This window comes from Sander lucioperca, chromosome 21, assembly GCF_008315115.2.
Source record: "Sander lucioperca isolate FBNREF2018 chromosome 21, SLUC_FBN_1.2, whole genome shotgun sequence".
Taxonomy (NCBI): domain Eukaryota; kingdom Metazoa; phylum Chordata; class Actinopteri; order Perciformes; family Percidae; genus Sander; species Sander lucioperca.
This window is the reverse complement of record NC_050193.1, coordinates 26,298,170-26,361,013: the sequence shown is the minus strand read 5'-3', so window position 1 is coordinate 26,361,013 and position 62,844 is coordinate 26,298,170. Positions and strand designations below refer to the sequence as shown.

General features: G+C 41.3%; 4 protein-coding genes across 13 annotated transcripts; 3 read left to right on the top strand and 1 right to left on the bottom strand.

Annotated features, from left to right (window-relative positions):
• Positions 1-11,556: 11,556 nt before the first annotated feature.
• Positions 11,557-16,701, bottom strand: LOC116063994 (neurogenic differentiation factor 2). 5 transcript variants are annotated; one of them, XM_031319051.2, is made up of 2 exons: positions 16,678-16,701; positions 11,557-13,837 (listed from the first exon to the last, which is right to left on the bottom strand). In XM_031319051.2, the coding sequence occupies exon 2, from the start codon at positions 13,828-13,830 to the stop codon at positions 12,748-12,750; it is 1,083 nt and encodes a 360-aa protein (XP_031174911.1). In that variant the 5' UTR covers positions 13,831-13,837; positions 16,678-16,701; the 3' UTR covers positions 11,557-12,747. The 5 variants fall into 5 exon arrangements, with proteins under 5 accessions (XP_031174911.1, XP_031174909.1, XP_035852928.1 ...); XM_031319049.2 differs by lacking the exon at positions 16,678-16,701 and adding an exon at positions 16,331-16,671; XM_035997035.1 differs by lacking the exon at positions 16,678-16,701 and adding an exon at positions 16,327-16,568.
• Positions 16,702-28,091: 11,390 nt separating this feature from the next.
• ppp1r1b (protein phosphatase 1, regulatory (inhibitor) subunit 1B) lies at positions 28,092-47,407 on the top strand. Of its 5 annotated transcripts, none has more exons than XM_031319081.2 (5): positions 28,092-28,554; positions 40,239-40,328; positions 41,444-41,519; positions 42,745-42,874; positions 45,173-47,407. In XM_031319081.2, exons 1-5 carry the CDS (start codon positions 28,444-28,446, stop codon positions 45,366-45,368), a joined length of 603 nt encoding a protein of 200 aa, XP_031174941.1. In that variant the 5' UTR covers positions 28,092-28,443; the 3' UTR covers positions 45,369-47,407. The 5 variants fall into 5 exon arrangements, with proteins under 5 accessions (XP_031174941.1, XP_031174939.1, XP_031174940.1 ...); XM_031319079.2 differs by having other exon boundaries at positions 28,093-28,554; positions 42,745-42,882; positions 45,175-47,407; XM_031319080.2 differs by having other exon boundaries at positions 28,094-28,554; positions 40,239-40,322; positions 42,745-42,882; positions 45,175-47,407.
• Positions 47,408-48,805: 1,398 nt separating this feature from the next.
• On the top strand, positions 48,806-58,567 carry stard3 (StAR-related lipid transfer (START) domain containing 3). The gene is made up of 15 exons (XM_031319076.2): positions 48,806-49,096; positions 50,850-51,087; positions 51,195-51,272; positions 51,625-51,702; positions 51,809-51,862; positions 52,200-52,317; positions 52,405-52,506; positions 52,626-52,681; positions 52,767-52,859; positions 54,201-54,263; positions 55,242-55,337; positions 55,430-55,509; positions 55,637-55,741; positions 55,846-55,939; positions 56,502-58,567. Exons 2-15 carry the CDS (start codon positions 50,878-50,880, stop codon positions 56,622-56,624), a joined length of 1,350 nt encoding a protein of 449 aa, XP_031174936.1. The 5' UTR covers positions 48,806-49,096; positions 50,850-50,877; the 3' UTR covers positions 56,625-58,567.
• Positions 58,568-59,225: 658 nt separating this feature from the next.
• On the top strand, positions 59,226-62,590 carry mreg (melanoregulin). 2 transcript variants are annotated; one of them, XM_031319078.2, is made up of 6 exons: positions 59,230-59,415; positions 59,595-59,912; positions 60,102-60,264; positions 60,657-60,747; positions 60,830-60,993; positions 61,552-62,590. In XM_031319078.2, the coding sequence occupies exons 2-6, from the start codon at positions 59,824-59,826 to the stop codon at positions 61,759-61,761; spliced, it is 717 nt and encodes a 238-aa protein (XP_031174938.1). In that variant the 5' UTR covers positions 59,230-59,415; positions 59,595-59,823; the 3' UTR covers positions 61,762-62,590. The 2 variants fall into 2 exon arrangements, with proteins under 2 accessions (XP_031174937.1, XP_031174938.1); XM_031319077.2 differs by having other exon boundaries at positions 59,226-59,912.
• Positions 62,591-62,844: the final 254 nt, after the last annotated feature.

Genomic DNA, 62,844 nt, shown 5'->3' with positions numbered 1-62,844 from the left:
TAGGGTTTTGATCAAAGGCTTTGAACTTGACATGCAATGTGGATCACAGTCCGGGGAGCAGAGGAGACGTTGCTGCTTTTGGAGGTGAATGGGTCTTTTTTTGTATTCACTGCAAGCGCTTCACGTTACCTGCAAGTATTGTTGAAAATGAGTCTCTTTCTCCTTCTAATTAAGGTACGGGTAACAACCAGCACCTTCAGCAGAGCATGCACATTTGCAGACAGACACAAACACTCAACACACACATATGCACCCGTTCACACACACAAACATGAACACACACACAGACATCACAACCCGCTGCTGCTGCTACTGTGGAGAAGGGTTGAACAGATGTTGAGGAATTTAAGATGCAAAAGGGAACTGGGACTCTTCCACCCTCATCCACCCCCCTCCACACACACACACACACACACACACACACACACACACACACAAACACACACACACACACATACGCACACACACCCCAACTAGTTTTACACTCTAACACACACGTGAATCTACATAAATATTACACCCAAAACTTGAAGATACATCTTTCTTGTCTCTACACTTTTAGATATGGTATGTATGGATGGTCATGCATACACATGTACGTACAAAGCAGACACAAACACACACGCATACATGCATTGTGGCCCACATCCCCCTCCAGGCTGGCCCTGCTCATAAGGGGCACCATGTGGCACTTTATTCCCTCTGGCACAAGGCACCGACTCTGCCAGCTCTGCATTGTCCTCTGCCCGCTAGAGAGCACGCGCCCAAGCCATGGCCCCTCTCTTCCTCTGTCTTTATCCCTCTCTTTCATTGCCTTTCCTGTTGTTTACCGTACCTGAACTGAGATGGAAGTCGTTTGCATGCTTTCGGTCTCCAAAGTGCACAGAAACCTAAGATAAAAGGTTATGTGTTTGTGATGCAACACTGTTGGGAAATCTTGTTCCCGTCTCAATGTCTGCCTTTGTGCCCCCCCAAATTTCCAACCCTCATCCAGCTGAAATAGTAAATATTGTTGTAAAGCGCTGGCGTAGATGGTCGATAGCTTGGATCTCTGTCAAATACAAGCCAGAAATTACATATATTCTGTGCCCCAATGATTGGTTGGTTGGGTACTTCATTTTCTTGTTCACTTCCCTGTTGATGATTATATTATATACCTCTCACAGCAGCAAAGATCCTGGAAAAACACAGTGAAAGGTTTGACAGGCACTGCTCATCAATGCATGACAGACACAGCTTTGCTTTGCTGGAGCAACAGTGAGAGGAACATTTAGTGAAAAACACAAGATCAGTCATGTTTAAGATAAAAACATATGTTTTCTTATTATTCAACTATACTCAACATCAATCTTCTACAGCTAAGAAGCATATATTTCTTGTTTTATGTCATTACAAAATAATGTAGGTAAAGATTATATGTTAGTGTTTACAGGTGACATTGCTGTGTTTAGTAAATCTGTGTGAGCTGCCTCTGACATTAGATAGACCCTGGTCACTGCAAGAGATAATCACATTATCACTTAGGATCTCAATTTAGTGCACGGATTGTACTGTATTAGGTTCTATTTGCCTGGAACAGTTCAATTTAATTAAATTAGATTAATCTCAGTGAAACCTTTATGATTATTTAATATTTGGTTCATTGTAGCAGCAAGTAATAGTAGGACACAAAGAATAAAAACACATGATTGAGAAAAAACAAGGGAAAATAAACAAACATGTTTCAGCAATGTAACAAAGGGCACGAATAACTGCATTGACAGGACTGGTGCAAAAATAACGACATAATGACACTTGGATTGTGAAGTAGAGAACAATACAATAATGCATTAATTAAAACAATAAATATGAAATTCACAGTTTGACAGTTTATTATATACACAGTTTGGTTGTTTGTGAACCACTTGTGGTCTGTACTTATTGACAAAAAATCATCAGAGCCATCAGGAGAATTTCTTATTAATGATGCTTTGATTTCTTAATCTATTTCTCCGGTTCCTCAGAGGGAAGTAGCTCCGTCCCTTCCTCCACCACACAGCTGCTCTGAGGAGAGAGGGGCTCCGCAGGGCTCTGGGTAGCCTTAGCGCTCTGTGCTTGGGTGAGAATTAACCAGCTTTAACGCTCGCCTTGCCTGGTAATCCCTTAATCTGGCTAGGCTGAGGAGTTAGGCTTTGGAGGAGAGATGGTGTGTCAATCCATGTCTTCACATCTCTCTTGGCACAGTGACGCACACAGCAAACATGGACAAGTTTGCAGTTGAGAGTTATGCCGTGCCTTTAATGAATTTAGCGTGTTAGTCTGTGTGAGGTTTCTCATCTTCTATAACACGGTGTTGCATTTTTAAACATCAATTTAACAATGCCAAATCTATTGTGATACCTTAGTATATTTATTATAAAATGTGGCAATGGTTGAAAAGAATTGCAGCCAGTATTTCACACTATGGTACTGATAGCATTTCTTAAATTTAAGACCACATTTGCAATACACCCTGTTGCTTCCTGGGGCAAACAGGATGTTGCTTCTCAAACCTACAATAACCTTTAAAGCTGAACTTGTTAGCAAACAGACCCCTTGTACATTCGCACACAGTTTTCACATTGTTATGGGATATGGATTTCAGCTTCATGTTTAAAGATGCTTTTTAGTTTAGTTTAGTAGAATTGGAGAAAGGTCAAGAAGGACAACACAAACAGGTCATCCATTATAGAAGGAAGAACAAATCTGGAGCTCTGTGAAAACAGACATCCATGTGATGTTAAAATATTACTACTAAAAACCAAAAAACATTTCTCACAGATGCACTCCTTAATTTTCCACTCAGTTTTTCTTTGGCTCACTGTATTTTTAATTGGCAGTGGTGACTTGTTCCATTCCAATGTTCATGTATATAATCACAAATATTTGCCCAAACAAGTCTTAAACCATCTTACATACACAGATTTTGTGTTGCTGGCTCTAATTTATGTCTCTGTGCAATTTCTACCTCAGAAAAAAAGCCCAATACGGGTGGCCCTCTAACCTCCAGACCCAACCTTAACCTGAGCAACTTGTGTTAGGATACCTGCACACGTGTTTGGTGCCACAGAGCAATCCTGCAGATTTCTGACATGATGATGCACAAAGTTCAATACAGTGTGGAGACCAGCTGTGGCTTACAAAGCTTTTTGGCTTTGACTGTGCTTGTTTTCAGCAATCACACTTGATATGGTAATTATCAACTGATGTGAAAACCTTGCATACAGCACTTTAAAAAATAGAGGACCTACTGTTGTGTAGCAGAAATCAGAAATCTTAGATTTTTTCATGTAGTTTGGCACTGCTGTCTATCAAAGTATTGCAAGTAACAATAAAAAAAAACATAGTGATAATAATTACATGCATGCATGTCTATAAAGCACTAGTGACAATTGCCTGATGATAAATGATAGCTGAATTATAGTCCTGCTAATGGTCTATGAATAACAAAACATCCTGAGATGTTAACATTGTCATGAATGCAATAACACAGAGGGGAATGAGGGGCCGCCTGGTACTGATTGTGCAAACACACAGTAATGAATGGCTAATGTGCTGGTGCAGAGGAGACGTTAATGCCATCCTAATTCCCTTTTGCTCAGAACGGGGCACTGTGTCCTGAGCCTGTTAATCTGAACCCTTTAATCTGGGAATCTGTCACACACAATCACACAACCACACACATGTAAAAACATAGACAGAGACAATCTGTCATTGCCTTGTAAAAGTACTACACCATACCTGCCACACCTCTCTCTCTCTGCCTCTCTCTCTTTCTGCGAGACACATGTGACATATTGAGCGCCTGCAGCGAGATTCTTCCCCATGAGCGGCATTCCAGAGCAGGCCGTCCCAGGGGAGCATGGGAGTGGATCCGGGCAATGGTGGGTCTGGGGGCGGATGGGGGGGATGGGGTGGTGCAGGGGGCTTGTTGATGCAAAGGTCTGGTTGCTTAGGATGATTAGAGGGTTGTTAGGGTCGAGTTAGTCTGCTACCGTTGGTCTCTTGGTCAAGAGTTGTGGCTTTGAAGCAGAACAGAGTGACTGAACTAAAACACTGTAGCCTCAGCAGTTGTCACACTGAGCATTTCATCTACACTTCCAGACACTTCCTCTTCCAACGCATAAATAGATAACGGTAAATCCCCTAAAAGGAAACTAGTTTGTCACCCAGGAAAAAAAAGCAAAGTACAAAAATTCACACATTTGGTGACAACAAACCACATATGAAAGACATATTAATACTAAAAATACTAACACACATTATCCCAGAAGCCGAGTTAAAGGACAAAAACAATATCAGTACAATTTGATCCACTAATAAAAGGCCTATCAGAGGTATTAAACAAGACCAATAAAATACAAATAAAACAAGATCAAACGAGGATGTCAAATATCACATGACATTCAAAAGCTGTGGACACAAAGGACCTTCTAAAATGTTCTGTCGACCATCTTGGCATACCAAACCACTCAACGCTTTTTAAGCTGCTTAATACCTCAAATAGGAAGTGACGTTCATATTTAAGTAAGGTTTAAACTCCTTCTGGTTATTTCCTAGCTTGTTCTATGTGATATTAGTTGGTTTGCAGTGTCCTCTGGAGCTTAAACAGATATTTCATTGCTTTCAATTTGATGTTGGAAATTTGCAGTAAGGTGCTCTGATTTTGGTTTGAAGAGGGTCAGCATAGAAACATTTTCGTGTATGGCAACCTGTTTCCATAAAACATCACCTGTTCCTTTTCTATCTCACAGCAACACATATTGTATAGAGTGCTGTTTTTTAAGGCCTTTCCACTGTGAGCTGTTGATTGTGTCTCTCCCTTAATTAGATCAGAATTGGGACTCTGTGCGTGAGTGGAGACAATGTGTGTGCACATTTTTGTCACATATTATCTTATCATGTTTCCTCTTTTCCCTTTGTCCTCGCTCCTCTCCTCATTCTTTGTGTCTGCCGGTTAATATTTCATTTGCTTTGCCGTCGTAGCGGGCTGGTACATTAACCAACGGTGCCAGTCGAGCTCTCTGCTTGTGGCTGGCTGTATAAAAATAAACACACTCTATTTGTAATGAACAGATGTCGCAGAATTTAAACGTGCATACCCCCCCCCACACCTCTCCTCCTCCTCATTCTTGCTCACGCGTAAAGGCGCACATGCATTCACACACTTGTACATCAACATGTTTTCAGAAACACAAATAGCAAAAGGAGGTGCAGGATCAAGACTCGTGTCCACATGAGTGTATATTGAACATACACAGCAACTCTAATACATGTATTCCCGTGTGAACTTCCCCTGGCAGAGGACCATGCATGGCAGGCATTGTGTTGCTCTGCCAGTCTCTTCCTCTCTTTAACTGCCTCTGTTTTTCTTCTCCCGCTCTCCCTCCCTTTCTGTCTGTCTGGTAGTCTGACAGCAGGCTAACACTGTGGTCATTTTACAGACTATTTTCATGAGGTCCTCCCATCCACTTTGCAGAACCATCCAGTCATCCCAGAATCCCCAGCGGCGTCATCAGAACCCATTTTGGTACTGTGAGGAAAGGATGGGGACAAGTGAGTGTGTGAGTGTGTTATTGTGTGTGTCCATCCCCCTTGTCACTCCCGATCTTTTCCCACTGAGCGTGTGCCAGCTCTCTGTGTTTGCTGGCTGATAGGACCGAAGGAGAGACGATTGTTCTCTACGTACCCAGAGACCCTCCCCTGCCAAGTCTGGGATGAAATCCTTTCTATAGCACTAACTCCTCACAGTCGGGCATCTCACAGCAAAACACACACCATTACTGCTCCTTGTGGGAGGGTGATACCACGCTAAAAGTCAGTCAGATACACAAAGGTCTGTTTAACATACAAAAAAATCTCTCCTTAGCAAGTCAGTGTTTGTTTTCCTTTAAATAAGTACACAAATTGAGTTAGCTAATTCAAATCAAATCCTTGTTTTATAATGTTCCTGGAATTAAATGACATTTTGTTGATATTTCTGGAATGATCGGCCCTTTTTTCAAGATACTTCGTGGGATTTTTAAGATGATCTGCTTCCTATCAATCCAGCACGTCCAAAAAGAGTTAATTTACCCACATCTGTCAGAATACTCTTTTAATTTTTTTCAGTTTCTATGTAAGTTTAGCACATCCACATGCATTTTTCACACATGACCAACAATGAGTGTCAATCAGTTCGTTCCAGGCAGCAGGTGTATCAGAAGAAATTGTTTCAGGGAGATTATTAAAGAATTAAAATTGAATGAAAATTACAGACTGTTCTCATCCTAATCAACCAACGCTGATTACCAAAACATAGAAAACATATGTCTTGTTTAGGAAGAAAAGGAGTTCAGTTGAGTCCTACTTGTTTTAAGTTTGCAGTAGCTGTGGAAAGTTGACAGCGGCGGTGATGGACAGAGCAGGTCATCCCTGGGATGGCAGCAGAGGCGGGCAACGGAAGATTAAAGGTGACGAGAGGGATGAAGGAGAAGGGAGAGATGAAAGGAAAAGGGGAGAGGTACGGAGGTCGTCCGGGGGGGTGATCAGTGAGGTGGATGCAATGCCATCTGACAGGTCCAGCTGGGAGACTGCCCGCCCCCCAGCGCTGCAAACTGGTCAATATGGAGGCCAATTACTGCTGCCCATGTGACCAGGGCATCATCCAACCCTATCATAACACACACGCACGCACACATGCATGCACACATGCCATCTGTGCAGACCAGCAACGACCCCCCTCTGATCCAGTTGTGTCCCTGTGCACGCTCCTACTTAACCTCCTAAACAGGGGCCAGCCACACCCAGCCGCCAGACCCTCCGGAACATACTGGAACTGGGCTTCTGTGAGGATGAAGGAGAGCTGTTGGTCAGGTCAAGAAGATTTTCTCACATTCTGAAGTCAAACTCTCTGAACAAACACTTTGTCAACATCTGGCACCACCCAAACCCTGGGAAAAACCTATCTGGCCACCAGCCAAAGGCCTGAAACCTACCTGGCGCTCACGCGGACCTCCACCTCTGTCTTTTCACCCCCCTACCCGGTTCTTCCCTGCACCCTTTACTCCCAACCTCCTACCCCCTCCTCCCCACTTCCTCCTCCTCCTGCAGCCCTTGTTTCTCCCTTGGCAGGACCTCTAGCAGTAGCACACTCTCAATTTAGCTTCTGCCTCGTCTTCTGCCCCACTGCCCGTGCTGCACCATGCACCATTGTGTGATAACAAACAGATGTTGTGGAATTTCCTCTGAATTGGACTGCCAGTGACAGGCCCGCTCCCTTGTCTGGCAATGTGGGGGCACTGGCATACAGTCTGGCAAAAAGGTTGGCCGAAGTCTGCACGATTGTTTCCTCTGTACACGTGTAACATTTTAGTTTTCAGTGCATTATTTTGCAATGCCAGAGAAGTTAACAATGTGCAATCTTTGCAGACATTGTTTATACAAATGCATGTGTTATGGGTGTGTGTTTTTTGTAATCAAATCTGTGTCCATTTCAACTGCATTGCCTGATGGTTTGTTTTTTAATCACTGACAGATTGCAAATGCTCACAATCTCCTGATCAGATTATCTTTTCCCCTCTCTTCATCGACTCCTAAATGCCTTTATTCCACAAATATTTGATATCCATATTATGATCTGATATCTGCATTTTGCAAAAACACTCTGTTATTATTTTAGCTAGACGTTAATTGGAATTCACACCATAATACTTGTGACATTTTGAGAATCGCACTATTGACTGTTATGTCGGACAAACACTCTTGATTTTTTTCCTTACCAAGTTGAGTGAGAAAAAGAGTGGGCATGAACATGATAATTTAAACAGCGAGATTCATTCAGTCACTTTTCATCCTGAGTGGAGCACAGAGTGTCATTGGAAGTTTTTTTCTTCTTAAGACTAAGATTAAGTCTAAGACTGACTGCAAATGCAAGTTACTAGTCAGACTGCATAATTGTGGCAAATAAAGTATTTCAATATTATTTTACATTTACAAGGGAAATAATTCTATAAAGTTTGTGGAAATCATGAACCTAAATCCTTCAGCTGGGGATGTAATTTACAAAACACCTGTGAATTCCTTCATGTTTGGTATTATCTCGGATACAACATATCTCATTTTGTCTTTATTGAAGAAAGGTGTGACATATCTTTGTAAGATATGTCACACCCACACACGCACACACACACACAAAAGAACACCTTTTGCTGAGCTAAACCTTTTTTCCTTCAAAGCTGAAAAACATTCTGCAATTTTAATCAAACTTAATCAAAATGTTGGCATTTTATTTCTTTCAAATTTGGCTTCAGTGTGTGTATACCATTAGTCTGATTTCTTGCCAGGTTACCACATGGACTGTTAACAACCACAGTTGAATTCTAAAGATGAAACACAACCTTTCAATGCATGAGCTCATGTACAACATAACATTAGAGGGAAATATGCATATTCATAGCCCAACTCTTCACAAAAATGTGTGTGTGTGTGAGAGAGAGAGAGAGAGAGAGAGAGAGAGAGAGAGAGAGAGAGAGAGAGAGAGAGAATGAGTGCGTGCGTGTGGCAAAGGGTTACTCGCTCTCGTTTTTAAACGTCCTGGATAATGAACAGATGCTGCAAAATTAGGAAAGAAACATCGACTCCTCCCAGCAGTGCCACTTTGGCCCGGTGAACTGGCACACTGGCGCACACACTGGGTTGTCCTCTCCGGAGCTCCTGGTGCTGCTGCTGGGGAACATTAAGGGACTTGGCACGGCTCTCCTCCGCCAGCCTGCCAGCCTCTCTCTCTCTCTCTCTCTCTTTCTCTCTCACTCTCTCCGGACTGTGGAGGAAGAGGAGGAAGAGGTGGGGGGTTCGCGGAGTATTTTTGATAGATGCCCTCTCCCACTGCTCACTGGCCTCTCTTTTGGGCTATCTCATACAGAAATGCAAGCAACTTTTTTTTCTTTGCTGATTAGGCCAAAAAATATAGAGGCCTAAAACGAACACAAAAGTGTAACACAAGCTTTTGGTTGGTCGGTTTGAAAACAGCCTAAACTGCAGAACTGCATGTTTGATTCCCACCCGGGACTCCTACTAAATGAATGCACTCACAGGTAGAAGCGCCTGCCAAATTGAACATGCTGTATGTAATTTAACGTAGTGGTTTTATATTGAACCTAAAAACACAGAGATTTAAAAAAAGAAAAGAAAAATAACAAAAACGAAACGTAAATCAGAATTTATTCCATGATTAAGAATTATTACAAAATAGTTCACGCACTATCAAACGTCCTGCTATGATTAGAAATGTATATTTTTGTTCAACAACAAAATTTGTACCATAAACCCACAAGTGTTAAGTGTAAACTCAACCTCCACAAATTAATTTGTTTTTAAATTGAAAATGTCCTCGAAAAATAAATGTATTGTTTACAAGTTATTTTTAAGGGGAATTAGCAGGCGGCAGGAACAAGCTACACGTATACCATATTGTTTATGTTAGGCCTATTAAATATTCCAAAAACTTTCCACAATGTGATGCATTCAAATGTAATTTGTTAATTGAAATAGCCCGAAACTACAGAAACTAATTAACACACTTAACTATTTTCTTTCAATGTATGTCTAATAACCAAGAAGTGATTTTTTGCTAAATGTACCATCCAAACTTCAAAACTTGCATATACAAAGAGATTTAATTCTTGGGGACAAGCTGGTGAAAGTACTGATGATTGGCAGGAAAATATAAGCAAATTGTTTGGTCAGTTGCTCCAGAATTTCCTTTCCTACATTTTTATGTAATTGATAATTAAAACTACACGATTAGTATTGACGCTTCCAGGGCCGAAACTGCCCACGCAGTTTTATTTTGAATAACATGGGAAATCATCTGAGTTAAGATAATGGAGGTAATGATATTGATATATATTTGTATTTATATTGGTCACTATCACTCGCCACCTAAAGCCTGTGTGAGCCCTTACAGCAGAGAGCACCAGGACATTTTGGGGAACATATGGGTCCCGGGGCAGCGCTCCAAACTTAGCCGGGGTGGCAACGGCTGCCCTTACACTGTGTGTGTGTGTGTGTGTGTGTGTGTGTGTGTGTGTGTGTGTGTGTGTGTGTGTGTGTGTGTGTGTGTGTGTGTGTGTCACCATATTTTAAAAAAAAAAAGAAAAAAAGAAGAAGCAATATTTAATATTCATAGGCTATCCAAGAAATGTTATTATTTACCCTTACCTATGTGTGTGAGAGTGTTATGTTTAGAGATTCAATAGACGGATTGAATTGATTTAAACAGCCCCGGAAAAAGAAATCATATATTTATAATGCCATCCAGATATATGGTGAATATGTGTGACATACTGTGTGTTTAAAGTTACAAGAGGTGAAGCTATGAAACGGGGGTTGACTTCATAATTCATATCTGATGTTTAATGCATTATCGAAAGATAAGAAGAAGAAAGAGAAAGAAATCAAAGATAAAATAACGAATATTTACATTTTGTCAGTGGTGTCAAAGCTGTATTGCCTTCTGTTATGTCAACTCTGCAAAGTGTATTATTGTATTTAGGCCTACAGAATAAAAAAGATAAAGAAAGAGTTTTTTCAAAAAGTAGGTCTACTATTGAATTAATACTGATCTCAGGAATAGCTGAGGCATCGAAAAAATGCAAACAAAACACCCAGGGTGTGTTTTTATTATCTTAGTGACTTGATGTGACTTCTTTTAGTCGATAAGTAATTTCTTATGCATTGAGGAAACCTGATGCAGAGCGTGTGTTCTGGAAGTGTTGGGATCGAATCTAAAAAGTTCACCAGCTTCTAAAGCATTGTGATGTAAACGACAAGCACTTTTTTTTTTTTTGCTGCAATATATTCTTGCTGCCTATTTTTACCTAATTTGAAGCTCAAACCGTCTGAATCAAACGGCAGATACAGCAGCTCTCCGTGGTGCTGAAACAGATTTTTTCTTCACGTCTTGTCTTAATGGTGAAGAGAATATGAAGCAGACCTCCACTGTTATCCTGGTGACCTTGGATGCAGTGCTTGGAATCCGCTAACCTGCACTGTTTGTATTTGTCAACCAGGGTTTCCAGACACTAATCAGTCTGTATTCTCCGGTCACTGTAACAAAGTGTATAACCAAATCCGTTTTTCGTCCTGCAATTTAAATCATCCCATACATTTTAAAGACTGCTTTGTAAATTTGAGCTGTCTGCCAAGCAAAAATGACGCACTGGCACCACTTTACTTTATCAAGAAGAATGACAACACTGCCCTCTCCCTCCTGTCCCAGTTAATAAGATGAAGGCCCTGAGGCTCTGTGAGGAACTCCTGCAGGTTGTGGCACCAGGTAGGGTCAGCCTCATATTATCCAGTAACAAGCCTGCTGCAGGTTAATGTTTTCTTAAATCCTAATATCCTTCAAATACAAATGCACTATTTAAATTCGATATAAAATGAATTACCAATCTTCCATTGAGTGTGAAGAGTAAATATTGGAAAGTTATTTAATATTGTATAGTTAATCGGATGGCAAGGATGTTCAATAGGTGGCAAAAAAACGTTGCACGGTCTCATTTATTGTCATTTTATTTTACCACATTGAATACAAAGTTGAAAGACTTGAATTTTATGAAAAAATGCTCAGCAACACATGGGATCCCTTCATTTCCAATGAATAACATTAATTACAAAAAACAACACAATAAATACGTGCAATAATCATAATAGTAATAATAATCATAATAATAATCATAATAACCAATTTAACATATCATTGCAAATCAAAACGAAAATATTATACCAACCATTTTATTTGAAATCAAAATACAGTGCAATGGGCCAATTAGAAGAATAAGGTAACAAGGGTAATATGAATAAATAAGAGTTAAAAAAAATGAGAAAAATGTCTGATTTCACCGTATTTTGTATGCCATTGTCAGATTCGTTGGGTGTTCATGTGTGTGTGTGTGTGTGTGTGTGTGTGTGTGTGTGTGTGTGTGTGTGTGTGTGTGTGTGTGCGCGCGCGCGTGCAACAGTGCTGATGAAACATACAGTGTCTTTCTGGGCCTTGTTGCCTCGCTCTGTGATATCGTTGGGTTTTGCATAGATCCGAAGCGATTGATTAAAGAACAGATTCTGCTAAAACAACCCAACTAGCACTTCTTTTATTATCGGTTCAGCATTTCCCTCTGCATTTTCTTTTTTTACATTTCATTATTTCCAAAAAACACAACCTCCCAAATCTCGCACGTACATGCGAGTAAATATGATTCGCATTCTTGTTTATTGATTTATTTCTAATTTCATAATATTAGAAAATTACCGCCAATGTCAAGGTGTAGCTGTAGCCAGTGATGTAGTGGTAAACAAATAAGTGGGTAAACTTTAACTTCCAGTCATCCAAATGCAAACAACCACCGATACAAACACAAATCACACTTTAAAAGACATTATTATTTTGAAAGTCCCTTATCATCGTCTTGATATGCTTTGTTTGTCAAATTTCCTTTTAGAGACTTATTTCAGCTTGAGAAGCAGGATAACTTCTGTTGCACAAATCCGATTGTGGGTTAGCTGATTACCCTCCACTACATCTCTGACTATAGCAAAAGAAAAAGTTAAGACAGAATAACTGAAAGGAAAACACTGATGACAACGAGTAAAACATCTCTCAAGAATGTCTAAATCCCGGCGCGGACTCTTGTTAAAAAGTGTGCCGTAGATTGTTGATTGCAAGGGGTGCACGATGGGCTTCTCAATTTAATTGTGAAAAAACGCGTTCAGTTCATCATATACCGGGGCCCTCTCGTGGTGTAAGTGCATGTCGTGGTAAGGCAGAACGTTTTCAGAGTGAATGCCGCTCCGGGCCCCCGAGGAGCCAAACACCAGGTTGTGGGGCCCGGTGTTTCTGGAGCCAGGCAGGCCGGAGTAATGCATAGCAGAGTAGTGGTACCCCTTCTCGTTGTCGGGGGACGCAGAGCCTTGGTGCTTCAGGGAAAAGTTGCCATTGATGCACAGTGGCGGGCTGAGGGGGCCCTCATACTCGGGGCTGTTATACTCTGGAGATCCGCTCCCACCGTACACAGAATCGTAAGCCGAGTAGCCGTGCGTCCTCAGCGGATGCGAGTTTGAGCCCGAACCCGGCTGGCAGTGGGGGCTGGAGAGACGCGCACACTGGTATGGGTAGGAATGCATGGAGAAGGAGCCGGACCCGTACCTCCCCCCGTCCTGACACTGCTGTTCGGTTAGGAAGTTACGGGAGTTTAGCTGCAGGCACCCCGCCACCAGGTTGGTCGTGGGCTGGGAGAGTCCCTTGCACAGCGTCTGGACGTAAGCCACAAGGTCAGGCCTTTTTCCAGAGCGCAATATCTCCGACAAGGCCCAGATATAGTTTTTGGCCAACCGCAGTGTCTCGATTTTGGAAAGTTTTTGCGTTTTGGAGTAGCAGGGCACCACTTTACGCAGATTGTCGAGCGCAGAGTTCAGGTCGTGCATGCGGGTACGCTCCCGTGCATTGGCTTTTACCCGCCGCATCTTGGAGCGCTCGACACGGGCCGGGGTCATTTTGCGCTTCTTAGGACCCCTTTTCTTGGGCCTGTCCCCCCCTGTATCCTCTCCGTCGTCGTCCTCCTCCTCCTCCACCTCATCGTCCTCGTCGTCTTCTCCGGCGTGCTCGGAGTGCGTACGGCTGCTTCCTCTCAGCTCAGATCCCTCCGTGTCCTCCTGGGTGTCCTGATCCTCTTCTTTGAGCTTGGAATCTTCGTCATCGCTGTCCTCCGCCCAGCCCGTGTATTTCTGCACACCGGGAAGCAGCGATGGGTCACTGAAAAGCCTCGTCAACATTGTGGCTCTGGAGAGGAGAGAAAATGAAATAGAATATGAGGCCTCACAAGCAAGGACATGCACACAGAGTCTATGTAAAATAGAAAAAACGAAGGGAAAATTTCTGTCATAATGACTCCAACAGAAAAAACGCAGTCGGCTTTGAGGTTAAACTCACTATTGCGCACGTATAAACATCCGGATATTGGGACTAGAAGTATTATCGAAGTTTCACTAAAGATAGGCTATGTAGATTTCAAAGTGTAAGGTCACTGAAAGTCGTTATCAACATAATGACTTTTTGATATAAAATATACCCGAGTCGTTATTTTTGCCTATAGTACAGATAATGTAAATTTGGAGGAAATTAAAAAAGAGAGAAATCAGCTCTTAAAGCTTTGCGCTGAGTTACAGCCAGACGGATCCCCATTTAATTCCCTGCTGTCATCCGTGTGCCCTGTCGCGTCCTCTCGCAGCGGGTCCCAGCGGCAGGGGCCACATTACAGGTCCCATGGGGGCCCCCACTTTCACTCCTCCTGACGCCCATATACACTCCTGGCTGCATTCCAGCACTATTCATCCACACCATACACCTCTCTTCAGAGGAGGCAGAAGGGATTTTGTTTAATTGATAGGCTCTCCGTTTAAAGTCACACTGATTATTAAATTAAGGCTTACAGACATATCCTAACTCAAGCTCTAAAAAGGCTTTTGGAGCAATTTTAATATTATGGCCTATACGCAAGAACCAAGAGGTGGTTTACACCTCGACAAATATCAACCTGAATTATGTTATCTATTATGATAATAATAACCTAATAATAATAACATAATAATAATAATAACATAATAATAATAATAATAATAATAATAATAATAATAATGCATTTTCCTAGGCGAAAAATACTTCTAAGATATAGAAAAATACCTCAAAATCATTGTAGACTCAGTTAAAACGAACCACAATTGAACTAATATCAACCAATTAATTATTAACAATCAACTATCAAACACACATTAATTAATACATCTAAAATGAAAAAGAAATGTATCAGCATACCACTTTATTAGTAAGTGCAGTCCCATCCCAGTAAAAATGGCTACTGAGAGACAGGTGATCTTTGACCGCTTCAATAAGGCTCCACTGGCTTCCTCCCTATGTGTTTCACTTCCCATCTATTATTATTATAGTGCAGCAGCAGATAGACTTGCAGCCCACAGTAAGGTGGGCTGTGATGGTTGGTTAATTATCTCGGGGGGTGTGCCAGGGGCAAAATCTAGTTTTTAAATCTCAGGCTCAGGAGGTTTGGTCAATTAGAAAAAAACACTACAACGTTTAATTAACAGACCATGCAGCTTACACGAAATAGATTTCACACATAATTCAGTATGCACGAGTGCACGATTTCAAAGCACTTTTTAGTCAGCGATAACCCTTTACAGATGGAAATCGCTTGTATCCTTTTAGCCCTCGTTAAATATAAAAACATCTCGAGAAACACAATTTACCAATCTAGCAAAGAAACCCAGCTCCACTGTAACAGCAACGACTGTGGTTTACACAATGTTATGTCGAGATGGATTGTTGAAGATAAAACTAGACAAACAGAGATAAATCATGCTGCACACTGCCTGTCACAGTCAATGGCGTTGTCCCACCCTTCCATTTGCTCCGAGCTTGAACGTGCAAATCATCGACAAAATCATCAATAAATCTCCCATTAAGCTTGAGGACGTCCTTCACCGAGGCAACGGAGCTGATGTCAAAATCTTCCACAGATTATTTTTTGTTATCTTGCATACTCGTTGTCTTTTGTTTCTCTGATTCAGAGTCCAGACGCAGGAATCTCTAAATCAAATTAGGGTCCGATATGATCTATTTACAGCCTGCGCGATGCTGTAAGGGGCTACTCCAAGCCTCAGGACTGTTCTATGTAAATGATCCTGGAGGAGTGAAATCGGGACCGGGTGACTCTTGCCTTTTGACTCGAGCGTGGTATTTGATCTTAGCTTTTATAATCCAGGTATATGATGTCAAAAGTTGAAGGGCACGCAGAGGGAGAGCGGGGGAGTGAGGAGGAATTTGTGCAAGCGCGCTCATACGTAAATCTAATAAAACGACAAACAAGAAATTGCCTCGTACATCCATTTATGACATTTTTTTTGTTGGAATAGATTTCAAAGTGTACCATCATCAGATTTAAACAGACTACATAGGTACCGTGGATCTATAGGCACCAGAGCAAAATCACAGATATAGGAGGCGACTATACATTAGATGTCCATATGGATTCATGCCAGTAGCTTTTTACCTTTATACTGTAAAAGATAACGGCGCTTTAATTCACTAAAACAGGCGATTGAAAGCACATTAGAACTGTATAACACAGATGACACCTTGCATTAATAGACATCTGTTCATCTGTTTATTAGATTAATTGTCTCCTCCATTTTGGACGGGCACTTCACCATCCAGGATTTTTATTTTCTTTTTGGTATTGTTGTTTATGTTCCAACTTACCTCGACTCGAGCTCTTCAAGGGATTGGGAGGAGAAAAACACGCGCTTGAGTTTTAGACCATCTTCGGGGACCGCACGAGCGAGCGAACCAACGCTCCCTGTCTGTGTATAGGTGCAGGCAGCGGGCGGCTTTCTTTCACTGGCGCTGATGGGTAGTTTAGAAGAGCTTCTCTCCCAGCGCGCGCACTCGAGTAACTGGAGCCTGTGAACGAACGTGCGTCTTGGCGTGTCTGTGTGTACTGTATGTCTGAGTGAGTAAGTGAGCATGTATGCATACGTATGCGTGTGTGCATGTGCGTGTGGGTGCGTGTGTGGCAACCGTGAGCTACCGGGGACGGGGTTACATACCAGTTAAGGCTGTGATGCCAGCGCCCATATGGCTGGCACGTCACCGGCAAGAGCCATCACATGAGAGCCCGGTGATTGACATGCGCCCGCATTCGGAGAGAGAGATTTGCCCGCGGGGGAAGAGAGACATAGAGAGAGGGAGAGAGAAAGAGAGAGAGAAGAAGGAGGAGGTGGAGGAGGTGGAGGAGGAGGAGGAGGAGGGCTCCGCCATCTGTCACCGCGCTAGAGCTCACACAGCCAGAAAAAAAAAGAGGAAAAACAGAAGAGAAAGGGAGAAAATAAAATGGTGGAACAACAAAACTCATCGTTGACCTGTGCTGCTGCTTCCAGGGATGCAGACTATTTGTTTTAATGAAACCTGTGAATTTCCTAATTCACCTGCCAAACTCCCTCGTCAATGTCTAATCTAAGTTAGAGAAGAGCTGCGCACATACAGTATCCCAGCAATAACCATGCATGCGGACGATTATAGCGATATGATAGAAGGTAAATATAGCTACAATAAAGTTTGATCAGGTCAACATACCTTGACCTCCATCAGGAGCGTTATAGTGATTACTCACCATCGCCCATGAAGTGTCTAAGCCATACTTTGCAGTGCTATATGCTTAAGTGAATATGCACTAAATAAGCCCCAAGCAAAATAAGTTAAGCTTTAAAATCATATCTACACGAGCAATTAACCACTTTAAAACGCTCTATTTTCATATACAAGTTTGAGAAGATGATACAATAATACTGTGGAGCCTATCAATTACATAAAATAACTCTTCAGGTCAAATGAAAGGTGGGAAAACTGGGTTTAGTTGCAGGGTTTACCCTTATATCTCTGGTTTAGTGGTGGTAGGGGGATGGGATGCATTATAAGTGCATTAAGGCCCTGGAACAGAAGGCATATTGTTTATTTATTTACCTAATTGGATCGAATTATGCTTCAATGTATTCAGAGGAACAACAACCAAAACCAATTGTGATTTGTTCTGACTCTTGTGGGCACAAATCCAGGCACAGATGACCCACTTGTCAAAGCTGCAAATGAGTCAGATTAGAAGGTATCATATTGTATAGGCTTCTGCTGCATGCATGGTGTGTGTGGATTGGTGCTCATGAGGTTAAGTGTGAAGATCAAATGTTTACTGGTAGCTGTGGCCGAATGTGTGAGGTTTGGCAGAGATGCTGCTGGTGTTTCCAGCGTGCAATGCTGAGTGAGGGACGCCTGCAGGGGCGAGCATCAGAGAGAGAGCGAAGGAGACACAGTGAGAGGAAGTGTGAGAGAGAGTGAGACCCAGGTGTGCAGGCCCACTAGGGATGTATGAAAAATGAGGAGGAAGGGGTTGAAATGATGACAAGGGATTGGCGCTGGCAGGAGCTGGCAGAGGCATGTTGGCACATCATTGGCGTAGACTATATGCAAGAATTCCTCGCCACCAGCATCCTGGTCCCTTCAGTATGTCTGCTTCACTGCATTGTGTCCATCCCAGCTCCAAGATCTCTCTATTTAGCAGACATTAGTGGAGTTAATGTGGGAGAAATGAGCTCGATGACCACCAAGTCCAACTTGGCACAAAGACACCCACCGGACTGAGGGAACAGGGACCTGGAGGCTGAGAAATAGCTGATAGAAGCTCATCATGTCCTTGGGCCTGTATCACCCTTACATCTCCTCCACAGCCACAACCGAGGGAGCGTTTTGGGGGTTGTGGGGTCATCCCTGGGGTCACAAGTAGTGTGGCAGCTGTGGCTAGGGAGCCGTGATGCCGCACATCCACTAATGTGTCTCATCCCTTATGGGATGAGGGGATGGTAACCTGGCACTACCCCAAACCATGGAGGGGTGATTGTGTGTGTGTGTGTGTGTGTGTGTGTGTGTGTGTGGAGGGGGAGTAGAGGGGCATCGAGTTTCACTGCCAGCCAACATCGGGGGCTCTCAACAAGTCCCAAACAAACTTCAGGTCACCTTGCCAAAATAAATGCTAAATGTCAACAGTGTGGCTTTAGCCAGCGTCGGGCTAGAGGCGACCCCAATCAGGGAGGCTTTGATCTGATATTGAAATGCCGGAGGAGAGCTTGTTTGGAATTATGGTATTTTAGAATTACTTTGCATCTGTTTGTATGCAGATTAGTCTTAAGTAAGTGCCACCTGCTGTGCTTTTTCATAGGCTAAATGCATGTAATCAAAATGGTAAATTGAAGCTCTTTCCCTTTAAGATATCAAATTCTACATCACTTTTTTTCCTCTATGGTCAAATGACACCCAATAGCCTTTCAAAGTCATCAAGCCACACCTCCGTACCTTTGTCATCTTTTCCCTCCCTTCCTCCTTTTCTCCCTGTCAGACATATGAGGTGATGACCTGCACTTCACTTGTCTTTCTGGAAGAAGTGCAAACTTCTGTTGGCACAAATATGAAATACAGCATGCACGCACACGCACACACACACACACACACACACACACACACACACACACACACACACACACACACACACACACACACACACACCCACAGACCCTCCCACCCCCACCAGACTCCCGGACCCCATCTGCACTCTCCTCTCTCCAGCCCCCTAATTGCATATGCACAAATGCAAATGCCTATTAATTAATTACTTGACTAATTAGTGCAGTGGTATTTTAGAGCGATAAATCAAGTGGATGGGGCCGAGGACGGTGGGGCAGGAGGAGGGCTGCGTGGAGCATCGACAATGAACCCACACCAGAGGGAGAGCTCCTATTGTACAAGTCCTGTGTGTGACTGGGAGTGTGATGTGAAGAGGGTGTACACACTCTAGCTTCTGAAGTGAAGCACCGTTTAAAAATGCTGAAGAGCCCAAAGAAGTGACTGAGCGAGGTGAGTACTCTCTGTCTAAAAAAGGAAGGGAGAAAGGTAGTGAGACAGAGGAGAATAAATTTAGGTTGCATATGAGATTTGACCTCTGCTCTACGAACTGTGTTGTTCCTGGCACGTGGCCAAGCTTGGATGCTCGTTACACCTATTTTCACAAAAGGGAAACCAGCAGCTACATACTGTGACTGCTCATACTGATGCATATGTATGCTGATATTGTAAACCTTGTACAATAGTTCAATGAGCATAACAGTTGGCATCATTTACGCAGTGATACTGATGTGATAATTGTGGCATCTGTGATTGGGAGGTGAATAATTCTGGCAGCCGTGGTAAGTTGTGTGTCTGTCTATGTTTGTGTGTGTGTGTGTGTGTGTGTGTGTGTGTGTGTGTGTGTGTGTGCGCCTGTAGGTGTGCCAGACCCCCACCATAGGTACCCATGGAGATCTCCGGACTGAAATATTCATTCTTGTTTGCTCGCCCAGACAGTGTGGTCCTAATTGCAGCATCAGAAAGCTCCACCTCTCCCTCTCGTCTGGCTTGGCTGCTGTGGAGACAAACCTCATCTGGGAGCAGCATGCCTGTGTGAGTATGTGTGTGTGTGTGTGTGTGTGTGTGTGTGTGTGTGAGTGTGAGTGTGTGTGTGTGTGTGTGTGTGTGTGTGTGTGTGTGTGTGTGTGTGTGTGTGTGTGTGCGTGTGTATACATCCGCCCTCCTTTCGAACTAGAGTTGGTAGATTTGTGCTTGGCTCACTCTTCCCTCACTTTCTCACTCATTCACAAACAGCGCACAAAAGCACATTTCCAAGTAGCGGTTCACATCGTCAGTCTGTTAGATTCATTCATTTAATTTGCCTGCATCTCAAATTCTCCATGTTTTTTCAGCTTCCCTACTTCACTCTGCTTGTGTTGGAGTTGGGTCTACTATTGATCTTGCTGTCAACATGTCTGTCTTTCGATCTATCGGTCCACAGGGTGTGTGTGAAGCTCAGGAGTTTTTCATCAGTTCCCGTGCCAACCCAACCCGTGCCTGGCCAAGCTGAACCATCTTGTGGGATTTTTGGCTTTTAATTATAGTAAGAGAGGATTAATTATGGCAGGGGAAACAAGGGGCCATGCATTATTGATGCTATGAGTGAAGGGCTGGAGGGGGTAGAGGGTGCTAATTAAATCACTGCCCTACTGCCACGTCCTCCTCTGTCTCTGCCTCCACCATGTCTTCCACCTGCTACAACTCCAACATCCCACCCTACTTGCTGCTCCCACCCACCCACACTTATATTGTCACCAACACAAACACTCATACCTTTGTTGTCATTTTTCATGGTATTTTTCTGTCTGCTGTTTACTTTTTACCCATGTCTACGTCACCTAAATCTCCAAATCAATGTTTAAAATATCTTCCACTTATCAAACCATCCTCACCTTTCCAGGAATCTCACACCGATTTAGTGTTTACTTCATCTTCTTAGGTCTCAGTCATGTATCCGAAGATTTGCTCTCTGTCTCCATAGTACATCTTGCCTGCTGCCACATCCTGTTGATAGTGATTGGTACATCTATTCAATGTGCCTCAGTGGTGACATGTTTTAAATTTGCTTCTATCCTAAATGAGCACCTCAGTTTCAATTTCAACCCCCATTAGGAAAGCTTCTTCCAGTCAACAAGGGATGAGCCTTAAGAGCCAAATGTAACTAAAGGCTGCCATCTACTGGAATGTATTTATAATTATCACCTTTTATCATTTCTATACAACCAGTCACCAGGTATAAGCTCAATGTATTGCCTTTACTTACACTTTATCTGTTTAACATCTATCCATACTATCCATACATTTTTGTCTTGTGCCCTAAGAAAGAAAATCAGAAACTCTATGGTGATATATATATATATATATATATGGTCATTTTTTAAATATAATTTCCCCTTCATTGTTATTGTTATTGAGTACTTAAGTGTACTGGTAATGACCTATGAAGTGATTTACATTACGCAGGAGTTTTTCCAGCATCCTTTTTTGTTATTGCAGAAGACCACCAAATAGACCACAAAATAATCTTTTATGTCATAGGAATCTGTTACAGTCCCACATCTGTGCTGTGTGTTGCTGTCTATCTTTGTTGCAAGTTTACAGACAACTGTGCAGAGAGTGAAACCTTATTTTTGCTGGGAACCTCAGTTGATCCCAACAAGGTCTTCTGGGGGTCTTTAGACCCCAGTTTGGGAACAACACTTTTACTTTCTGTTTAACCTTCCACATGGATGCCATAGACTTCCTATGTCCCGTACTTGGTCTCTTCTCTTTTTATTCCTGTGATTCTCTCTCTAAATTCTCAGTGATTATCCCATCACACACTGTGTTGTCCCAACACATTCCAGATGGATAGTGATTCCCTGGCGTCTGACATTGCAATGATAACAAGTGGAGGATGTAATCCCCTGTCTGTCCCTTTGTTTTTCTGTCATATTTTCATGTACAGTGCCCAGTGCACCATTTTGGGCCTGGTCTTCCGCAGAAGGGACCTAGTGGTGAAAGGAACCTTCCTTCAATCAGACATCCTGGCTTAAAGTCAAACATCCACCCTGCTGAAATAGTAAGTTAATCACTGGGTAGTCTCGTGTTGGCAGACCTATCTCCACAGGGCTGCTGTGGAGGAGGGACTAGCTAGTCCACACAACATTCCTGGATAGGAGAAAAACATGCTCTGGTTTATTGGCATTTCTTTAAACCAATCACAATCGTCTTGGCTCCGGACGCTATGACGGTGCCTCTGCAAAATAGCCTCGGGGCAGAACTTGTTTTGGTGGAACAGGTGTACGTTCAAAAGTTGTTTTAGTCGTGCAACAGAAAACTCAGATTGGACAGTTAGTCTAGCTAGCTGTCTTGATTTACCCTGCAGAGATCTGAGGAGAAGTTAACCATAGTCCTCATAAATCGACCGGAGTTTAGAATGCCAACACAAAGAAAGCGGAAGGTGACGGACATCCGGCCGAAAATGAGGGACATCCAGCAGAAATTCTGGAAATTGGGACACCTGAACTATCCTGTAAATGAAACGTCAATGTAGACTAATCACTGGGTTGCAAAGTTGTGCCAAAGACAGGAAAAAGTGTTAAATACAAACAAATCATAACAATAGATAGATCCAGAAAATGCAAGTTTTAGGAGCTCACAAAATATCCTTAGCTGTGTCAGACCTCTGACCTCTGGATGGGGTCAAAGATAACTAAATGATCAATACAATGACCATTTACAAGCCATTGTAAATCGTAATTACACCAACGGAACAGCAGATGGTGCAGATGGTGCACAAGCATCTTTCATCACCAACACAGTGCAACCCAACTAAAGCTGGTACTGAAACTGCTGGGCAGTGCAGCCTTCCCAGGTGTATGTGACTATGACTGTTCATGCAAGCAGTACCTGTTTATTGTGTGATGGTATGTTATATAACCAGATAGAGGGGATGAGTGAGGAGTCAAGTGAGGTGTTGAATGACAGGCACTGCCTCTCTGTGCCCCTCAAGTGAATTACCAGGACACCTGCTATGATGGTACAAAGCCTCTCTGTGATCCTGATTAATGGAATATTTCACCTTTTACAGTGATGTTTGTCCCTAAAATCCCCTATGAAGATATCAGCTTATTGTTGATGAGCAGCTGCAGGTAGAGAGAATTAGGTAGCATGAAAGAGATGGGTTCAGGAGGGTCATGTTTGTTCTACTTTTTTCTTCCTCTGTTTTTTTCCTAAACTGTGTCATTGTTCCTTTTTGTTTTGACCTATAATTCATTCAGAATACATACCCAGAATGCATTTGGTCTTTATAGCAGGTCAGGTATCATCTGTAGGAGGTCTGATGGGCCTGTGAATGACTTTCATAACAGTGAGGTTTTTGTCAGCTCTTGCTCCACCGACTGGCACATATTACAAGATGCGTCATTTAGGAGTAGATAGAATTACACACTTTCTTTCTAATCTGTCTTTGGAACTGGTTTGTGAGTATCTCCAGTGTGTGTGTGTGTGTGTGTGTGTGTGTGTGTGTGTGTGTGTGTGTGTGTGTGTGTGAGACACATTTTGTACAGCATGTCCCTGCTTGCTACTGGAGTCATTATCACTTTGTGCCATTATCACAACACATAAGTGTGATCCATGTTTTAGAGGTGTTTCCTCTGGTTCTGCCAGCACAGTGATATAATGACATGCCTGACACAAAACATATAAACACAGTGAAGCTCAATAAAAATAGAAGCAGACACATGTGGGCCTACATATAGATGGGTTTAATAACCAATGTCTGCAAATACACTAGCAGCATCATGAGTAGAGCAAGTGACACATCAGGCATAATTAGAGGTAAAAACAAATACAGACACTTCCAGGGGTATTCAAACCCAAAAACATTGCAGAGAGGCTAGCAGTGGTTACATAATGTTATACAAATAACAGATCAAACATTAACAAATTAATTAAAGTGGCGCAGCATCAGGACATTGGAAATATCAAGATCAGCTGAGGTAAACACAGAACATAAAAGTTGAGAGTTTTTTTTAATTTGAGATGATTTTCTTTGTTAATCCATTTATGCACAGATGAGTTCATATACTGAAGAATATCCATTTGGTTTCCAATTAGAGCTATTTGTTGTACTTGTCAGTGTGTCAGCAATGTGGAGTCATTTGACAGACACCCAAGGAATTTACAATGCCTGGCTGCTCTGACACTTATGTGTTCATATATTTGACAGCTTACCTGACAATTTGTCTCTCCAGTAATCAATGCAGCAGAGAGAGAGGTTGCTCATGTATGTGGTGCAACAATTTATATCTTTATATTGCTTTGACATAGTGATGTTTAACCAAGTATTTACCTTCTCCATATAACAAAAATCCAAACAGCTTCACATTTTAATCTAATCTAACCTAATCCAAACTGTTCTTGTGGCGCTGTAGATGACAAGCTGACAGGCCAGAGCGACCCTCCAGGAGTAAATATAGTTGGATTTGCCCAAGAACAGAATGTGTGTGTGAATTTGAATCAGATTTACTGGTGCCCTAATCCAGCCATACGCAGCATGATGTCTCCACATGCTAATATCCTATTCTATAAATCATTTTATGTGCATCAAACTTGATTTAAGTATTTACAACAGTGTAGCACATATTTTACAAGTTAACCTGGTAGCACTCTCTTTTCTGACCAACTGTAATTAGGTCACTGATTTTATTCTTATTCTCTTTTTTGTATTCATATTCTTACTTAATTTATCCTTTTTTTCCAAATAAACATCTTTGTATTTATTTGCAGTTACTTTCCTCACTAAATCTGCAAACCAAGGCTGAAAGACACATTATGACACATTAAAGACAGTATTTTGCCAGAGAATTGTGATTATTTTTGGAGATTAAATGCCTCATTTTATATTGGAGTCTCAGATCACAGCTGATCATCCTATTTATGTTTACTGTGCCAGCCTTGCACTTGCTTGTTTATTTAGTCTGTGTTTGACTATTTTCATGTTCTTTTCGTGTTCTTTTCACTGTTATCTTGGCTTGTCCTCCCAGGTTTGCTCAATCGAGTTGCACAGCAAACTCTTTTGAGGCGGTGATACAAACAAAGTGGAATAGAACAGAGTTGAAACTTTCCATTTGAAAAGTGGCAGATGGCAAAAGAGTGACTTAACGCCTTCTGAAAGTCATGTTTAATATGCCTGGTTTAATTTTAGCCTAATATATTTGCATTTGTGGCCTGCCCAGGTACCGGATTTCCTTGAAATTGCTGACAATATTCTCTTGTTTTGAGCTGAATTTTAACCAGTTCTTAGATGTTTGTATAATGCCATAGTTGTGAAACTATTCCACTTACAGGTTCTCAGTAACTCTAGGGAGAATAGAGAGGAGGGGGCTCTCTTCTAATATACAGCCTTCTGTCTTGCTGGCACACAGTGCTGACCTGACACCAGCTAATCAGCTCTTAACCAGGATGTTAACAGCACAGCTCTTTACGTATAGTGCCCTCAAATCAAACAAGGGTTTAGCGTATTTGTACAAATCGGATTCAGTCCTGAATCTAAATCTTATTTGTTGAGATGGAGAACAAAGGCACTGGGGTGCACCTGTTCTAGCCTGCTCAAACACTGCCTTCAAGACTCAAAATGTTTGCTCCTCACTCCCTGATTAATAAAAAATATTTCTCAGTTTAATAGTTAATTATTTGACAATTACCCAATCATGGTGTTATTGAATGCTGGAATTCTTCAGCTTGTAGTGAGCCGTTTTCTTAAAGGATAATTCCGGCGCAAAATTAACCTAGGGGTTAATAACAGATGTGTACCCACTCGATTGTTCTCTGTGACATGTTTTCATGCTAATCGAATGTATTTGTAGCTTGAAAGAAGCTAGTGCAGACCGCTGATTAGCTTACAACGCTAGTATTAGGGGCACAGGGAAAGTAAAAACAAATCGCTATTTTGTACCACTAAAAAGGCTCAAAATATCACCAAACTTCAACGGTAGCATAATGAAGGTCCCTAAATGTTAACCGAAGCCTTGAGAACTTTGTAAGTGTACAGACAGTTTATTGAAAAGATAGATTATAAAGACATGACTTACAGTTGGCGATGCAAACTAAAATCAAAAGCAATTTGCTCAATATATCTGAAATAATCGCACCGATGTAAAACATAACTTGCCTAGTGTACTTACTCAGTGGATAACTGTCCATTTGGTCCCTCCGGTCTGGGTCGCCGTCTCCAATTTATTTTCGGGACATGGAAAAAAGTTACAGCCCTGTTTATCAGAGAGGGGAAATCTTGGGTGTCGCGATGCAACAGGTCCCACTGCGTGCAACACAGACACTCCTGTTCAGTGGCCATAGTTTCACAATGTCCGCAGGTACACCACCAGTTTCCTGAAGTACGAGGCTGTGTTGCGGCATTGACTACCGGTAGCTCTCTCTCTCTCGTAGCCCTTTCACGGAGCTCCCGCAGCTCTTCGTTCAATAAACTGTCTGTACACTTACAATGTTCTCAATGCTTCGGTTAACATATAGGGACCCTCATTATGCTACCATTGAAGTTTGGTGATATTTTGAGCCTTTTTAGTGGTATAAATAACAATTTGTTTTTGCTTTCCCTGTTCCCCGAATACTAGCGTTGTAAGCTAATCAGCGGTCCGCGCTAGCTTCGTTCAAGCTACAAACACATTCGATTAGCATGAAAACATGTCCCAGAGAGCGATCGAGTGGGTACACATCTGTTAATAACCTCTAGGTTCGTTTTGCGCCGGAATTGTCCTTTAAACAGAGCACATTCCTCATAATATATTGCTCAATTCCTGCCGAAGTTATGCAACCACCTGGCAACAAAATCAAATGGCTGTCTGTATTTTGTCCAGCTTGTCATAAACCTAAACAACCTTTCAGACTTCATTAAGAGACGCAATAATGAGTTGCCACTTGCAGGCATGCAGAGGTGGTGCTTTGCTTTAGACAGGAGTGGCTTTGTAGCAGAGTAAAACACCCAGACAAACCCTTTGAAAACCAAACAGTGAATAAATAACATGCTGGCATGTTCGGCTTGGTCTGACCGCGGGGATAAACACTCAGTTGAATGTTCAATGTGTTACTGGACTCTGTAAACGCCAGTTGCACTTCCAGAGCGCCATATACACCTTGACCTTCCTCTCTTTTCTGCCCACTAAGCCCCTGCAGCCACCTCACTCTTCCTCCACCTCACTCTTCCTCCTCCTCCTCCTCCTCCTCCTCCTCCTCCTCCACCACCACCACCAATCCAAATATCTCCTTCATTCCGGCCCATGCCAAAGCTCAACACTACCCTGAGGCCAAATCCACTGCTCGTCACTGTCCAAATGCCTCTGCTATATGAATGAAATAACAGCAAGGCTGTGAAAATAGCACTGGAACTGCCCTTCTCTCAATTCCCTTTACTTTGCCATCAACAATCTGCTTCCTCTCTTCTTCCCTCTCTACCTCCACCATTGTCTGTCTGTATTTTCCATTCAAAGATCTTGATATTCCATTTCCTTTGTTGTTGTTTTATTATTAAGTATCTCATTTGATTTGTTCATGCAGTTTGCAGTTTTAAAAACATTTTAATGGGATTATTAATGAATGTCTACAGAATGGAAGACAAATGGACATTTCGCTGTAACTGATGAGGCATTCGTTGAATATCATTGGTCATAGCATCACATACCCTGCCTAATAAATCTAGTGATGTGAGTAGTATGAGCTTAGCTGCTGGATCCCCATGTACATCCCCCCTCTACATACATCTCTCTTCTTGTTTATCCCTCCTTGCACTCCCTGCTCCCTCCCTCTCTCAGCATAAATCTCTCATTCACAAATAGAGGCCAAAAGAGGCTCAGCTGATGTGATGAGATTATTTTTTTCTGATTACAAATCAACCTCAGCTTAGATAGCTAGAAAAAAACACAGCCGCTTCCCCTCCACCCTTCGTTACATCCTTTTTCCTCTCCTCCCCTATTTGCTCTGTCCCCTCCCCTCTCTCCTGATATCCCCACCTTCTTTTGGACCTTGGTCCCTCCCCTCTCCTCCACCCACTTCTCTCCTCCACAGCCACATCTAAGGACATACTTCATTCACTCCAGCTGCACAGGTTGTAAAGGAAGGGGAGAAAGAGTGAGAGAGGGAGAACCGGAGATATAGAGAAGTTATTAGCAACTGCTGGAGAGAGGAAAGAGGACAGGAGGTGAAAAAGAGAAACTGTGTTCAGTTTATTGTTTTTTCTAAGAGAAGAAGAGAGTAAGGGTGTGAAGGAGTGAGGCTGGAGAGAGAGTGGGGCTACCCAGCAGTGAGAGGTTCCATTCAGGGAGGTTATAGTGATCTTCTGCAGCATTCCCTCCTCTCCGCTGGGAGTCAGACCCCCAGGATCCAGAGCCATGGAGCCCCATGTGTCGACCGAGGACGAGGGGGAGCCAAAGGAGAGGAAGATCCATTTTGCTGTGCCGGCCTCTGTGCCCACCAACCTGGACCCTCGGCAAGTGGAGATGGTGAGCAGGTGGTGGACAGATTGGTGTTTGCCCTGGGAAAAATCTATTTCTTAGGATTCTGAAATTTTGTTTTATCTTTAGCTCTGACTTGCTTTTAAGTGTTTCACAGCTGAATTTCTTATGGACCAAAATCCCCTCTGCCTTCCACCTAGTTTCAAGCAGAGGGGTAGCATTGTTTAGTGTAGCTATGAAGTGCTGTACTATAACTGGCCAAATGTCTCCCCAGAACATCTTTACTCTGCATCACCTTTTCTCTCTGCCTCGTTTCATTTTTGACAAGTCTTGCAGGGCCAGGTTTGCTGTGTCTGCCTGCCACACGTTTGAGAAATAATGATGACATTTCCCTCTTGCTGTTTCCTCATGAGATTAGTGCCTTGCGGTCTCATCTGGACCTGTTTAACAATGTGGCATTGACTTGAAGAGTCATTATCTTGCGTATGAAGCTCTTTTGTTACGAAGAAGCAACAAATAGCCCTTGACATTTTGTTGCCACTGTTAATAATTATTTTTTTGTCTTTGGCTGCTTGTCACTTTCTGCATGTGACTGATCTTTGTAATCTGAGTTTTTGTTAGTACAATCCTTCAATCTTCCTTTCCCACAGAGATGTCTAATGACTGACTCAGCGTAGCCTGTATCATTCTATGAAATGTTTGAGCTCCTTTTTTGGTGGGACAACTCTGATCTTTCTTTTTTGGCTCCAATGCTGGTGGCTCTTATTTTAGAGCAGGGGAAAGTGGGCCAAAGTAGGAACCGTTTGGTGCTGAGGTAGATTGAGGCCAATGGCTGATTCCTCCTGAGAGCTCGAGGAGGGAAGGGGCAGGAAAGCAATAGAGAGATGTGCAATATGAAGGAAAGCACAGAGAGAACGACACAACCTAATCTCTGGGTTCACCTGCCTGGGGTCAGCTCCCTCATTAACTGTCCCTGTTTCACAGTTTCCATTAAAGAGGCTTTTGATGAACTAGACTGGCTTGCAACCATGCTCCATCATTTCCCTGACTGATTATCATATAAGAAGAAGTTTGTTTGTTTGTTTGTGAGAAAGTGTGATAATTGCACTTTTCTTGGTACTTTTCTTTTTAGGCTTTTCTTGAACCAAGTGTACATTTCTTGCCTGACACTACCAGCTTTTCACATAATAATGTCGCAAAATGAGTTGTTTCATCTAACGTTTTCATTTTACACACTAATACTGAACTGTAAATTGAATGACTTGCTGAAATGGAAATGTTTCCCAACGCTTCACTAGACTTCCACATACATGTACACGTAAACACTTGCTCTCTCCATGTCCGCCTCTTATTTTCTCTCTTTCATGTCCTGTCATCACGCTCTTATCCCTATCATCTCTTCCAAGAAACCACAGGATATCAATCTACCATATGTGAGCTGCTCCTCATATGAAAAAAAAAATATCTCACTTCCTTCTGTTTTGGAGAGGACCTTATTGCTCAATCACCTTATGGCCAAACAGTGATCAGCTATATTTAGGCTTGTTGGCTGGCTCTCATCCAGCAGCCTGGCCTTACCTTCAGATAGGTTGTGTGTGCTAAAGCTGCTGTGTCAGCTTGGTGCTTCTGTTCTGGACACCAGTTGATTCAAACACCTATGTCACATAGATGTTTCAAGAGCATGACAAATATAAAGCTTCAGGCTGTTTGTTTGTGATTGTGTGTGCAGGTGGATAAATGCTGATTGTTACAACAAAGCAAAAAATGGGGAGTATGGGAAACCGAAGGGCGTATAGGGGAGGATGTGTTTATGTGTGCTTAAAAGCAGATAGTATCTACCCAAGCTGATGAATGTCTCCAGGGACATGTGGGTGGGCAGAGGTAACAGTTAACGACATTCATTTAATTCCCTTCCCCTCCCACAGCAATTACTGTCGCCCACAAGTCCGTCTTTGCTAATGAGTTGAATGAGTTGCAATGACTATACCATTCTTCTAAACTTGTTACACAACCGGTAACTCCTTACTGTTCTTTCTGTTGGCATTTAAACCCCAAAACCGCTATCGCCTAAACTACCAGGGCCTTGTTACTATGGAGACTGGTTGCACAACTATGTCGCCAATCTAAAAGGTCAACTTTAATGGACAGCCCTGTCTGTCTGATAGGTTGTTTACATCAGTGCAGTTACATGTTTGTGGATATGTATATGTGAATGCTCTTTGACGGGTTGTGTTAATATGAGAGGCACTTTCATACAGCCCATTCAGTGAAATATTGCACATTGTGGGAGAAAACAGCAGTTATTTGTATATGCCTCAAAGGTGTAAGATATTCTTACCGGACATACCTATTTGTGAATGTTTACTCCGTAAGGAATATATAAGGAATATATTCTACTTTGTCTGCAAGTTCTACCATAAAAACCCTTACGTTTTGAGACATGTGTTGCTTGCATCTTCTTCACTACATTAAAGGCGAATAGGATTGTGTTTGCTGTGTTCAAAGCATTGAAAAAATACCTTTTAAAAATTAAAAACTCTCAATTACAATGTCCAGGTTACTCAGTTTAATCCACTGACTTCACTGTGAACACATTTCTACCAACCTCTGAAAACAGTCCTCAATAGGTTCTGTTCATTCTCCAAAACAACCTGAATGTCACTAAAATAAAATTTGATCACACTTCACTGCCAGATGTTTTCCCACTCGTTCAAAGAAAATTTAAGTTGTGTAAGCCATTTTAATTTAACATCTATTATTAAGCCCTCAAATGCCTTGACCAGAATTTTTCATGAACACATTTGTCATCATATTTCCTTTTTTGTTTTCCAATGCCATCCCTGGCATATCTGAGTATATCTGAAGTTATGTTATGCTCTCCTATCTTCTTGTAATCCTCCTAGAATAAATTATTTTTTAAGATTATCACTTTTTAGTAATCTTTGAGAGGTCATGAGCAAAGTTGTGGTTGTCCGCAACATGGCGAAAGCACATGGCTGTGTTTACCATCCCTACCCCCACTCCACACACACGCACACACACCAATCCTGCATGCTTTGCAAGTGATGTAGGGTAATGTGCGCCATGGAAGGAGATTAGGGTCATTGTGCAGACACTGCATCCCTGATTCCCTCCAAGTCTGCCTCCCGGTGGACTCAAAAAGCAGAAATCTCTCTACATTTCTCCTCTCTCAACCCAACTTGATCTGGTCAGCTCGTGTTGATCCTTTGAATTGACAGCAAACTCAGAATATCAAAGGGAATATCAAAGGGTAGGAAAGGGCATCAGTCTAAATCCTTCCAATGGAAAACACTTCCATATTAATCTATATTAAACCTAAAGGGGTTATGGGGGGCATGATTTAGGTTCCCCTGCCACACCCACTCTCCCCACCCCTCTTTAACCCTCCCCAGTCCAGTCTCTGGGTTAAATGTCAAACAGTGACCTTTGATGCAGCATGTTTTTGTAGGTAAACATTAGCAGTCTGGGGGACTGTCAACATGCACTACCAGAAAGAAAATACTGCTGAATAGCACAAAGCATGCTGGGACTGGGCAGGACAGTGCAGTGATTTTCCCCTTGCATGTGAACTGTCAGTAATGTCGCTGTAGTGGTGTGACTCAGTTTGCCCAATCACATGATCGGCCGAATACATGAAAATTATTCTTATATTGGTTTAAAAGTTGCCTACTCAAAACAGTTAGTTGATGTTTGTAGTGGCAAAAACTAATTTGGAAAGAAATAATTTAAATAAGATAAATTGCCTTGCTGGAAACCACAGATTGTAATTACAGTTTGGACACACTCAATGGACCTCTGTCTTCTGTAGGCTGTGTATGTGTTTGTTCCTCCCAGTTTTTGACAGTCCGGGCGTTTTGTCATTAGTTAATGACTTGGAAAATAGAACATAAATATTTTCATGTTCTGTATATGTCTAAAGCAGTTAAGCACAAAGTGTCCATTCATGTTCCTATTCCACTTTGTTTTAGCAGTCTATGTGCACAAAAGCCTGTTTATTCCATTCAATTATTTATATTCTATTATCAAAATCATGTTGTCCTAATGATTATATTAACTGAACAATCTGCGCCATAATGCCCAGAAATCACAGTGCACCTGAACCAACTTTTAACCCTGGCTATATAGCAACAACAGCAGTTATCATATCTGGATGAGGATTAGAAAGGAAAAAGTGGCACAGCAGGGGGAGAATGGGGGTGGGGGATAAGGGCTTACCGGATCAGGAGCCGACTTGTAACCAAATGCTGTGTCAGATATCAGTAGCCTATGTTCTATGCAACTGGAATCTGGACCCTGAACTGCACCTTTGAGCTGCCTTCCTCCTTTCTGATTTTACTTTCAGTGTCAGGAGCTGGAGTCCCTTTCTCTCACCAAAGAGCCAACGGATGGTCAGACTGATCTAGGCATGAGGAGCACTGAGGCGTGACTCAAAGCAAATGGGATTGGTCTTGATCTCTGTTTCATCAACACAGAGAAGACATGGCATTATGTTATTGCTGCTTTGCCTGTTGTAATCTCTGATTTTCGTCACAGCGGTTGAGACATTTGTTTTTCATGTTTATCTGCCCACAACTTAATGGGCTTACAGAGGCACAGCAGGTCACCTTCAATGTGTTAAGGGGGAGTGTCCCAAAGCAGAAACAAGGTTATGCACAATATTACAGTAACACATGGTTTGTCGTACTTAAACAAAAAAACTTGGAATTTACGCAATCAGATGATAAATTAAGGTGTTTTCAGATTTCAACTTAATGCTTACAAAACCTGATTTTAATCGTAAGTGATGCCTTTTGCATCCAAACAATCTTTTCTTCATGTATCACCTGTGGGTACATATGACGTTGCAAATGAGTAACTATAGCTGTCCTTTGTTTGTACCTGCCTGTTGACCTCCGGAACTGGTCTTTGTCAGTTGCACAATGTGACTCACTAAATTTGAGTGCATGAACAAAAAAAAGCAGATTTATGGTGTTTGTAAGCTGTTCGAGGTCCATCGTCTCTGTGAAAGCTTTCATTGGCATCCCCCCTGTTGTCACCTCACCCTGTGTGTTGCTCCAGTGTGCACTGTGACCTGGCAGGTGGCTTTCTGTCACTCATTAGACATAGGCACATAATCTCCTGTGTTGAGATGGTAAACCTTTCTTACAACAGAACAACAGGCCAAACCAGCAGTTAATTACACACATGTTGGGGGAGTACAGCGAGACAGAGGAGAAGGAGAGAGAGGGGGGTGGTTGTCTGAGTGTTATATCATTCTGCCAGTGGGTGCAGCATAATTCTATTTCCTATTTTTGGGGTCATTGGAGAGCCCCTCCAGATGCTATCTCCAGCCCATCTGTTTATTCAGTTAGCCAGTGGTGGGGCCAAAGTTCACCGCAAGAGTGTTATGTGAATGTTGAGAAGCAACATGCAGCAGCCTCACTGACTTATGGGAATTCAATGATGCTGTTCATTTGAATAGGAATGAGCACATGTGCGTATCTGACAGACCTCGGAACTCACTGAGCTGTAGTTCGGGTTGAAATTTGCGTAGCCACGTCCTTGACCCTCTTTGAAACATTTGGAAACTTGACAAGTGCGTGGTACTTATTGAAGCCTTGTGTCAGCTGCCTGGCAGCACTGTCTGTTAATGATGAGTATAGCCTGAATGTGTCTGACAGAGCTGTTTGTCACATGATATATCTGATCACTGGCCTTTGGTTGTGTGTTTGTCATGCTTATGGAAACATTTTGTCTGCCAGCTTTATCAGGAAGGGGCAGAGTGGGCTGGTATTAGGTTCAATCATGACAACAGCCAACAGTCTGTCCAATTATTTGAGCAAAACACAAAACCTAAAGAATCTAATTCCTAAAATGTCAGTGTGGATATGCTCACAAACAAAACAGCAGGCAGAGATGATGATGTCAAATTAACCACGCTGATATTTTGCATCTTGGAGCTCACAAACCGTTCCATGTGTTATTTTTTAGCCTCCGTCCAAAAAAATCTACAGAGATACAATCAACAACACCTTTATCTTTGTATTTATGTAATTTGCTAAACCTGTTTTTCAACACCAATTGTGCTCTTGTACTATTTGCAAAAATGGATTAATGTTTTACATGTCTGGAATGGTTAAACTTGAAAGGTTGATGCAATTTTGTTCCACCATTTGTAAATTGAACTTACCAAACATTTCCAACAAACATATCTGTAAAACATGTGTTTTTTTTGTCAAAAACATATCAGCACTAGAAATGTAACAAAAGAAGAAAAACACTCAGCTCATACTGAGAGGGATCATTTTTCACTTTATTGTGTTATTGAACTCATTGCGAGATTGCACTTACACCACATGGGGTTCTGCCACTTCATTTCAAAAGGCTCACAGGGGGTCATGGCCCAGAGAAAATGGCAACATCATGCCTTTGTTTAATTGAGTTGCTCTTCAGAGTTCAACCAGCTAAAGATCACGACAGCAGAGACAGGGAATAAAACTGCAGCAGAGTAGATGGACAGAGATGGTCTCAAGAGGAGAAAGCAGGAACTTTGTATTCAGTAGACGTACCTGAGGTTGTAAGGAAGAGATGGTAATGACAGAAAAACTGGAGGTGACGGAAATTGTTAGGGTGAATGATTTGCTGCCCCATGGAGTTAATTTTCTACAATAGAATTAAAAAGAAATGAAGAATCACAAACCAAAGTGCCATGCAAATATACAAGTGCTTATTTCTGAGTGATGTAGTGGCATGTGCCTGTGGGCAGATGCCATAACAGAAAATCAATCTTGTACAAATCCATATCTATCCATCCGGAGCTGGGTTACAGCTGGCCCAAGAGGGAGAGAGTTAGAAAAGCTACATATGAATCTGAGTGATGCCCCCACCCCTGTCAGAGAGAGTTGACACACTGCTTAATAGGATGGCCCAATGTAATGCAGTGCTACTGGACACAAGAGATTTAAGCTGACAGGGAAGAAGATCTGAGGTGTCTTTCTCTCTGTGTTGTTGTCTTTGCGTTGAGGCCAGATCTGCACAGCTGACTCCCCTCGAGATGCTCGACTGTTAGTGCTGGTGCGAGGGCCCCAGGGACCCCTCCGATCTAGTTTATGCTGTCCTACTGCTGCAGCTTTTTATAGGCCCAGCCACGAGAGCACCGGCTAAGAGGATGGCCTCTAAAGAGCAGACCTATATCAGCCGATCTGCACCCAGGCTGCTACGCAAGACTGTGCTGAGGCAACACACACACATACCTGTGTACAAATACACACATGTGCAGAGTCAATATTTACCAATGATTCATGTACGCCACACAGCACAGAATAAGGTATTGGAGTCCTATTAGAGTCATTCTTGGCTACTTAGCGTTCTTGCCTCTAATTACACTTGACAGACTTATAAAAATACAACTCTTAGATAATACGATTCTCAAAACATACCTCCAAATGGCTTTATGGATGTTTAAAGATATTATCAACAAATCAATGAAAGTAGGTATATAAAACCATGATTGTTTGATTTAAACTTAATAAGAGGGGATTACATCAAAAGACATAAATAACGTTGTTCAACAAAGTTAATTTAGCCTAACAATCGGCAATACAATGAATCTAGGCTTCTCTCTTCCTCTTCTATCTGTCACACAATGCAGAGTCAGCACATTATTCAAATTCACTCAACAAATTTAGATAAACTGAAACATCTCATTTGCTACGATCCATTAGCCAATGTTTTTATTGAGACCAAAGTTCTGTGTGAAATCTAGAGAGGTGGTGCTTCCTCTCAGAGAAGCCAGCAGACATACACCTGTGGAGCCGCTAAAAGGCCACAGCAGAAGCCTGCTTAGAGCCCCTGCGTGCAAGTCCACAGCATCTCAACTGATCTAGGTACAAAAGCAATGGCTGCCGGCAGAGGAGAGGGTTTGGGAGATTGGAGTCAAGGGGTTTAGGGAAGTAGAGGAGGGATGAGGGATAAAGCGTAGCGGGAGTAATCTCACACACTGTGCCCCAGTGTGTGTGAGGGAGTAACACACATATTATGTAACTCTGAAAGAATGGGGTTGGTTTTAAGGCTGGAAAATTACTAAAGTCACTATGCATATTTATGTCATCTGGCATTGCCAATGTCATACAGTAGCACGTCGCCGCCGTCACCATCACTGTCACCACCACGTTGTGTGTGTGTGTGTAATGTGCATAAAAGAAATATACATCTGTGTTTGCTTGCTACAAATGCATTTATGTATGTATTTTCATCTACTTTACAACCTGTTTTATAATTTACCTGGGAGGTGGACTCTTTTTCCTGGTTTACGAGGTCATGTCTTGGCATTTCACAAGACCACCATGATGATTACATGATGACATTATGAGGACAGTCATCTACACACACACACACACACACACACACACACACACACACACACACACTGCATGTGAACACATTCAGGTAAATAGATCATCAGATTTACAGATTATGCTTCTCAGTGATCTCAATTATCCCACACAATCATTTTACCTTCCATCTATCTCGCCGTATCTATTTTTAGCTCCATCTGAATAAATAAACTGGACTCTGTAGTTTTCTAGTAATATCTTTTCCTGCAACTGTCTCTTTCAACACCTTATTAGATGTCATTGTAAGGGGTGATGAAATGGACTTCAGACAGTATGAACATTTTTTGCTTTTGTTTCATAGTTTTCACTATGGAGACAGAAAATAATGGTAGCTAAAGGTCCAAGGCCTTGGACATTACATACATCACTCTGGAAATATGTAATGTGGAGCTGATAAATGTTATTCTTTACATATTAGCCCTGTGAATTTATCCATTTTCCATTAATGTAACACAACCATACCTTAAGAAACAGAAGTAGGACTTAAAGAAGTGGCAGTTAATTAGGGCTACAGCTAACAATCGTTTCATTATCGATTAATCTGCTGATTATTGTCCTGAGTTGTTGATTAAACCGTCTTTAAAATGTCTGAAAATAGCAAAAAATTATCAAATGGTCAAATATGACCTCATCAGATGTCTTGTTTGTTCTGACCATTCCAAAACTGAAAGACATTCAATTTACAATAGTATATAGAATATAAAACAGGGAAAATCTGTGAATATTGACAATTAAGAAGCTATAACTTGGAATTTTGGGACATTTTTGCTTGAAAATGACATTCACCATTTAAATTATTGTAGACCTGTAAGAATTTGTTGGCATGGATACCTTAACCAGCAGAACCATTAGGTTGTCCCTTAAACCTACCTTGCCATAACCGTACAAATACAATGTCTGCATGGGGGGACATTATAGGACCAATCCAGTGGTTTTCCCAGTTTATTGGCTTTAATGCCACAGGACTCAGGCTTGGTCATGGCAACATCTGGTGTGTGCTCTCTGTTGTGGGTCTCTGTGTGAGACACCTCAGGCTGCCCTGCAAGGCTGGTAGCAGGTGTCAGGCTGGCGGAGGCAGCAGGGTTCACAGCATCATGGAGCCCCAGGCCGCCACACCTTGCCAGGGGGAGATGTGTGGGAGCCCCTGTGGATGTTCCCTGCCAGTAACGAGAGAAAGAGAGATCGAAAGGACAGCCAAGTCAAAAGTAACTTAATTTCAGTTATGATGCATTCTGGCAATAGAGAGCAGAGGGGGAGAGTGAGGGAAATGTCACTGTCAAGGAATGAAGGATGGACATGGAAGTAAACAGGATAGAGGAAGCAGAGGATCAAGTGAGATGGAAATGAGAAGTGAATGAGAGAAAGACGGATAGTGTGAGAGAGCCAGGGGAGACAGGACAGCTGGAAGTTGCCTGACGAGATTAAAATGTCGGGTGTCATAAATAAGGGTAAAATCCTCATTTGATTACTGTTTTTACCCCGCGGCCCAGCAAGCATCTGCTTTGGCAACGTGTGCCTCACAGTGATGACGCACACCTCGCTTAACAAGACGTATGGGAAACCACTACAAACACATCTCACTGTATTGAGCAGTTTAACGCTAAATAGAGCCAGGCTACTTAACTCTTACTGCGATGTTATGTTGTGCCGTAAACAGTGAAGGTTCATGCCATGGCCAAGGTTGGCTTGCTCCACAAAGGACACTTTTCAATACCTTGTTTGTCTGGCCTGCCAAGTCCACTTAGCTCACTTAGCTGCACTGCTTTCACTCTCGGCACATTTGATCCAAAAGCTAGTTTTATAGATGTCAGCTAAAGTCAAAGTATTGAGCTCTAGATGTAAATCTTTCTTTATTATTTCATTATTATTATTAAAGTGATGTGCCACCCCAAACTTTTTGAGTATCAAACAGTTACTTCCTGTTTGCTCTAAAGGTGGCTTGTAAAAAGTTTGCAGTTTGATCCTTCAAGCAGATCAGAGGCTGTTTTAAACTTGAATTAGTCTTTTAACACAAAAATAGCAAAACATCCAGAGAAACTTCTCAAACCACTCCGGCAGCATAATGAACGTCTCTGCTGCAAACCTCTAAAGGGTGGCAACTTACAATTATTTTTATCACTGATTAATATGTACACTATTTGTCTGATTAATTGATTTATTTTAGTCATAAAATAATCATAAAATGCCAGATCAGAATTCCCAAAACAAGTTCCAAGGGGCCAAAACCAAAAGATAAAGATTACAATTCACAATGATATATATCAGAGAAAATCAGCATTTTGGCATTGATTAATGACTGAAAGGATTAATCAATTATCAAAATAGTTGTTGATTAATTTTCCGTATGCTTATATTTTTTGCCAAAATACAGCTAAATACAAGACTTGTATCCTAGTCATCATACACAACCCTGTTTAAAAAAAAACTGTTTTTAAACCTTGTTGATTTATACTCAAACGATTTTTGGTGTAGTTGCCTTTAAAAGGACTAAACTGAGTATCAGTCTCAACCGTGTTGTTGTCAAAAGAAATGCCAAACTGTAAAAGTGCAGTCCCACAGGCAGGGCACCATATTGGCAAGCTGGAGGGGCATAGCCTGGCATTTGTTCCCACAGGGACAGAGAGTTCACTGTATACAGTGACTTCTACGAAAGGTGAAGTGCAGACCGGCAGTCCGTCTGGCTGTCTGCTCTCAGACCGACAACAACCTGGTTTGAGCCTCCAGAAAACAGTGTGTGTCGCCGTTGGAGAGGGAGACTGGACAGCGTAGGGGAGTGTCTGGGCTGATTGCTGAGGCTTATTTAGTCTAAATTCCACTTTTCCATGGTCCCTCTGTCTATGAGGGTGTATACAGTATGACCATGTATGGTGCACTCAAGTGATCAAACACGCTTGTGTGTTGTGTGAAGAGGTCATTCAGTTCAATTAAATCCTGTATCAAAAGCTTTATCACTCTATAAATGCTGGATACTTTGAAACTTGAGCAACAAGCATGAATTTAGCTTCTGTTCTGCACAACATGCCTTTCACTGTATCTGTGATGTGATACATAGATATGAAATCAGTAAGTTACATAATGAATCTTCCTCTGCTCTACTGACCATGGCATGTGCTCTGACCTGACCACTGGTTGACCTGTCAGCCAACTGGGCAGCAGCACTGATGAAGGCAGCAAGGCCCCAGCATGCCCTTTACCAGCATAAACTGTCAATAGCTTCCATTTGATTGATAAGGCTTTGTGCTGAGCATTATTAATAATACAGTGTCGGACAGTTTAATTATTAATTTATTTATGTCTGCCCTTTATGTTTGTTTGTGTGTGTGTGTTTGTTTATAGATCCGGCGCAGGAGGCCAACACCTGCCACACTGTTTAGAGTAGCCGACCAATCATCTCCTGAGGATGATCAGTCCACCCATCAGGTAAAGGTGAATTCAAAACCTTTGCTATAATAAGTATCTGTGCATTCTCATCTGTCCTCTTCACTCAATCCCATGAACTAAAAGAATCACCCACCCTCATTTTGGAGTTATGTATTTCATTGTTAAACATCATAATGCTTTGTTTTTATATTATCTGCTGTCTGCCTCAAAAATATCAACTCCCAACTGGTATTTACTTTGTAATGTTATAACTTATTTAAATCTGCTATCCTTTAATGTGTCCATCATCACAAACTCATTGTGTGTGGTCAACCATTTTCAAACCCAAAAAAGCATTTATTTAAATATGTTTGACAAACAATTATCCACTGAGGAAAACCATAAGATGTGACTGAAAGATTCCAAAAAAACAGGTAAGTGAACCCTGTGATAAGAATTTTTTGTTGAATTTTAAACTCTAGTAAAGAAAGTGTCGAAGAATTACACATGCCATGCAGTACTTTGGGGAAGTATTAACACCGACGGAGGAAATAAGTATCCTGGCAAATATTGACGCTTCTCGGTAGCTAAACCTGTCCTGCAAATATTGCGTCGCATAGCTGACGAACACATAGTGCTAGAAATAAAGGTAGTGTAAGAAAGAAAGAACTTTTTAATATGATGTGGAGGTGCAGCCATGAAAAACATGGCATTTGGGGTTTGAAGATGTCTGTCGGCTTCATCAACTGTGCCACTATGAATGAAATGTGCTATATAATTAATTTGCCATACCTTGCCTACTTCTGTGAAGTTTTGGAACAAAGAAATATATGTGAATTCTTCAAGCCCCCCTCTACTAGAAAATGTTTATTGTTTTGCGCATTGTTTCTTCACTTGGATGATTGACCTTCACTTTGCAGAATGATGTACGGTATATATCTGCAGAGTTTGACACTAGAAGGCTTGAAGTCTCCAGTCAGTGCACATAATGAAATAGAAGACATCTTGTGTCCAGAAATGAAAAATATTTGCATATTCATAGATTCTGGATTTTTGAAGTGGACTAAAAAAACAAACAGTATCAGGAGTATTTTTATGTCTTAAATCCTGTCTGGACGGGATTTTTAAAGAGAAAGTTATATGGAAAATGTGGGGTAATGTTTCTCTCTCTTTGTTTGCAGTGGGTTGTAGGAGAAAACGGAGTGCTCAAACCAAAACGTGTCAATCCAAATGTGTATCAACCTCCATCACTCAGAGGTAGGTGTGAGCAGTAATGGTACTACAGGTGGTGGTTGTGTGGTGTGATTCATCCTTGTGTTTAAGTCCTTTTTTGTTTTACCGTGCTTCGCTGCAGTCAATTTCCTTCTTGCTTTCCATGCTTCATAATAGCAGACAAAGGGGAAAAATGCATGTGACAGATGGGTAGATATGCATTAAGAGCCTTTATTTCTTTTCTTTCTGCGTATGTGTGATGCGCATAGTCATTTTTCTTACTGTACAATCTACAACAGGATCTGTATATTTGTGTGTGAGAGAAAGGGAGAAAGAGAGAGATTAGAGTGTGACAGCTGTGAGACACTGAGTGTGAGTCTAGGAAAGTCTGGATCATCCAGGATTACAGTCAGTTGTGTATACAGCTGTGACACACATACACAGACATGAACACACGCATGTAGGCAGGATAGAAATACATGCATGAACACAAACATGTACACTCTTTTGTGTGTTTATGCATGTGGCTTCCTGCTTGTTGCATGTGGTCCTTAAATCAGCACAAATCTACTTAACAGAGCTTGTCAGCAGAGCTTCATTTAATGGGAATTTCTGGGTGTGTGTTGCATGTCGAGTGATGATATAATGAGCCAGGAAGCCTCATTACTGCATCAGAAATATGTCCTTCATCAGCTCCTACACAGAGAGTGGAAGAGAGAGCCACCTCAGAATAACTTTTAATTACGTAACCTACCATAAGATAGAATAAGTGACCTGCCTTAGTGCCGCACTGTGTATCTGAGGGTGTGAAAAAGAGAGAGAGAGAAGTCAAGGTGACCCAAAAGAAGTAAGAGAAGGGTCTGAGTCAGCACTGCTAGGCGAAAGCGCTGAGATGGGCAGGCAGTCGAGGAAAGAAGAGGGTACAAACAAACAGATGGGAGAACAGGGTGAGAGTAGAAACAGAAAACAACAGCAGAGGCTCAAAATATCAGTGTGGGATACTGTTTTGCAGTTGCCTGCCTGTCTGTCTGTCTGTCAGTGCATGTGTTTAATTGGCTTCCTGCCTGCCTGGCATGTATTCAAAAACCCCTGTGAGGCTTGATAAAAACTGACAGTGTTGAAGCGTGGTAAAACCAAAACAACATATCCCTCTATTCCTGTGTCCATGTGTTTGTGTGGCCGTCTCCCTGTGTGTGTGTGTGTGTGTGTGTGTGTGTGTGTGTGTGTGTGTGTGTGTGTGTGTGTGTGTGCTGTGTTTACCTGTGTGTAGCTGTGCAGAAGATGGCCGAAGCCCATATGCAGAGCCTAGGTATCTACCCCTCTTTAGAAGACCCTTGTGAAGAGGGGGAGGAAGAGGACCACTGGCAGGGAACAGAGGGAGAGGACACTTCTCCCACCAAAGCTGCTGGTGAGAGGGAGGCTCTATGTCAACTGGCTGGGAACACAACAGCAGGAACGCTGCACACAGTGGCAGCAAGGACAATATTGTTGTTGTTGTTGTTGTTGTTGTTGTTGTTGTTGTTGTTGTTGTTGTATTACAGACAAATACACTCTGTGACACTTGAACACTGCTTTAAACAGAACCGCTGACATCGTGCCTTGATTATATGGGCCTGGTTTGGGTGTTTAGTTTTGTCGTGTGTAATTTTAGATATACATGTCAGATCAGATAAATCAGATAAATGGTGTGATTGAAACATTTCCAGCACAGCTGCAAGGAGAAAACAAAATGTAACTTTAAATAGATTTTCATGTCACAACTCAGATTTTCTATACCGTTTTACTCATTCCAAATTTATTGGAGTAGTAAAAACAAACACAAAATCTTGAAAATCATGGAAATTGGTATACTGAAAATGAAAATGACAATCGTATATCAGAAATCATGCAGTGGGCATCACAGGCTGGTGATCAATGCAGTGTAAGATTATCTAAAGGTGTATTTTTCCTTCAGGTTTGTGTGAATGGTTTGCCCTTTTCCTTTTATATTTATCCCGATTGTGTCTGCAAACACTTTGAGATTTCAGGATTAATTTGTCTCTCATCATTGATAATCCTCCTCAAACACTGATTCTTTGTTACAGTATGTGAGACAGCAACAAGTTTCAAAGTTCTGCATGATCAAGTTTGTATTTAGGTTGACTGCAAGATTGACTGTAAAACAAAAGTAAAGTAGGCAGATGCAAACGGGCAAGAAATATTACAACTTTTAATCTGCTCTGAAATCATGAAAACCCTATTTTTTCCCGCTAGAACAGTTATGTTCTTCTCAGAGGAAAAGTAGTTTTCAGGGTAACTTAAGCTCCTCTGTGGGCCGACCAGCAGCACAGATGAAGCTTTGTGCATTGAGAGACATAGAGACATATTGGCTTTCTGTCTTTCGCCCCAAATCTGTCAGAGGGCACACTGCAGCTGGCTCAAGGCCTGGACACAACACCTATACCAGACAGAGATGTCAGACAGGATTAACAAGCACACAGAGCAGGCTGTCTGTGCTGATCCTGCTCTGTATTCTACTCCGTTTCCTCTTCTTCTATTATTTTATATTTAGAGTATAAAACCTTTTGACTGAGTTTGAGTTATGTGAAGCAACAAAATATCTGTGGAAGTTTGATACCCAGCATTAGTAAAAATTAGTACACACATCTCAAGTTGAAGTGAACTTTTTTTTGCATATACACTCACAAATTGTTGTTTTTTAATCTCCAATATATCACATGAGAACAGTGGCATTTTATTCAGAATTATTGCTTTGTCGGCACAGATGACAGGCCATCTCAATAAATCCCTTTGAAACACAAAGTACCCAAGTAGGATGTTGAAAGATCCTGGTTGGGTCCTTTGATAGAGTTCATCTGCTCTTTCAGTCGAGCGACCCAGTTTGGGCTCGGCCTGTGTTATCACAGACAGAAAACAAATCAAGGAAAACAAGTTATTTAATCAGGTATGTCACAAAATTGACATTTGATGAAAAGTATACACATTTCAAAAATAAGGACAGTCTCCTTCTCAGTCTCCTCCAGTGTGTTTATGAATTTGGTTTGAATCTTAAAAAGGAACACACAGGAATTTACTACAAAATTCAAGTAAACTCACCAGAAATATTACTATTTTGCATTAGTATATAGTACAGCCTGTTCCTGGGGGAAATTTGCTTTCATTTCTGATTTAAAGGTCCCATATTATACTCATTTTCAGGTTCATACTTGTATTTTGGGTTTCTACTAGAATATGTTTTCATGCTGTAATGTTCAAAAATCACATACTTTTTCCCATGCTGTCTGTCTGAATATACCTGTATTCACCCTCTGTCTAAAACACTCTGTTTAAGTACGTGTCTCTTAAAGCCCCCCTCCCAAAAAGCCCAGTCTGCTCTGATTCAGCGTTTCCTGTACATGGATGACTGTACAGCACTCTGGCAGCACTTTTTACCAATATATTTTCTACCTTTAGTTGTTTTTGTTGAGCTACCAATCAATTAATTGACTAATTGTTTCAGCTTTACTGTCAATCCTAGTGCCTCCTGCCCACCAGTCATCTCTTTCACCAGAATTTACTCCACAAGCATTTCAATCCATGAAGAAAGGAGGCCCTCCATAGGATACTTATGATATATTGATATCAATGGTTACAATTACCAAAAGCAAAGTTGGTGTCGGGAGTTTACTGCTCCTTTTGACATCAGTTTTTGTCTCCTCAGATCACCAAGAGACGCCAACTACCGAACAGTCAGGCAAGTTTTCCAGCGTGAGAGAGACGGCCAGGCAGATCCAGGCAGCACAGGAGGAAGAGGAGGAAGAGGAGGACGAGGAGGAGGAGAAGGAAGATGTGGAGGAGGAAGAGGGGGACAAAATCAAGGGTACAACAGAGAAGAAAAGTCGGGGGAATTACTGAGAGAGAGAGAGAGAGAGAGAGAGAGAGAGAGAGAGAGAGAGAGAGAGAGAGAGAGAGAGAGAGTTTGTGAAATGGTTAGAATCTGAAGAAGAGATGAGGAAATGGGGGTGCACCTTCATGAAATGTAACATGAGAGTGAGCAAGGATCTCTGTACTACTTCACTTCACCTCTAAAGATTGGAAGGTAAAGGTGGAATAAAGAGAGGACAGAGAGGGAGTTTGTGTATTAGGAGCCAGCCCCTATGAGCAGGTGAGGAATGATCTACTAACAGAGCATGGTAACTTTGGCCCAAATGTCCCTTTGTTTGTAATGAGAGTGGAGGGGCCAACAAGGTCAACATGACCAAATACCCTGTAAGACCAGTCCTCCCTCTACCTTAATGCTTCTGCACAGAGCTAAATGTTCCTTTTAAGAGGATACTAATCACCAAAATATTTACACTCACATGCATATAAACTCCTTGGGCACATTTTTTTAAACAAAGACTGTCTCTTATACGACTCGTTCAAAAGTACATGAAAGTCTTTAAATGTGTGTGGTATTTGTTCCACTTTATTTTGAAACATCATAGTTCTAATGAAGAATATTTCATGTTTGGCCCTGAGATTAAATGTGCATGCACTGCCATCTTGTGGTAGAAGGTAGAAATAACAGGTTTAAAGTGATACTCCAGCTATAGCTACATATTTTCATGGAGTTTTAATGCTATATACGGTAGTTATCAGTGTTTGTGGCGGAGTCTGCCATTCTATTGAGAGTTTCAAATTAGTTAGGGGATTCACAGAAAAACAATGCAGCATGTAATCCCAGATTACTGTTTTGTAATTGTATCTCATTTATATCATATTTTTGTATTTGTGTTAAATTACCACATACTGAAATTGTATGGATTATAACCTCTTGGCAGCTTGAAAGGTGGCTTAAAAAAAGAGAGAGATGTGGTCAACTTTAATTCATGTTAGCTATAACTGTAATACAAGTTTTCAAGGCCTAAAAAAGTATAAAAACACCCACTTTGCAGACCATTTATGTATCATAACCTGCTTATAGTCTGCCCAGTGCCCACCATCTGAGTCACGCAATCTAGAGTCAGTGAATCTATAATAAAAACATAGATATTGAAAATATTTGTGGTGGAGTATCACTTTTTGTAAGACTCAATAAAAAGCACCAACATGCTTTTTTTAATTGTGTTAAATCCATGAGCAAGTGAGAGTGAATGTGTGTGGTTATTTCATACCACACTTTTCATATTTGAGTATACTTAAAAATGAATCATTAAAGGGCAACGCTACCTCTAATTTGTTTGAAATAACCGTTGCCTCCACACATCACACATTTGGACTGGATTCATTGCGAACTGACACCATGTTAAGAAGTCAAAAAATGTAAATTTAAATCTAATACTGTTGACTCATTTTGGGATTTCTCAGTGCTCACAGATTCCTTTTTGTATGTTAACACTTTTCTATTGTCATCTTTTTGATTGTATGTCATGGATCTGTTGTAAGAGCTATTTTTCTAATCTAACATCCAGTGTATTACTGTAGTAGCTCAGCTCTGTCTTGTTTCTACTGTCTGTTTTCAGCTCACAAGCCTAAAACCAGGCACTGCAGTTACTGTACTACTGACATTTGAGCAAAACTGTCACTGTGCAAACTTTCTGAAGTCTTTTTACCACTTAGTCTCTCCTTTCTCGGAATCAACAACAATTTATAAAAGTTTTTAGACAGCATCTAATTTAATTTCCAGGAGGAATAAATCTTTGTATCATCTGGGCTGCAGTTTGTATATAAATACTGTGTAAAACTTTGACCTCTGACCTGCCCAAATAGTGGGATGACTGGAGGAGACTCTGCAGCCGACCCTCTCTGTCCACCTCCCCTCTCCAACCAGGTCAAAAGAAACAACCATTGAAAAACATGTATGAACTCTTATGCTTATTCTGTCTTTATTTTAATTTTATTTTTCCATTCTCTTGTTTCTCAATGTGATGTGGTTGTTTTAATGTGAGCAACAATAAAACTATCAAAATAAACAGTCTTTCCTTTTCTCCTTAAAACTCTGATCTGTATTGTGTGTGTGTGTGTGTGTGTGTGTGTGTGTGTGTGTGTGTGTGTGTGTGTGTGTGTGTGTGTGTGTGTGTGTGTGTGTGTGTGTGTGTGTGTGTGCTGCACAAACCCTTTACGTAGCCTATACTGGCTTAATTAGTACTGTGAAAACCAAACCGTTCATTTAACATACTAAAAAATGATCACCATAAAATAAAATATAGAAAAGATTAGATTTGTTGCATGGATTTATCACACTTTTCTTTAATTTCATTATCATGAAAAACAAAACAAAAAGTCCTTTCATATGCACTGTAACCAGAAAGTAGTTAATAACCCACTTTTATAGATGTAGGGCTACAGAGGAAGGTAAACTCACATAAAGTTATATTTATTAGTTAGGCCTATGAGGTCTAATAAATGTCACTATTGTATTCTGCTAAATTAATTAACCCCTATTAAAGTTTGTGCTGTTAAAAAAAGTTCCAAGAATAGCTGTTAAATAACTCTAAGTAGGCCAATGATAATTTTTTACAATTTTGTTTTTGATGGATTTAAATATTTTGTAGTGCACAGGTGACATGTAATATGTTTGTAATATATTGTAGGTGTAATACATATTGCTAAGAACTTGTTTGAAAGCTTTTATTAATAGCATATTATATATTCTAACGAAACCGGAAGTACAATTGAGTTTTTTCTCTTGCCTTTTATACGCGCCAGTATGACCAAAAACATGGATGTATTAAGAGAACTAAACCGACTCTGGTATAACCGAGACGGTAGCGTCCCGTGATTTTTGGCGTGTTGATTTGAGACATTGATACATCTTGCATAATCTTGAATAACATATCTATTCCCGTAAAAAAAAGTGCATACCGGTGTGTACACTTGTGTGTATTTTAAAAGATTATTTTTTAATGTCCTTACCGGAAGTGAAAGTGCGAAGTTTTTGTGTCTGCCTTTACTCTCGTCAAATTGGAAGGTGGGATGTGACTGTAAATATTAACAGTCTATGAATGAGAGCGTTTATAATCATGACTATGCTGCCCTCCGGTGGCCATATTGTGTAACTACATCAATGTAAATTGTAAAAGTTTTATTTTGAAAGTATTTATAAGCTTTTAGTGACTGACTTTATGACAGAGAGACATATGGTAACTACTACCGTTAGCTAGCTAATTGCTCCAGCCTTTAACCATAGCTTCAACCATAGACTGTATGGCTTCAACCTACGTCGTCGAAGTAACATTCCCTCTAGCGGTCACATTGAGTTAGCGTCAAGCTAGACACAATAGCATACCTCCGGTTAAACATTCAAAATAAAACTGACAATCGGCGTGATGTAGTCATGCGCTTTATCCACCAGAGGACAGCTCGTGATTATAAACGCATTCATTGTTACCTTTAATTCAATTACAGTAATCGCCAAAAGCAGACAGTACGTAGTTTTTTTAAGAGTGCCTGGAATGAAAAGACGCTTTGAGAGGAATGGACACTGAGGGAGAGTAAGAGTAAAACCTGAATGAGGCAGTAATGCAACATTGTGGATGCCAACTGCGGTAAAACCTCAAAGAAGAAGAAGAAGAAAAAACATCTTGCGTCGATATTTAATCTTTGAAAGGTCAGCCCCGGTCCGGAAGACAGGCGACGACGATGATGATGCGGTAAATCAAGTAAGTTTAGTTACTTTAATGCTTTCAATTTGGGTTTTTTTTTAAATAGTTTTATGCGGGGTTATGTTAACTTGATTACCTTGCTTCATAGCCTTACTTTCTGTAGCTGTTCACGTGAGACGTGATGTGTTTGTGTTTCTTCATGGTGTAACGTCAACATGAAGCTAACCGTGGTCGCCAACATAGCCTCTTGTCTTCGCTTGATCAATCCGTTTGTTTACATGAGTTATCTATAACATTGCACCAGCGATACTGGTGATTATTTTTTGGTCTGTTTTGTTTTACTGGTAACGCTGGTTGACAGGGGTAAGTTAACGTTAGCTTGCCTGACACATGCTGAAGTACAGCGAGACAAGTTGTTTGTTTTTTAGCAGAAGTGAGGGGCGGGGGTAGTAAGTTACTGCGGTCTGAAAACGCTAAAACACAATTTTAATCAGAATTTAAAGATTTAAAGATGCCCTTTCCAAACGCGGAGGACTGTAGTCTTTCTGGATACGTAGATAAACCGGGGATGTCTCATGATGCTTGTAAACATTAAGTTCATTGTCTAGAAATAGCTAGCTAGTTCATGAGACAATTGAAACTCACTCAGCATTGGCTGATAGTGATTCACTGGGTTATCAACAAGTTTGACCATTTGGTCTAATGGTCAAACTTGATACAGAATAGATACAAGCAATTATTCTGCCAACAATCTGATGCCAAAGTGCAGGCAGACGTCAATAAGTGCTCCAGCACTAAAACACACTGACAGTTAAATGTGCGTTTTAATTCAATTTTATTTATATTGTCAAATCCTAACATAAATGATCTCAGGAAACTTTCCAGATGGAATAGGTATAGTCTAGTTTCTAGACCACACGCTATACTTTACAGAAACCCAACGATTCCCCCACGATCAAATCCTGCATTTAAACATACAGCAGCACAAATAGTTTATATACACAAAGGATACAACATATTATGTGTAGTCCAGATTCAGATTGTACTCTCAGTGTCATGGAGTTGGTTGTTTTATGGCAACATCTTCAATGGATAAATATTTTTCTTTAATGTAACATTGGTAGAGGACTGTTGGATTGTGGTTCTTTATGTAAAGAGCTGTTTATCTTAACCACAAACCACATTGTAGTTTGTGGATAGATAATGTAGCGACAAACATAGACAATACGTTTTACATCGTCAAAAATATATGTTATAAATCAGCATCAAAATATAACAAATGGATCATGTGTATTTTTGGATCTTAAACCTGATAAAATGCTGAGCAAAGTCATGAGACTGCACGCAGAGCAGCGACAGCAGTGAAGGAAGAAGGAATTTTTCTCTGCTGTTATCTTTTCTTTATTTTTTGCAAACACACACACACCCACGGTGCAGACTAGTAAAAGCAAGTCTATCACAATAAAAACATGTGGCATAACTTATGTTATATCTAATACATGTTTTATTCACCAAACATTTTTTTTAGATGTTGCCCTGATGAAGACAAGACAGATGAAAACTTGTGTACTGGATCTTAATCTTTAGAATATAAATGTTATGAGTATTATGAGCTGTCCTTAATGAAAATTGTGATACGTGTTTAGGTGCTTCTCTAGCACACATTGGACTCAGTATAAACTGCTTTTTATGCTTTAAAGGGTTTTTCACATCCATATTGGGCAAACGGTGTGTGCTTTATAGCGCTTTTTATGCACATTCTTTCCATTTTTTTGGTTGATACAGAAGGACTTTATCTCCCTTTTTACAGGGGGGGAGTTTCCTGTCTCACAGCAGGAATGCCGGGTGGAGACTATGGGGAGCTCGGGGGCAGCCTCCCTGCCATCGCCTCCCTGAACGCTTCCTACTCTACATCGCTGTCCCTCCCTTCCCCGTACCTGTTGCCACCCGCAGAGCGCAAGGCCATCTCTGACGTCCGCCGCACCTTCTGTCTCTTCGTGACATTCGATCTGCTCTTCATCTCCCTTCTGTGGATTATTGAGCTGAATGTGAGTGTTTATTTTGGGCGGGATGTTTTTAGAGACATGGTTTTTGTCCTGTCTGCCACAGCAGTGACAGGTTAAGACTGATCGGACTCTGCTCTGTTCTCCTGCAGATCTCCAGCTCGATCTGGGACAGATTAAAAAATGAGGTCGTCCTTTATGACTACAGATCTTCCTTCTTTGACATCTTTGTAAGTGGGTCGATCCAACTCTGAGAACATTTCATTTAATTTCTATGTAGAAAGATGGCATTGTGTGTAAGTGTGTAATCCTGATCATGTCTGGAAAGCTTTGACCTCTCAATGAGCAGATAGATACTCATGTTCAACCTGTAATTTGTTATTTATTTATTTATTTATTTGTCGACCAGGCGGATATTGTATTATAGTATGTGAATGAGCTGTCAAGGTTTATCACGACATTTATTGACGCAAGAGGAGGAAATGTTAACATAGTTCAACATGTCTGAAGCACACAATAATTTTAAATGCCTGAGGTCATTTTTTTTAAACTTTTCCCTTCCTTCCTTCCTCCTTGTCTCAGCTGCTTGCCTTGTTTCGTTTCCTGTGTCTACAAGTGGGTTACGCTGCTTTTCGGTTGAAGCATTGGTGGGTTATTGCGGTAAGTGAGCTAAGGCACAGCGAAGCACACACTGATGAAATCATGTAATGTCTCTTATTAGCAGATCTGGATGTGAATTATAACACAAATCGTCCTTCCTCCACAGGTTACCACTCTAGTGACCAGCGTCTTCCTCGTTGTTAAGGTCATCGTATCTAGTGTGAGTGTCCCCCTCCTGCCTCTGCTACATTTTTACAGTTGTGTATATGTGTGTTTGGTGCATATCAGTCAAAAACCACAGAGACTTTTTCACTTCTGCATTTATGCCAGTAAATCTGCTATCTGACCGGACGCTGAGCTGATAAGAGTTTTTATGATTTGATTTTTTTATGCAGCACAGAGGAACATTTTTACAGCTCTCGTTCCTTTTTTTTTTTTTTATATATTCAACAATGGGGAAGTAACAACACAAAATACAACCACCTCTCGTAATAGTACTTATATTTTAGTTTGATACCCCGCAGCTTCAGGATGACATGGTTTCTCTCTCTACACAGCTCCTTTCCCAGAATGCCTTTGGCTATGTGATACCCATCACTTCGTTTGTGGTGGCCTGGCTGGAGACCTGGTTCCTTGACTTCAAGGTGCTCACTCAGGAGGCCGACGATGAGAGAGGTGAGAGAGAGATTTCTGACAAGTTTGAACACGACTCCACCAAAATCTGTTTCTCCTTTTCTAACTATTTTTCTTCTTTGACATCAGCCTACCTGGCAGCGGTCAACGCAGCCTGTGAACGAGCCCCCATGATCTACCCCCGCGCTGTTTCAGACGGACAGTTTTACTCTCCACCTGAATCCGTCGCAGGTGATGTCTGCTCCTCTGTTGTGATCGGTCCTTGTTTAGTCAGCCTGTGCGTGGGCCTTAGTGGGTTTATTATGTCCTTTTTATTTGAGCCACATTTTGAATTTTGGCTCTGTCTGCAGGATCTGAAGAGGATCTGGATGAGGAGGGTCTTGGACGCAAAGCTGTCACTACACAGGTACCTGCATCAGTCTGAGGAGTCTCTGTACTCCTCACCTGATCATGACTGATGATTTTCTTTCCTCTTCTCACTCTTGTTCCAGGAGAAGGAGTATGTCAGACAGGGTCGTGAGGCCATGTCTGTGGTAGAGCAGATCTTAGCCCAGGAGGAAAACTGGAAGTATGAAAAAAACAATGTGAGTGAATGATTTAGCTTCAACATATTTGATCTATCCAATGAAGAAGTGTCTTCTCTTCCCCTTTGGTTGCGGTCACATGCATAACTACAGTGCTAAAATGCATCTGAGGGACTGACAGAGGAGTGAAGCTGCCCTGGTGATGTGTTGCTTTGGCTATGTGGCCAGTGTAGACAAAGTGTCAGACTAATACAGTAGTATAACATAGTGTTCAATCACCAAAACTTCATTGTGTTTTGCAACAAGCCATATGGAGGGTTGGGGTTTGATTGCAATTTTTTTTTTAAAGATTATCATTTGGGCATTTTTAGGCCTTTATTGACAGGGCAGCTGAAGAAATGAAAGGAGAGAGAGGGGGGAATAACATGCAGCAAAAGGCCACAGGTCGGATTCGAACCCAGGCCCGCTGCGTCGAGGAGTAAACCTCTATATATGAACACCCGCTCTACCAACTGAGCTATCCGGTCGCCCTGATTACAATTTAATGAATCAGAATTTTGTATTGAATTTGTGTATTAGAGTTGGACCAATAAATCTGCCGATATTAGCACATTGCAGATATTGGTGTGTGTGTGTGTATGTCGGTCGATGAGTAACAAAAGATTGCTGTACGGAAATGCCAAGCTGGGTTTGAGGTCTTTCACTATTACATAGTTTGTCCACCACAGAGCACTGACTGGTTTTACACTGTATGCCTTGATCATAATTCTTTGAAGGGGCTGTCCTCGACATTCAGATTATTATACATTGGTGGAGTAATGGCGTCCTGAGTTAGTCCCTAGTTTCCTTGGGTTATGTGTTAATGTTGAAAAAGATTACTATTGGCTGATACATCTTTTTTTTTTAAACTCTTTTTAAACAATCCAGTACTGGTCGGGCTGTATTGTTTATTCAATATGGATCCAGTTAAGTAACTTGTTTGGAGAGAAATAAAAGTCCAAGATGGGCGTTCAGAGTACTAAAACTAGAACTTACTGCTTAGATGGGTCACATATTTGCTATGTAGTTAATTCAGTATTTTGTGCACAGTTCTTTGCTAATAGGAAAAGCAGATTCAGTGAGACTCTGGACTCAGTGAAACAACATCATTTAGTAACTTGGACCCAGATCCAAATTTCAAACACTAATTGAAAACCCAACTCGTTCCACATTCGCTGCAGGAATGGTTTCAGTTTATTTGTAGTCCTTATCTGAATCGGAAATTTTTAATTAAAAAAAAAAAAAAGGCCATCTATATTTTACCACCAAAAAGGTAAATAGTTTTTTACTTTAGTTTTCCTTAGATACACTGAAACGAAAGAGAAACAATCATCCTACTAACAGTATTTTGTTTCATTTCAGGACATGGGAGACTGTGTCTACACTCTGGAGATTCCCTTCCATGGAAAGACTTTCATTCTGAAGGTACAGCAGCACTTTGTGTATTCATTGTGAAACTGTGTCTCACCAAGACACATGCTCTAGTAGTGATCCAAATGAAGCTTATATAGAGCAAAAATATTTTCTTTTTTTTAGCCATTTTATATGAATATTTCCACATTTGTAAACCAGTATCAACAGTGTTTTTTCAAGCTGTTTAATGCTATAGATCTAAAAATGAGACTGAATATGGCATTAAACATAGATATAAAAAATGGAGGGTGGGGGTGTGGCCTTGACCAACTGCCATGCTTTGCTGGTTTGCAAGCCATGATGTCTCTCTCTTTCTCATGGGTGGGCCAAATTCTCTGGGCGGGCAAAGCAGAGAAAGGGGAGGTAACCTTACTCCTTATGACCTTATAAGGAGCAAGATTCCAGATCGGCCCATCTGAGCTTTCATTTTCTCAAAGGCAGAGCAGGATACCCAGGGCTCGGTTTACACCTAGCACCATTTCTAGCCACTGGGGGACCATTAAAAACCTCCATAAAGTGAAATTTTCATGCCATGGGACCTTTAAACACTCTGCCGTAACTGAATTAAGTACACTTTGCAGCTGATGGGCATGTATGTATTTGAACAACCTCTAGAGGTCACTGTTATGAAATAATCGAGACTAATGTGGTGTTAAATCAGATATTAAAGAGACTTCCTGGTGCTACTCTACTAGCTTCAGAGCAACTGGAGTCACGTTGCAAAGGAGTTCCTTTTAGCAGGTGTAATTTCCCAGAGAGATAGTCAAAGGACGCCTGCTATTTACAGGATGCTACATAACTGAAGGCTATTTGAGATGATAATGATAATCACCTAAATGATAAACAAGGCCTGGTCATAACCTAGCCTCAGATTCATTTTACTTTTAGACACACTTATGCTGTGTTTAATTAAATTACCTGTGTTGAGTCATGTTTTTCAAGTTTAAAAGAGGCATTTTGTAATGTTTGTGTATTGTTGTTTTTGTTCAGGCCTTTATGCAGTGTCCTGCTGAGCTTGTGTATCAGGAGGTAATTCTGCAACCAGAGAAGATGGTCCAGTGGAACAGAACTGTTTCCGCCTGCCAGGTGACAACTTTGACGTATTTTTACTCATGTTTCTGAATATTTTGCATTGTGTTGTGCCACAGTCTTAACAGTGCTGTCTGCCTTCTCCTCAGATCCTTCAGAGGGTTGACGACAACACTCTAGTATCATATGATGTCGCCTCTGGAGCAGCAGGGGGAGTTGTGTCTGCGAGGTACATCAGCACAGCATACAGCCAGCTTCAATATGTGGCGGTTTATTTTCTTTCACCTTATTTTCATGCAGACTACAGGTCTGAAATAATGTAAATTGACTGACCGATGGATTTTTCTTTCCTCTAGGGACTTTGTTAATGTTCGGCGGGTGGAACGCAAACGAGACTGCTACCTGTCTGCTGGCATGGCAACTGACCACAACAGCAAACCTTCAAGCGGTCGCTACGTCAGGTGAGATTCTGAACATCGTGTCGATTTGACAAAAGTGCAGTTGTTTAGTTTAATTTCTTAAACTTCTCTGTCTTCTCTCCTACCTTTTTTATTGTTGGCCTCAGGGGAGAGAACGGTCCCGGAGGATTTGTGGTGCTCAAATCCAGCAGTAACCCGTCTGTCTGCACCTTCATCTGGGTCCTCAACACAGACTTGAAGGTGAGAAGATACGCGCCTCAGTTAATCTGCCATTGTATGTCATTCGAGGCAAGATGGGATCATCGTTGCCTTGAAGATTGGTAAAATTCAAATTTTCTGTAATTAGAAAAGATTTGCTGCAGCAGCAAATAGTGACCGGATGCAGAAAAATAGAATGAGAATAGAGCAAAAAGAGGTTTTTGAACATGACTCAATCAGTAATTATACTAGAATCTATTAACATATAAATAACAAGGATGAACATTTGAATTGCAGAACACACTGAGACAAAGAAAGCTGCTGAGCAGCTGATGGCAATGTTACTGAACAAATTGAAATTTTGACGTGACGATGGCGCTAGATGAAACATCTCTGGGGACCATGGATGTCTGTACATAATGTCATAGCAATATCTCAACATAGTTCTATGTGGTGGACTGACAGACCGCCATCAATAGAGCCATGCCGTTAGCATGGATAAAAATGAAAGATGAAAGAAAAGCATAAATATATTTCAGGTGTACAAAAAAGTTATAATGTGTAAGAAGCACAGAATTAACAGTCACTGTTTGTGTCTCTTCAGGGCCGACTGCCCCGCTACCTCATCCACCAGAGTCTGGCCGCCACCATGTTTGAATTCATGTCCCATTTACGGCAACGTATCGCTGAGCTGCGGCCCTCATTCCGCTCCCACCAACACACATAAAACAGGAGAGACCTCTAACTTTGGCTGAGAGATGTCACTATTCTTTTCTGTTAGTGGACCCCAAAAATGTGCTTTAGCAGTACCCTCAGCTGAAGGGATGTGCTACCCTGACTGAGAACACTGCACTTGTAAGCATAGGAGATGTGAGACATGTAACCACACTTCAGTCACAAGAGAAGAGGAGTTTTTCAGATCTCAAAGACAATGTTCCTCCTCATCCTTAAACTTCAACGTTGTTTTTTAAGCGTGATCACATACATGTTTTTATGTGGACCTGTAATTGTTTTGCTGTGTCCCTCGCCGTGCAATGAGTACTGTGCTTCCTGAATCTGCTAAGTCGTCTTGTGGCAGGGCGGACATTACTGAAACAAGTAAACCTGTATGAAGATCCCAGTGAATCTCACTGTTTGGGCATCTGTTTCACTTGTTACAAAAGAACTGGTGCAATGGCATGAAGCAGCTGTCTCTCTGAGCCTTATCTTACTGCACACGTTTACTTGCTGCTTTTGTTTTAATTATTTTGTGTGTATGTTTTCACTGTAGCATCTTAAATGTGTTTCTCTGGTGCACCTGCCCTAAAAAAAATCCACACTTCACAGCCATATTTTCAACAAACCCTTAATTTAAATGGGTAAAAGATATTTCCACACCGTTTATTCTCCTTTTCTACACTGTAATAGATGGGGAAAGATGTCGCCTGTAGTCTAATCACCACTAGAGGGAGACACCACTGATCCACATAGTGAAAGCCTCCTACTGTGGTTTGACATCATTCTCTGTCCCAGGGTGCAAAAATTGGCTAACATTTAATCAACTGTTACTGAGGGTTTTTAATACTGCTTTTGTTTTGCACGTCGGGATCAGCCAGGAAGTCAAACCAGTCAGTCAGATGAGGTGATGTGTTTCAAATGCATTGGCAAGCGCATTAAGACAAATGAAGATGATGGTGATAATGTTCATACATTAGGCTGCTGTATACTAACTAAAGCTAATTTTGGTGCCAATAACCTCTAGTGGCCTTATGGTAAAAGAGCTGACTCTATATTTGTCTTCAAAAGTTATTACTTCACGGATTTCCATTGACTTTAGTTCTGGCTTCCCTCAGGGCCTGAGATGTGGCACGGAATGATGTTTTTCTATAATTTCTTACATCATCGAGCATGATGTTGTTTTTAGTCAATTAGAAATGTCACTTCTAGCTTGTTGAGTTCTAGCTTTGTTTCAAAGTCTGTACCTCCAGACAAATCATGATTTAACATTGCATATGTAATGAAAGCTAAAAAGACTGAGGTCTGGTCATTGGTTCAAACCACTGTGGAGCTGAACCAAAGAGTGACTTGTTCTTTCTTGTGCTTTTCAATCTTGAGAAATAAGGCATGAAACAACTTTATTGAAATGTTCATACGTTGAAACAGCATATTTGTGTAAACTGATGATGTGAGTGTAATGTGGTCATTCACCACATCACACTCGCATCATGGCCACACGACCATGAGGCATTTTACTTTGTAAGCCCAGGTTATTTGTGAATGCTGCGATCACAGTCTGAAATTATTCCTTTTTATAAAGTCAAACAAGTGGCTAGAGATTTAAGGGGATTGGTTTTAGCTACATTCAGTACTGTACTGAGAGAATGTCGTTAATGATATCAACATTTTGGTGCCTTTAACATAGTCACATTACATGTCCGCCTTTTCTTTTGCTTTGCATTTATTTTATACTGGTGAATCAATGATTAATATGTTAAGCAAAGTTATACTGGATATGTATGAAGCTTGCTTAGAGTACTTGTTTTCTTTGATAGTTTTTTTTAATAATACTTTTAGTGTGTCTATAGACCATTCATCAAACATGTTAATTTGAAGCCATCACATACTCTATACTGACCGACCGTTTTTGAGTCTTAACCAGTGTCTTATGTCTAATAAAAAATATAAACTCATGACCGTGTTCCAGCTTCCAAGCCTCATTTAACTTGCAGTCAAAACCAGTTGTTAATATAAACCTCTTGCTTTATCAATTTCATACTCAGTATATTGTTTTTGTATACAGTATGTATGTATATCTTGTATGACCTACATGATAAAAGATTATTTTATCTTCCCCCTATGTGATACTGAATGACTCTTATATTATGGTAGTTTCTACCCCTATATTTTCCAGCATTGGATCCTTGGGGGGAGGGGGGGGTTATGTCATGAGCAATAATACCATGTGACCTGAGCCTATGTCACATGTGTGTCAGCCTGTTGCAATGTTCACAATGCTTAACCAGACTTCTGCTTTTTCTTTGAAAGACTTGTAAAATCAGATATTCTATGAAATCTTCAGAAATTCAAAGTAATCCATACAAAGATTCTAATTTACCAGATGTATACAGATTCATGGTTAAGTGATCTCAGTGATGCAATGAACTTAAATAATCCTTAATAAATAATAATAATAATAATAAACTCTGGTAGATTGGATATAGAGTGTGTAATCAGACTTACTGTTGAAAAGGAGATGTGTTGTCCTCAGGGCAAAACCAAATGCTGAGGACAAGAGCTGGAGCAGTTCACATGATTATGTTGTGACTGTCTTCTGAGGCTGTGGGTGTGTGAATATGTGTTTTTTAAATCGATGAGAGAGGGAGCACCTCACTGTGCTCTTTGTCCCCTTCGTAAGGTTGATGAGAAGCACCAGTCCTTGGGCTGCCATCTGCCTGAGCATCTCTACCCGGACAGGCTCTGGCTCATGATCTGGATGTGGAGCCCTGACTGGGCCCTATAAATGGGAAGCTGAAAATTAGGTAGAGTTTGGGGATCAGTGACTTGTTTTATAACTTTTTTTAACCTGATTTTCTTTCTGATCATTTTTACCAGATGCTCTTCCTCTGAGAGTGAAACCAGATCATTAAGATTCATTCTAGTGGACCACATGTTGTGACAGGTGCCTTTTCTTACTTTGCCGAATCTTTTTGATACATAGGCTGTGAATAAGGTCTCATCTCTAAGGAGAGAGCATCTACAGCACAGAAGCATTGTGAAATTAAAAGCAAACCAGCTGAGTTCATACATATCAGACCAGACTCACCATTGGAATCAGCTTTACTATTGCTTGAAGAACCAAGGAAGTTGTTCTACCTTTCAAAGAACTGAAGTCCGATTTACGTCTGGATTATCAACCATCGTGAACACCTACTACCCATTGACTCTAGATGGGTTCAGCCTTTAAGAAGCTCTGCTGCTGCTGCTGCGATAGTGGTGACGACGATGACGAAGATGAGGAAAAGCAGCCTTTAATACCGTAAGAAGACCACCTACCACTTTAACACGATTATCATCATTTACCTATCATTTACACTATAACAGAACAATGCACCAAAAATGTATTTTATAGTGTCAGTAAGTACTGTAATTGTCATGTCATATTTTATTATGTATGTACATCCACTGTATGAAAGTGTATTTATTGCTTGTTTGTGTTGGCTAACAGTCAGGATCCGTTGGAGTATTTTAACCGTGAAGTGCAGAAGCGTCGTGATGAGGAGACCAACCTGTGGAGTGAGCCAGGAGACCCCAGCCACTCAGAGAGAGATGACGACCGGGTCCTATACGGCCTGCTGCAGGCCAGGAACAAGACCCGCATGGGATCCACGGTATGTGAGGAAAGATTTTCTTGACACAGATTAGAGTCTTGAGGCTTTATTCATTCATGTTAACCTGAAGTTGAAAAAAGAAACCAATAACAACTTGTACAGCAGTAAAAAAAGAACTCCAGTTGACTCTAACTGGTGCAAAAAAGGTCTGAAATGTAACTACAGAAGGTGCAAAAGAGTCAACAAAGTGCAACAGACAGAAAACATGAATGACAAATCATCTTAAGCTGTATAAAATGATTATGATCTGTCATTCAAACCAGCTATGGGGCAGCAGGACAATGTTGAAATGATCTAATTACAAGAGAGTAGACCAGAAGAGCCTCTCCTATGAGAGAAATTCAGCAGGCTGAAAGAAATAGTTTTTACTGCTTTGTCCTTTTCTTGTTCAGGGCTATCGCCGACTAAGTGTTGGCATCGATGCCATGAGAGATACCCGTCGAGAAGTCAGAGACAAATGGAAGACAGTCATGGAGAACTTAGGTAATGCTGAACAGATGAGATGTGGGACAGATTTACACTTCTGCATACATAGTAACGGAACATGGTATACCTTCTTCTCTAGGTTTCACGGCGGAGGCCGACTCACTGCTGACGGTGTCTGCTGGAGCCTCACATGACCGTATGCGTAATGCCCCCGCAGCACGTGCCATGCTTAATACGCTCCACAGTGAGACTTCCATCTTCAGCAGCAGAGAGCCGCCACCAGAGAGATATCTACTAATCCTGGTGAACTTTGATCTCATACTGATCCCTCAAGTGAAAGTGCCATTGCTGTGACCTAGAGGTTAAAAACCACCCTTGGGTGGTGTGAGACATATCACTCATCGTAATCATGACCTAACCCAAAATGAGGGCGTGTTTACTCCATCCCTGTGCTCAAGGCCATAACGAGGGGTACTTTTCCTCAACCCCTTGTAGCCATCTTGTTAAATAGGTCTAACTGCAACTTCAGTATCCAAAAATCCATTTAGCTCCTGTTACCTAAGCCTAAGGCTAGGGGCATGAACTCAGGATGAACCAATGGTGAATTATCTCACAGTTGCAGAGAAGGTATTGGGTATCATTCAACAGAGGTTTATCTTATCATTTTTAAATGGTCAAAAGATAAATGAATCAAGATTCTTCCAGAGGTTCAGATCACAGCCTCTGGACGATATAGGTTGACATATGCAATTCCTGTGGTGCAGTGAAAGACACTAACCCCTTTAACACCCATATTCTGACAATAATCACATTCAGTTTCGCTGCTTCAACCACGTCTTCTCTTTCTTTACCTCTTCGTAGGATCGACTCCTGTATCTAGATATAGCTGAAGATTTTCTGGAAAAGGCAAGGAGCTTCTATCCTCCAAAGGATGATTCAGACGAGGAGGAGTCGGGCCTTGCCATAAACCTGCCGTTGCTGCTGGCCAGGGTAGAGGCCATGAATGGAAAAGGCAATGACGATGAGGACGAGAGTGGAGGAGATGATGGAAACTTAAGTGACAGATCTTAAGATCTACTGGCTGCAATAATAAGAAATACATGGCAGGGGGCAGTAGTTATCAACCCTGGAGACATGGGTGATAGAAATGCATAGCTCTTACCTTCAAGTGTGTTGCTGCTTCTTGGATGCTTTAGGCTGAACGATTATTTTTTTCTCCCATAACTACACAGCTTGAGTCTTATTCTATTTCCACTAGTCAAAATCTAAAAGGGCTTTTTCAAATGTTCTGGTAAATGTTACAGTGGTATTAAATGTCTGTGTCTTTTTTTCTGTCCACCACAGAGTTTTATCAAGTTCTTAGCCTGTTGATTGTTCAGCTGTTGTGAACCTTCAGGGTAGCAATGTTCCTTTGAGCAGAGCCTCTTTATGTTTTGTCCTATGATTATCAACACGCCTTCTATCACATGATGGGTAACAACACTGAATAAATAGCCCATTAATCTGATTTTTTCTTACAGTGTCACAATAATGTGTGTTTGCATAATTGATACTTTTAACTCATAGTCTGCATTTGGTTTTAAACATTTGGGAAAATAGCAGATGGAAATACAGTACAGTATGTTGAACTATTTAAATTGGTTGTGTATGTGACTGAGGTGACTTTTAGGTAATGCATGAGGGTGTTTTTTTTTTCCCCTCCAGCAATTAAATACCTAAAATGTGAAAGATTTCTAGGCTCATATAGACGTTTGTGTATGTGTTCTTGTGTCCAGTTTATGATAAAATAAAGTTCCAGCCTAAAGCCTGTACAGTGTCACATGGTATGATAACTTCTCTGGGGCTGCCTCATGTGAAGTGATATGAGTTTCCATTTACTAACAACTTACACAAAGAAGAAGAGAATAATTTGCATGACTATCGGCAAATCCGAAACTGAAATAGGATTGTGTGTCAAGTGAGAATTAAGCAGTGATTCCATGGAAACTGTGGCACGAGAGCAACATTCCTTTGAAGTGGAACACAAGGGTCTTCTTCAGTCTGTTACTGTGCCCTCACGTGGCATGTCGGCTGTGTGTACCCATGACTGGCTTACACTCTGATCCGCAGACATACCTTAAATCCTGGCCTTGTGCTGCCTGTATGGCGTCTGAC

Bases quoted from the DNA above. Each gene is read 5' to 3' on its own strand.
- stard3 (XM_031319076.2), top strand. From the start codon at position 50,878: ATGCCGGGTGGAGACTATGGGGAGCTCGGGGGCAGCCTCCCTGCCATC. The intron at 51,088-51,194 runs GTGAGTGTTTAT...GTTCTCCTGCAG, and splicing joins TGTGGATTATTGAGCTGAAT to ATCTCCAGCTCGATCTGGGA. The intron at 55,510-55,636 runs GTACATCAGCAC...TCTTTCCTCTAG, and splicing joins GGGGGAGTTGTGTCTGCGAG to GGACTTTGTTAATGTTCGGC.
- mreg (XM_031319077.2), top strand. From the start codon at position 59,824: ATGGGTTCAGCCTTTAAGAAGCTCTGCTGCTGCTGCTGCGATAGTGGT. The intron at 60,265-60,656 runs GTATGTGAGGAA...TTTCTTGTTCAG, and splicing joins AGACCCGCATGGGATCCACG to GGCTATCGCCGACTAAGTGT. The intron at 60,994-61,551 runs GTGAACTTTGAT...ACCTCTTCGTAG, and splicing joins AGAGATATCTACTAATCCTG to GATCGACTCCTGTATCTAGA.
- LOC116063994 (XM_031319049.2), bottom strand. From the start codon at position 16,596: ATGCTCACTTACTCACTCAGACATACAGTACACACAGACACGCCAAGA. The intron at 13,838-16,330 runs GTAAGTTGGAAC...TCTCCTCTCCAG, and splicing joins CTTGAAGAGCTCGAGTCGAG to AGCCACAATGTTGACGAGGC.
- ppp1r1b (XM_031319079.2), top strand. From the start codon at position 28,444: ATGGAGCCCCATGTGTCGACCGAGGACGAGGGGGAGCCAAAGGAGAGG. The intron at 28,555-40,238 runs GTGAGCAGGTGG...GTTTGTTTATAG, and splicing joins ACCCTCGGCAAGTGGAGATG to ATCCGGCGCAGGAGGCCAAC. The intron at 41,520-42,744 runs GTAGGTGTGAGC...ACCTGTGTGTAG, and splicing joins TCAACCTCCATCACTCAGAG to CTGTGCAGAAGATGGCCGAA.